At 44.3% G+C, this 71,910-nt stretch overlaps 8 non-coding genes across 8 annotated transcripts; all 8 read left to right on the top strand.

Moving 5' to 3' along the window:
- The first annotated feature begins 12,133 nt into the window (after window positions 1-12,133).
- On the top strand, window positions 12,134-12,247 carry LOC140277640 (U5 spliceosomal RNA). Its single transcript, XR_011909141.1, has one exon. It is a non-coding gene; the product is annotated as a U5 spliceosomal RNA (small nuclear RNA).
- A 308-nt stretch (window positions 12,248-12,555) lies between these two features.
- Window positions 12,556-12,747, top strand: LOC140277619 (U2 spliceosomal RNA). The gene has a single exon (XR_011909124.1). It is a non-coding gene; the product is annotated as a U2 spliceosomal RNA (small nuclear RNA).
- A 418-nt stretch (window positions 12,748-13,165) lies between these two features.
- Window positions 13,166-13,279, top strand: LOC140277660 (U5 spliceosomal RNA). The gene has a single exon (XR_011909159.1). It is a non-coding gene; the product is annotated as a U5 spliceosomal RNA (small nuclear RNA).
- A 308-nt stretch (window positions 13,280-13,587) lies between these two features.
- On the top strand, window positions 13,588-13,778 carry LOC140277622 (U2 spliceosomal RNA). The gene has a single exon (XR_011909127.1). It is a non-coding gene; the product is annotated as a U2 spliceosomal RNA (small nuclear RNA).
- Window positions 13,779-44,263: 30,485 nt separating this feature from the next.
- On the top strand, window positions 44,264-44,377 carry LOC140277646 (U5 spliceosomal RNA). The gene has a single exon (XR_011909147.1). It is a non-coding gene; the product is annotated as a U5 spliceosomal RNA (small nuclear RNA).
- Window positions 44,378-44,685: 308 nt separating this feature from the next.
- On the top strand, window positions 44,686-44,876 carry LOC140277628 (U2 spliceosomal RNA). Its single transcript, XR_011909132.1, has one exon. It is a non-coding gene; the product is annotated as a U2 spliceosomal RNA (small nuclear RNA).
- A 419-nt stretch (window positions 44,877-45,295) lies between these two features.
- Window positions 45,296-45,409, top strand: LOC140277662 (U5 spliceosomal RNA). Its single transcript, XR_011909161.1, has one exon. It is a non-coding gene; the product is annotated as a U5 spliceosomal RNA (small nuclear RNA).
- A 308-nt stretch (window positions 45,410-45,717) lies between these two features.
- LOC140277627 (U2 spliceosomal RNA) lies at window positions 45,718-45,907 on the top strand. The gene has a single exon (XR_011909131.1). It is a non-coding gene; the product is annotated as a U2 spliceosomal RNA (small nuclear RNA).
- Window positions 45,908-71,910: the final 26,003 nt, after the last annotated feature.

A 71,910-nucleotide genomic window follows, 5' to 3' on the forward strand; every position in this document is an offset into this window, starting at 1 on the left:
GGTTTGTAAAAAGCGGGTAAGAAAAGGTGCGAATGCCCGACAATATGTGATCAAAAGAGGGAGCGGAGGTTTTCGGCTGCAAGAAGGTCTGAATGTCCAACCATAATTTGTAAAAACCGGGGAAGAAAAGGCTCGAAAGCCCGACTATACAACATCAAAAGCGGGAGCGGAGGTGTTCAGCTGCAAGAAGGTCTGAATGTCCATCAATAATTGCTAGAAAACATGAAAGAAAATTTTCGAATATCAAACCACACGGAAAGGTGGAGCGGAAGAAGGTGTGAAAGTCCGACTATATTTGGTGAAAAGCAGGTGAAGCAAGGTCTGAATGCCCAACCTTACATCATCAAAAGCGAGATCAGAGGTGTTTGGCTGCAAGAAGGCCATAGTTTGCCAAAAGCGGGTAAGGTGCGAATGACCGACTAAATATCAACAAAAGTGGGGGCGGAGGTCTTCGGATGCAAGTGGGTTTGAATATCCCACCATACAAGTATGGTGGAGAGGAAGCTGTGAATGGCCTACAATAGTAAAAAGCAGGTGAGAAAAGGTGCAAATGTCAAACCATACATGATCAAAGGAGGGAGCGGAGGTTTTCGGCTGCAAGAAGGTCTGAATGTCCAACCATAATTTGTAAAAACCGGGGAAGAAAAGGCTCGAAAGCCCGACTATACACCATCAAAAACGGGAGCGGAGGTGTTCAGCTGCAAGAAGGTCTGCATGTCCATCAATAATTGCTAGAAAACATGAAAGAAAATTTTCGAATATCAAACCACACGGAAAGGTGGAGCGGAAGAAGGTGTGAATGTCCGACTATATTTGGTGAAAAGCAGGTGAAGCAAGGTCTGAATGCCCAACCTTACATCATCAAAAGCGAGATCAGAGGTGTTTGGCTGCAAGAAGGCCATAGTTTGCCAAAAGCGGGTAAGGTGCGAATGACCGACTAAATATCAACAAAAGTGGGGGCGGAGGTCTTCGGATGCAAGTGGGTTTGAATATCCCACCATACAAGTATGGTGGAGAGGAAGCTGTGAATGGCCTACAATAGTAAAAAGCGGGTGAAAAAAGGTGCAAATGTCAAACCATACATGATCAAAAGAGGGAGCGGAGGTTTTCGGCTGCAAGAAGGTCTGAATGTCCAACCATAATTTGTAAAAACCGGGGAAGAAAAGGCTCGAAAGCCCGACTATACACCATCAAAAACGGGAGCGGAGGTGTTCAGCTGCAAGAAGGTCTGAATGTCCATCAATAATTGCTAGAAAACATGAAAGAAAATTTTCGAATATCAAACCACACGGAAAGGTGGAGCGGAAGAAGGTGTGAATGTCCGACTATATTTGGTGAAAAGCAGGTGAAGCAAGGTCTGAATGCCCAACCTTACATCATCAAAAGCGAGATCAGAGGTGTTTGGCTGCAAGAAGGCCATAGTTTGCCAAAAGCGGGTAAGGTGCGAATGACCGACTAAATATCGACAAAAGTGGGGGCGGAGGTCTTCGGATGCAAGTGGGTTTGAATATCCCACAATACAAGTATGGTGGAGAGGAAGGTGTGAATGGCCGACCATAGTAAAAAGCGGGTGAGAAAAGGTGCGAATGTCAAACCATACATGATCAAAAGAGGGAGCGGAGGTTTTTGGCTGCAAGAAGGTCTGAATGTCCAACCATAATTTATAAAAACCGGGGAGGAAAAGGCTTGAAAGCCCGACTATACACCATCAAAAGCGGGAGCGGAGGTGTTCAGCTGCAAGAAGGTCTGAATTTCCATCAATAATTGCTAGAAAACATGAAGAAAATTTTCGAATATCAAACCAAATGTGATCATTAGCGGGAGAGGAGGTGTTCAGCTGCAAGAAGGTGTGAATGTCCATCCATAAGTACTGAAAAATGAGTAATAAAAGGTGCGAATGCCTAAACATACATCATCAAAAGCAGAAGTGGATGTGTTCGGCTACAAGAAGGTTTGAATGTCCGACCATAGTTTGTAAAAAGCGGGTAAGAAAAGGTTCGAATGCCCGAACATACATTATCAAAAGCAGGACTGGATGTGTTCGGCTACAAGAAGGTTTGAATGTCCGACCATAGTTTGTAAAAAGCGGGTAAGAAAAGGTTCGAATGCCCGAACATACACCATCAAAAGAGGGAGCGGAGGTGTTCCGCTGTAAGAAGGTGTGAATGTCCGACCATAGTTGGTAAAAAGCGGGTAAGAAAAGGTTAAAATACCCGACTGTACACAATCAATAGCTGGAGCGGAGTTGTTCCGCTACTAAAAGGTGTGAAAGTCCAACCATGGTTTGTAAAAAGCGGGTAAAAAAAAAGGTGCGAATGCCCGACAATATGTGATCAAAAGAGGGAGCGGAGGTTTTCGGCTGCAAGAAGGTCTGAATGTCCAACCATAATTTGTAAAAACCGGGGAAGAAAAGGCTCGAAAGCCCGACTATACACCATCAAAAGCGGGAGCGGAGGTGTTCAGCTGCAAGAAGGTCTGAATGTCCATCAATAATTGCTAGAAAATATGAAAGAAAATTTTCGAATATCAAACCACACGGAAAGGTGGAGCGGAAGAAGGTGTGAATGTCCGACTATATTTGGTGAAAAGCAGGTGAAGCAAGGTCTGAATGCCCAACCTTACATCATCAAAAGCGAGATCAGAGGTGTTTGGCTGCAAGAAGGCCATAGTTTGCCAAAAGCGGGTAAGGTGCGAATGACCGACTAAATATCAACAAAAGTGGGGGCGGAGGTCTTCGGATGCAAGTGGGTTTGAATATCCCACCATACAAGTATGGTGGAGAGGAAGCTGTGAATGGCCTACAATAGTAAAAAGCAGGTGAGAAAAGGTGCAAATGTCAAACCATACATGATCAAAGGAGGGAGCGGAGGTTTTCGGCTGCAAGAAGGTCTGAATGTCCAACCATAATTTGTAAAAACCGGGGAAGAAAAGGCTCGAAAGCCCGACTATACACCATCAAAAACGGGAGCGGAGGTGTTCAGCTGCAAGAAGGTCTGCATGTCCATCAATAATTGCTAGAAAACATGAAAGAAAATTTTCGAATATCAAACCACACGGAAAGGTGGAGCGGAAGAAGGTGTGAATGTCCGACTATATTTGGTGAAAAGCAGGTGAAGCAAGGTCTGAATGCCCAACCTTACATCATCAAAAGCGAGATCAGAGGTGTTTGGCTGCAAGAAGGCCATAGTTTGCCAAAAGCGGGTAAGGTGCGAATGACCGACTAAATATCAACAAAAGTGGGGGCGGAGGTCTTCGGATGCAAGTGGGTGTGAATATCCCACCATACAAGTATGGTGGAGAGGAAGCTGTGAATGGCTGACCATAGTAAAAAGCGGGTGAGAAAAGGTGCGAATGTCAAACCATACATGATCAAAAGAGGGAGCGGAGGTTTTTGGCTGCAAGAAGGTCTGAATGTCCAACCATAATTTATAAAAACAGGGGAAGAAAAGGCTCGAAAGCCCGACTATACACCATCAAAAGCGGGAGCGGAGGTGTTCAGCTGCAAGAAGGTCTGAATGTCCATCAATAATTGCTAGAAAACATGAAGAAAATTTTCGAATATCAAACCAAATGTGATCATTAGCGGGAGAGGAGGTGTTCAGCTGCAAGAAGGTGTGAATGTCCATCCATAAGTACTGAAAAATGAGTAATAAAAGGTGCGAATGCCTAAACATACATCATCAAAAGCAGAAGTGGATGTGTTCGGCTACAAGAAGGTTTGAATGTCCGACCATAGTTTGTAAAAAGCGGGTAAGAAAAGGTTCGAATGCCCGAACATACATTATCAAAAGCAGGACTGGATGTGTTCGGCTACAAGAAGGTTTGAATGTCCGACCATAGTTTGTAAAAAGCGGGTAAGAAAAGGTTCGAATGCCCGAACATACACCATCAAAAGAGGGAGCGGAGGTGTTCCGCTGTAAGAAGGTGTGAATGTCCGACCATAGTTGGTAAAAAGCGGGTAAGAAAAGGTTAAAATACCCGACTGTACACAATCAATAGCTGGAGCGGAGTTGTTCCGCTACTAAAAGGTGTGAAAGTCCAACCATGGTTTGTAAAAAGCGGGTAAAAAAAAAGGTGCGAATGCCCGACAATATGTGATCAAAAGAGGGAGCGGAGGTTTTCGGCTGCAAGAAGGTCTGAATGTCCAACCATAATTTGTAAAAACCGGGGAAGAAAAGGCTCGAAAGCCCGACTATACACCATCAAAAACGGGAGCGGAGGTGTTCAGCTGCAAGAAGGTCTGCATGTCCATCAATAATTGCTAGAAAACATGAAAGAAAATTTTCGAATATCAAACCACACGGAAAGGTGGAGCGGAAGAAGGTGTGAATGTCCGACTATATTTGGTGAAAAGCAGGTGAAGCAAGGTCTGAATGCCCAACCTTACATCATCAAAAGCGAGATCAGAGGTGTTTGGCTGCAAGAAGGCCATAGTTTGCCAAAAGCGGGTAAGGTGCGAATGACCGACTAAATATCAACAAAAGTGGGGGCGGAGGTCTTCGGATGCAAGTGGGTGTGAATATCCCACCATACAAGTATGGTGGAGAGGAAGCTGTGAATGGCTGACCATAGTAAAAAGCGGATGAGAAAAGGTGCGAATGTCAAACCATACATGATCAAAAGAGGGAGCGGAGGTTTTCGGCTGCAAGAAGGTCTGAATGTCCAACCATAATTTATAAAAACCGGGGAAGAAAAGGCTCGAAAGCCCGACTATACACCATCAAAAGCGGGAGCGGAGGTGTTCAGCTGCAAGAAGGTCTGAATGTCCATCAATAATTGCTAGAAAACATGAAAGAAAATTTTCGAATATCAAACCACATGTGATCATTAGCGGGAGAGGAGGTGTTCAGCTGCAAGAAGGTGTGAATGTCCACCCATAATTACTGAAAAATGAGTAATAAAAGGTGCGAATGCCTAACCATACATCATCAAAGGCAGAAGTGGATGTGTTCGGCTACAAGAAGGTTTGAATGTCCGACCATAGTTTGTAAAAAGCGGGTAAGGAAAGATTCGAATGCCCGAACATACACCATCAAAAGATGGAGCGGAGGAGCTCCGCTGTAAGACGGTCTGAATGTCCATCAATAATTGCTAAAAAACATGAAAGAAAATTTTCGAATATCAAACCGCACATGATCATAAGAAGGAACAGCAGAGATGTTCGGCTGGTATTTATCAATGTCTAGATAGATATCAACAAAAAACAACGTTGTACTTTGCAGTAAAAGAAAGAGCAAATCTAAAGTTTCAGGAATCCGAGTATAAGCTTGCTTTCATGAGTTCTGCACGATTTCGGATTTTGCTATAAAATGAATTCCTTCACTCAAACTAAGTTAAAACTGCTTTGTCCTTCATATTTATCAATGTCTAGATCGACTTCAACAAAGAACAACATTGGATTTTGCAGTAGAAGAAAGAGCAACACTGAAGGATCAGGAATCCAAGAATAAGCTTCTTTTCATACCTTCTGCTTGATTTGGGATTTTATGTATAAAATTAATTCCTTCACTCAAACCAAGAGAAAACTGCTTTGTTCTTCATATTTATCAATGTCTAGATCGACTTCAACAAAGAACAACATTGTATTTTGCAGCAGCCGAAAGAGCGACACTGAAGGATCAGGAATCCGACAATAAGCTTATTTTCATACGTTCTATATGATTTGGGATTTGCTATAAAATGAATTCCTTCACTCAAACCAAGTTAAAACTGCTTTGTCCTTCATATTTATCAATGTCTAGATCGACTTCAACAAAGAACAACATTGTATTTTGCAGTAGAAGAAACAGCAACACTGAAGGATCAGGAATCCGAGAATAAGCTTCTTTTCATACGTTGTGCATGATTTGGGATTTTATGTATAGAATTAATTCCTTCACTCAAACCAAGTTAAAACTGCTTTATCCTTCATATTTATCAATGTCTAGATCGACTTCAACAAAGAACAACATTGTATTTTGCAGTAGAAGAAAGAGCAACACTGAAGGATCAGGAATCCGAGAATAAGCTTCTTTTCATACGTTCTGCATGATTTGGGATTTTATGTATAAAATTAATTCCTTCACTCAAACCAAGTGAAAACTGCTTTGTCCTTCATATTTATCAATGTCTAGATCGACTTCAACAAAGAACAACATTGTATTTTGCAGTAGAAGAAAGAGCAACACTGAAGGATCAGGAATCCGAGAATAAGCTTCTTTTCAGACGTTCTGCATGATTTGGGATTTTATGTATAAAATTAATTCCTTCACTCAAACCAAGTGAAAACTGCTTTGTCCTTCATATTTATCAATGTCTAGATCGACTTCAACAAAGAACAACATTGTATTTTGCAGTAGAAGAAAGAGCAACACTGAAGGATCAGGAATCCGAGAATAAGCTTCTTTTCATACGTTCTGCATGATTTGGGATTTTATGTATAAAATGAATTCCTTCACTCAAACCAAGTTAAAACTGCTTTGTCCTTCATATTTATCAATGTCTAGATCGACTTCAACAAGGAGCAACATTGTATTTTGCAATCGAAGAAAGAGCAATACGGAAGGATCAGGAATCCGAGAATAAGCTTATTTTCATACGTTCTGCTTGATTTGGGATTTTGCTATAAAATTAATTCCTTCACTCAAACCAAGTGGAAACTGCTTTGTCCTTCATATTTATCTATGTCTAGATCGATTTCAACTTCTTCTTCTGCAAAGTCCAATGTTGTTCTTTGTTGAACATAGTTTGAGTGAAGGAATGCATTTTATAAGCAAAATTCCAAATCATGCAGATCTCACGAAAAGCTTTTTCTCGCTTTACACTGCTTTTTACAAACTTTGGTCGGACGTTCACACCTTCTTGCAGCCGAACACCTCCGTTTCTACTTTTGATGGTGTATATTCGGGCATTCGAACCTTTTCTTACACAATTTTCAGCAATTATGGTCGGACATTCACACCTACTCACAGCCAAACACTTCCGCTCCCGCATTTGATGGTGTATAGTCGGGCATTCTCACCCTTTCTCATTAGATTTTTGCATATTATGATCTGACATTCACACCTACTTGCAGTCGAACAGCTCTGTTCCCGCTTTTGATTATGTTCGGTTGGATATTCGAACCTTTTCTTAACTGCTTTTTACAAACTTTGGTCGGACGTTCACACCTTCTTGCAGCCGAACACCTCCGCTTCCGCTTTTGATGATATATATTCGGGCATTCGAACCTTTTTTTACCCGCTTTTTACAAATAGAGGGTGGACATTCACACCTTCTTGTAGCCGAAAAACTCCACTCCCGCTATTGATTGTGTACAGTCGGGTATTTTAACCTTTTCTTACCCGCTTTTTACCAACTATGGTCGGACATTCACACCGTCTTACAACGGAACACCTCCGCTCCCGCTTTTGATGGTGTATAGTCGGGCATTCGAACCTTTTGTTACCCGCTTTTTACAAACTGTGGTCGGACATTCAAACCTTCTTGTAGCCGAACACATCCACTCCTGCTTTTGATGATGTATGGTTGGGCATTCGAACCTACTTGTTGCCCGCTTTTCATTAATTATGGGTGGACAATCACACCTTGTCGCAGCCAAACACCTCCGCTCCCTGTTTTGATCTTGTATGGTTGGACATTCGCACTTTTTCTCACCCGCTTTTTGCAAACTATGGTCGGTCATTCACAGCTTCCTCTCCACCATACTGGTATGGTGGGATACTCAAACCCACTTGCATCCGAAGACCTCCGCTCCCTCTTTTGTTGATATTTAGTCGGGCATTCGCACCTTATCCGCTTTTGGCAAACTATGGCCTTCTTGCAGCCAAACACCTTTGATCTCGCTTTTGATGATGTAAGGTTGGGCATTCAGACCTTGCTTCACCTGCTTTTCACCAAATATAGTTGGACATTCACACCTTCTTGCAGCCGAACACTTTCGCTCCACCTTTTAGTGTTCTATCACACCTTTTTTTTCACCGCATTTTATAGATTATGGTTGGAAATTCTCACCCACTCTTATCCGAAGACCTCTACTCCCGCTTTTGTTAATTTATAGTCGGGCATTCGAACCTTTTCTTACCCGCTTTTTACAAATTATGGTCGAACATTCACACCTACTTGCAGCCGAATACTTCCGCTCCAACTTTTGTTTATATATTTGAACTTTAGTCAGACATTCACACCTTCTTGCAGCTGAACCACCTATGCTCCCTGTTTTGATTATGTATGGTCTGGCAATACTACCTTTTCTCACCCGTTTGTGAGTAATTATGGCTGGACATTCACACCTACTTGCAGCCGAACACCACCTCTCTCACTTTTGATGATGTATGGACCGGCATTCTTACCTTTTCTAACACATTTTTCAGCAATTATGGTCGGAGATTCACACCTACTCACAGCCGAAAAACTCCGCTCCCGCAATTGATGGTGTATAGCCGGGCATTCTCATCTTTCTCATCAGCTTTTTGCAAATTATGATCTGACATTCACACCTACTTGCAGTCGAACAGCTCTGCTCCCGCTTTTGATTATGTTTGGTTGGATATTCGAACCTTTTCTTAACTGCTTTTTAAAAACTTTAGTTGGACGTTCACACCTTCTTGTAGCCGAACACATCCACTCCTGCTTTTGATGATGTATGGTTGGGCATTCGAACCTACTTGTTGCTCGCTTTTCATTAATTATGGGTGGACATTCACACCTTGTCGCAGCAAAACACCTCCGCTCCCTGTTTTGATCATATATGGTTGGGCATTCGCACCTTTTTTTACCCATTTTTCAGGAATTATGGGTGGACATTCAGACCCTCTTGCAGCCGAAAACCTCCGCTCCCTCTTTTGATCATACATTGTCGGGCATTCGCACCTTGTCTTACCCGCTTTTTATAAACTTTAGTCGGACATTCACACCTTCTTGCAGCTGAACCACCTCCGCTCCCTGTTTTGATAATGTATGGGCTGGCAATACTACCTTTTCTTACCCGTTTGTGAGTAATTATGGCTGGACATTCACACCTACTTGCAGTCGAAAAGCTCTGCTCCCGCTTTTGACTATGTTTGGTTGGATATTCGAATCTTTTCTTAACTGCTTTTTACAAACTTTGGTCGGACATTCACACCTTCTTGCAACCGAACACCTCCGCTTCCGCTTTTGATGGTATATATTCGGCCATTCGAATCTTTTCTTACCCGCTTTTTACAAACCATGGTCGGACTTTCACACCTTCTTGTAGCCGAACAACTCCGCTCCCACTATTGATTGTGTACAGTCGGGTATTTTAACCTTTTCTTACCCGCTTTTTACCAACTATTGTCGGACATTCACATCTTCGTACAGCGGAACACCTCCGCTCCCTCCTTTGATGGTGTATGTTCGGGCATTCGAACCTTTTCTTACCCGCTTTTTACAAACTATGCTCGGACATTCAAACCTTCTTGTAGCCGAACACATCCACTCCTGCTTTTGATGATGTATGGTTGGGCATTCAAACCTACTTGTTGCCCGCTTTTCATTAATTAAGGGTGGACATTCACACCTTGTCGTAGCCAAACACCTCCGCTCCCTGTTTTGATCATGTATGGTTTGACATTCGCACCTTCTCTCACCCGCTTTTTACTATTGTCGGCCATTCACAGCTTCCTCTCCACCATACTTGTATGGTAGGATATTCACACCCACTTGCATCCGAAGACCTCCGCCCCCACTTTTGTTGATATTTAGTCGGTCATTCGCACCTTACCCGCTTTTGGCAAACTATGGCCTTCTTGCAGCCAAACACCTCTGATCTCGCTTTTGATGATGTAAGGTTGGGCATTCAGACCTTGCTTCACCTGCTTTTCACCAAATATAGTCGGACATTCACACCTTCTTGCAGCCGAACACTTCCGCTCCACCTTTTAGTGTTCTATGGGGCATTCACACCTTTTTTTTCACCGCATTTTATAGATTATGGTTGGAAATTGTCACCCACTCTCATCCGAAGACCTCTCCTCCCGCTTTTGTTAATATTTAGTCTGGCATTCGAACCTTTTCTTACCCGCTTTTTACAAATTATGGTCGAACATTCACACCTACTTGCAGCCGAATACTTCCGCTCCACCTTTTAGTGATTGGTTGGCATTTGCACCTTTTCTGACCCTCTTTTTATACTGATTGCTGAAGATTAAGTTGTTCTTTCTCAAACTACAAAATTTTTGTAATTGTTGAAACTTGAATTGAAGTGGATAGATAAGGAGGACAAACAGTTTTAAGTCAGGCTGATAGAAGGAATTAATTTTATAGCAACATCTGTACTTCGTCATATGTCGAGAGATGCTTATTGCTGAAGAAGTTCTTTCTCATTCTGCAAAGTACAACGTTGTTTATCGTTGAAACTTGATTAGACATGAATAAATATGAAGGACAAAGCAGTCTTAACTTGGTTTGAGTTAATGAATTCGTTCTATAGGAGAATCCGAATTCGTGCATAACTCGTAAAATAGAGCTTATTTTCGGATTCCTGAAGAATGAGTCTGGTTCTTTCTCATAATCCAAAGTTTGTTGTTTATTGTTGAAACTCCATCAGAAGTGAAGAAATAAATGAGTACCTATCAACAAATGTGGGATCTAAACTCCAGTGCTTCCTCTAAAATAATTTCTTTTCTCAATTCAGAAATGTGTGTGTGTAAGTCACAACACCCGTGACACCAAAACGGCTTTCTTTTCTCTCTTTTCTCTACACTCTGCACTGTGAGCACACACACCAAATCAGAAAGGCTTTTTTCTCTCTTTTCTACATTATGGACTGTGGGGACACAAAACCGCTCTGTCTTTTTTTTTTTGATTGTGTGCCATGGCGTTGTCTCACGTATTAGATTATGCTTAAGATACGAATGGGTTTATCAGTCACATCAGAATCCATACATACTGATCCTCCCGTAATAAAATGGTCGGATCTTATCAAACACACTTTGTTTCTTGTGACAATCAAGTCAGCGAAACAGCGTATACACGTCAAGACACTGAATCAAGTTTGCCACAAGAACTCATAAGTTTGGCAGTATTGCTCTGCCGTCAGCAATCATACACCCATTTTATTTTCGTGAGACATGTGCAGGCACCTGTTCATCTACTGTTCTATCAATATGAATTAGTTTATCTATTATCAATAAGGATACTTCTACAACTACTATCAAAGTACGTCCAGACTTCTTATGTTGTCAGTTGCTATATATGAATAAGTGGGTAGGTACTGACAAGCATTAAGCATGTCACACAGCCCAAACATATAACATTTCAGGTCACACCACACAGTTAACAACCACAGTGAAGTGTTAAAGCCCAAACATGTAACATTCAACAGGACACTTACACAACACATTCAAATCAAACAGTCAGACAACATACAAGAACATATACCCCACCCGGCATTGCTCCCTGCCTATTTTCCTACAGCTCACTATGTGTGCGCACACCTTTATTCACAAACTCTTCAACTTATACTCTTTTACCGAAGCTGCTACAGCTCGATTGGCCGAATACCGAATAATCCTATTTCGGTGAATTTGACATCTGCCTTACATGTAACAGATTAGCGGTTTAGTAGTTTTAATTTAGTTTGAGTGAAGGAATTCATTTTATAGCAAAATCCGAAATCGTGAAGAACTCATGAAAGTAAGCTTATTCTCGGATTCCTGAAACTTTAGATTTGCTCTTTCTTTTACTGCAAAGTACAACGTTGTTTTTTTTGTTTAAATCTTTCAAGACATGGTAAATATGAAGGACAAAGCAGTTTTAACATAGTTTGAGTGAAGGAATTCATTTTATAGATAAAATCCCAAGAGTCTGCTGAGAAAAGAGAGTGAATGCGAAGTAGACTTTAACACGGCTCTGGGAGCGAGCCGAGTGCGGGCTAACCGAGAGAATTGCTTGACAGAAACGCGACACCGAATGAGCGGTCAGAACAAAGCCTCAATACGGTGTTCCCGTGGTGTTTTTGTTGCTGCCTTGTCTTTTGCACAGAGTAAAAGACAAGGCAGCCTGATTGTTCCTACTTGGTCAGCCGAGGAGCAAGGGTGGGGAGCAAGCGTCTCAACCAAGCAAAGCTCACCATGGGGAAGATGGCTGGGCCAACTAGCCTGATGCCCTGCTCCCGCAGTGACGGATAATCGTACTCTGGTTTCTCTTCATAACGTACAAGTCTTTCGCCTTTTACTAAAGACTTCCGTGGAGAGCAGCACTAATGAGTTGTTTCTATTTTTGGCAGGCTTTACCTTTGCGGGTGAAGCCCTTTCTGTCTGTGCAAAAGAAATCTTGTTACTGTGCAGAGTGACTTCTCTGAGTAGAGTCGCCTTACTTGTTGCGACTGTGCTGATGTTCGAAGCTGTAGTGCAAAGTTGTTGCTTGAATGGTGCTCGCTGGAGCGTGCGGGAGTGCAAAGTTATACCATTTAAAAGGGCTGAAGAGTGCTCAGTGCAGCGGGTGGGCGGAGGTGCAAAGTGACACTCTGGCCACCTATGGCCATAAAAAGAACTCCGCTACAAGTGCGCATTGTGCCTGGAAGGGCCCTCGGACGTGAACCAGTGGACAGTTATCGCTTCTCGGCCTTTTTGGCTAAGATCAAGTGTAGTATCTGTTCTTATCAGTTTAATACCTGATATGTCCTCTATACGAGGACTACATATTAAATGGATTTTTAGGAATAGGAGTTGAAAAAGGAGCTTGCTCCGTTCACTCCAAGCATCGACCGAGTACTGCAGTGCCGCTGGGAATGGTGCGCTCTTCTCTGCTCTTGTGAAAAAGCAAACAGCGGTGCAGGATGGATGTTTCAGGGAGCCCAAGATGAAACTTTCTTTTAATCTGCTGAGAAAAGAGAGTGAATGCGAAGTAGACTTTAACACGCCTCTGGGAGCGAGCCGAGTGCGGGCTAACCGGGAGAATTGCTTGAAAGAAACGCGACACTGAATGAGCGGTCAGAACAAAGCCTCAATACGGTGTTCCCGTGGTGTTTTTGTTGCTGCCTTGTCTTTTGCACAGAGTAAAAGACAAGGCAGCCATCGAATAGGGCCCGATTGTTCCTACTTGGTCAGCCGAGGAGCAAGGGGGGGGGGGGGAGCAAGCGTCACAACCAAGCAAAGCTCACCATGGGGAAGGTGGCAATGCCAACTAGCCTGATGCCCTGCTCCCGCAGTGACGGATAATCGTACTCTGGTTTCTCTTCATAACGTACAAGTCTTTCACCTTTTACTAAAGACTTCTGTAGAGAGCAGCACTAATGAGTTGTTTCTATTTTTGGCAGGCTTTACATTTGCGGGTGAAGCCCTTTCTGTCTGTGCAAAAGAAATCTTGTTACTGTGCAGAGTGACTTCTCTGAGTAGAGTCGCCTTACTTGTTGGGACTGTGCCGATGTTCGAAGCTGGATTGCAAAGTTGTGTCTTGAATGGTGCTCGCTGGAGCGTGCAGGAGTGCAAAGTTATACCATTTAACAGGGCTGAAGAGTGCTCAGTGCAGCGGGTGGGCGGAGGTGCAAAGTGACACTCTGGCCACCAATAGCCATAAAAAGAACACCGCTACAAGTGCGCATTGTGCCAGGAAGGGCCCTCGGACGTGAACCAGTGGACAGTTATCGCTTCTCGGCCTTTTGGCTAAGATCAAGTGTAGTATCTGTTCTTATCAGTTTAATATCTGATATGTTCTCTATACGAGGACTACATATTAAATGGATTTTTAGCAATAAGAGTTGAAAAAGTAGCTTGCTCCGTTCACTCCAAGCATTGACCCGGTACTGCAGTGCCGCTGGGAACGGTGCGCTCTTCTGGGGGTACAGTAGCTCCCGTAATATGGTCGCAGCAGGCCCCGAGCCTGGTGGACATCAGGCCCTCCTGTCCTGTGTTGGCTCCCTGGTAGCGGGGATGCCTATTGCAGCCAGTCCCTGGCTGCCCTCTCTGGGGGAGAGTAGCTCCCCCGGTGTATATCCCCATACCCGTCTCCCTTCTGGCTCCTGTACACAGCACACACTCACACATGAAGGGTTTTGGGGGCGTGTGTGTTCGGTGGGGTGTAGTGGACTCTGCAGTAGTTGCACTCTGCAGTTCCCCGCCCCTGTTTTAATTACACCTTAGACATTACTACTTATCAAACACACTCACACACACACATTAGGTCTTGGGGGGTGGTTACACTGAGTGGCATCTGGTGCCCCTCAATTTTAATTGCTCACTATTAGAAAATATTGAAGAGCCAGAAGGGTGAGGGGAGGGGTCTTCTTCGCACACCCCTGCTTCCTGGTTGCTGCTCGGGGCGGGAGGGGCCAGGAGGATTAATTAATTGTTCTGCTGGTTTGGGGTCTGTGGTGGCTGGGGGGCTGCTGGCCCCCTGGTGTGCCCGCTGCACATGAAAGTGTGTGTGGTAATGATTGGGCCTGGATCTTGGACTTGCTGTCGCCTGGCCTGCCTGTGCTTCTCCCGATGGGGGGGGCAGCGTGGCCTCTCCCCGCTGCTCGCGACTTCACCCACCTGTGGGCACGTCTTGACTCCCAGGGCACTTGGCCAGGGGTGCTGGGGCAGGCGCTGATCCACTGTGTGGCTGTCTGGGGCGCTTGGCCCTCCTGGGTATTGGGTGGAGCCTCTGCCGGGGGGTTTGGGGGCGCTCGGGCTCCTGGGGCCCGGGTCCAGTGCACGGCCCATGTCTGGGCGGCTGGGGCCTGGCGACGTTGGTGGGCTGTTGCCCCTGGCTCCCAGAGGGCCTCTGCCCTATGCTTATGGGGGCTCTTTCCCGGGGCTTCCTCTGCAGTCTTCTGGGTGGATGCGTGGTTGCCCCTGCGGTGGGCTTCCTGGGTTCTGTGCTCTGTGGGGGCTGCTGGTGGCCTGGGTCTTGTGGCCCTCTCTGCCTGCTTCTGATTTCTTGGGGGGGCTGTGGATTGTGGCCCTGTACGCTTATACACTCATAACAAAGCACGGTTATCATGTAGGTCCTTTGCCATGGGTGTTGCATGTTCTCACACACACACAACCACATTCATTAGTCCAGTAGCATGGTCGCTAAGCAGTTGATGTATTATCATGTCGTCTCAGGTCATCTATATCCACAACTGTGTTGTATGCGATTGCCGCTTCTTGTGCTTGTTTTTGTTTGTTTGTGTGTTTGTTTTTTCTCTGCTTGTCTGCTTTCAGGTGCTCCTGGCGCTAAGGCTGGATTCCCCTCAGAGGCCATGGATTGTTGTCTGTTTTGATTTTTACAGGTGTAGCAGCTGGTTGTCTGGTTTTTGTTTCTATTTTTGTTCTGTTTCCTCTTCCTTCCTCTTCTTCTTTCCTTGTCCCCCGGTCCGGTTCAGTTCTATTACATGTCATATATTGTAAACAGAAATAAATAAATGGGCATCAAGGGGAGCTTTAGATTTATAAAACTTCCCTTGGCAAAGCAAATCTGTTTGGCATCAAAGGTATTCAGACTACAATTCTGCTGCCATAATGCTGAACATGATAAGGGGGAAAAAAAAAAGTAAAGAAGACAGTTCTGCCGAAAGCCAGGGACTAGACCTGTTCTAAGTTCTATACTTTTTAAAAGGGGCGTGTTTATCAACTATGGAATTAGAAGATTTACAAAAAGTATAACTATTCAACAGATCAGTTAAAAAAAAAGCCTGCTCATGGAGATGTTTCAGGATCTGGATACCAAGCGTGGACCTAATGTTTTCATTTTTGCAATTCTGATACAGGCTATTGAGCAGTGATAACTAACACCAAGTTCAGATACTGTGGATTTTCTACCTTTGATTTGTTAAGATTGAGCCAATCAGGGACAACCTTGAAGGATCTCTTAAGTTTGGTTTTGTAGGATCAGTAATTACCTGAGAAAGGTTGATATTGGTACACACCTTTTTTAAATGATCAGAGGCACAGTTCAACTTGTTTAAATTAAAATTGCCACACAGAGATTGGAATTGTTTTACTATTTTCATATGGATGTGCAATGAAGTATTGCTTGCTGCTGATAAATGCAAAGAAGAACAGCTTACACATAGATGCTCACATATAGGCCGTTGAATGCAATGAAGACCTGCTTATCCAGTAAAGTTCAATGTCAATGTGTAATATTCAATTAGGATTTGCAAAACAGTGAAGTTAAACAATGAATGGGTCCATAGTCGGTATGAGAAGACTACAGGAATATTTACCTGGGTGTACGTTCAAACAGAGATGAGAAAATTGCGATAAATAATTGTTTGTTTGTTTGTTAGTATGTATATGAATGTTATGTGCATAAACTGTGTTGAGTTATAGTTACTCAGTAGTGTCTCAGTGAAACAACCGACGGGAGAAGCCTTGCGGTGACAACAAAAGCAGTGTTTTACTGATCAGTCAAGTTGCTCCAGTGTACTCCATACAAACTGGTTGGCTACTGAAGGGATAGAAAATGGGGAATATTTGTTTTAAAGCAAACAAGGAATTAGATGGGAAAAATACATGTTTTAACGGGACCCAGACAATATTAAATACTCAGACAGATGGGAGAAGAAGTGTAGTTTTGTAGGAAATCACAAAATTATTACATAAAATTAGTGAAATCAATTGAAGAATGCCTTTCTGAAGAGCTGTTTACCACAGATGAGCAGCTTTGCGACCAAGCACATTGTAGATCGCTTTAGTGCCAAAATGATCTAATTTAATGGATTGGTTTTAGACATGCATAACAGCATTTTAAGAACAAAGAGAGAAACAAAAAGGGACAACGCTTCATGGTGGAAGGTGATGTATAAATAACTGTGTATATGATGAAGGAGAGACCATTTGAGCAGCACAGCCATTTCGCAGCACAGGGACATCAGTCCAAGTTAAAGGATCTCCCACGTGTCACACTGTGTCAAGGCATCAAAAGAAGAAAAAATCACCAAACTCAAGGACAAAGAGACGAAGACTCTGGTGAACGAAGAGAGAGGACTGACAAACCAGAAATACAAAAGGATGCTCGATGTCAAGATCCAGAAGAAGAGGCTAACAATGCCACGAACACTTACGATGCTGGGAATGATGCCAGCAATGAACAGAGAAGAAGATTCAGTGTCATCAATCTGCAACACGTGCCTCTAATGAGGGAGTGAATATAGAATCCTCAACGATTACAACGTCTCTGGGAACTGTGACAACAACAAGGTTTAAACCATTTTGATATATATTGTAACCTATTGGCTAAGGGATAGTGCTGAAAATGAGGTAAATCTAATCCACCACTGTCTGTAGGGTTTTTAAACTAATACGTGGTGGTTTGTTTTTCCACAGAAATTTGGAGATGCATGAATCTAGTGACTTAAACCAAGTAGCAGATGGTTTTATGGGGATCATTGAGAACATATAGTTAACTTTTGGTAGTATCATCATTTTAATGGTTGTAACTCTCCCCATAAGTGATATAGGTAAGGACTTCCAACGAGAGAGATCGTCCTCTACTCTCTTTAATAATTGCACTTAATTTAGCTTTGTTAGCTCTGAGAGCCTGGAGGAAATGTTTATGCCTAAATATCTAATATTTCCTGACTGTAAAGTGATCGCAGGTATATTCTGGACCCTACAGTTAATGGGCAGAACTGTGGTCTTAGACCAGTTGATAGAGTAGTCAGAAAGTGCTGAGAATTTATTTATGAGTGTGATCGTGTGAGTGAGAGACGTCTGTGAGTTCTGAAGGAAAAGTAATACATCATCAGCATAAAGACTTATTTTATGCTCAATATTTTGGGATTGGATGCCTTTAATATTTCTATCTTGTCTGATAGAAGCTGCTAAAGGTTTGATGAAAATAGCAAAAAGTGAGGGAGAAAGTGGGCAACCCTATCGTGTACCTCTCTGCAGACTGAAGCTTGGAGAAGTTTGATCATTTGTCCTGACACATGTATTTGGGGAGCTATTTAATATCCTTATCCAGTTGATAAAGTGTGACCCAAACCCGAATTTGTTTAATGCTGCGAATAAAATTTTCCAGTTCACTCCATCAAATGCTTTTTCTGCATCTAGAGAGTCGATTGTGGTTTCCAAGTTGTTGATGGTAGAATAGTCTATGAGATTAATGATCCGGTTTGTGAACGAACTGTTGTGCCTATTGCTATTCAGCCTGTCAAATGAAACGTATGTCCAACCATAATTTGTAAAAACCGGGGAAGAAAAGGCTCGAAAGCCCGACAATACACCATCAAAAGCGGGAGCGGAGGTGTTCAGCTGCAAGAAGGTGTGAATGTCCATCAATAATTGCTAGAAAACATGGAAGAAAAGTTTCGAATATAAAACCACACTAAAAGGTGGAACGGAAGAAGGTGTGAATGTCCGACTATATTTGGTGAAAAGCAGGTGAAGCAAGGTCTGAATGCCCAACCTTACATCATCAAAAGCGAGATCAGAGGTGTTTGGCTGCAAGAAGGCCATAGTTTGCCAAAAGCGGGTAAGGTGCGAATGACCGACTAAATTTCAACAAAAGTGGGGGCGGAGGTCTTCGGATGAAAGTGGGTTTGAATATCCCACCATACTTGTATGGTGGAGAGGAAGCTGTGAATGGCCGACCATAGTAAAAAGCGGGTGACAAAAGGTACGAATGTCAAACCATACATGATCAAAAGAGGGAGCGGAGGTTTTCGGCTGCAAGAAGGTCTGAATGTCCAACCATAATTTGTAAAAACCGGGGAAGAAAAGGCTCGAAAGCCCGACTATACACCATCAAAAGCGGGAGCGGAGGTGTTCAGCTGCAAGAAGGTCTGAATGTCCATCAATAATTGCCAGAAAACATGAAAGAAAATTTTCGAATATCAAACCACACATGATCATAAGCGGGAGAGGAGGTGTTCAGCTGCAAGAAGGTGTGAATGTCCACCCATAATTACTGAAAAATGGGTAAGAAAAGGTGCTAATGCCCATCGAATGCGAATGCCCATCTTCAAAAGCAGGAGTGGATGTGTTCGGCTACAAGAAGGTTTGAATGTCCGACAATAGTTTGTAAAAAGCGGGTAAGAAAGGGTTTGAATGCCCAACCATACATCATCAAAAGCAGGACTGAATGTGTTCGGCTACAAGAAGGTTTGAATGTCCGACCATAGTTTGTAAAAAGCGGGTAAGAAAAGGTTCGAATGCCCGAACATACACCATCAAAAGAGGGAGCGGAGGTGTTCAGCTGCAAGAAGGTCTAAATGTCCATCAATAATTGCTTGAAAACATGAAAGAAAATTTTCGAAAATCAATCTGCACATGATCATAAGTGGGAGAGGAGTTGTTCAGCTGCAAGAAGGTGTGAATGTCCAACCATAATACCTGAAAAATGGGTAAAAAAAAGGTGCGAATGCCCAACCATACATCATCAAAAGCAGGAGTGCATGTGTTCAGCTACAAGAAGGTGTGAACGTCCGACCAAAATTTGTAAAAAGCAGTTAAGAAAAGGTTTGAATATCCAACCAAACATAATCAAAAGCGGGGGCAGAGCTGTTCGACTGCAAGTAGGTGTGAATGTCCAGCCATAATTACTCACAAACGGGTAAGAAAAGGTAGTATTGCCAGACCATACATGATCAAAACAGGGAGCGGAGGTGGTTCAGCTGCAAGAAGGTGTGAATGTCTGACTAAAGTTCAAATATATTAACAAAAGCGGGGGGAGAGGTCTTCGGATGAGAGTGGTTGAGAATTTCCAACCATAATCTAAAAAATGATTAAAAAGGTGTGATAGAACACTAAAAGGTGGAGCGGAAGTGTTCGGCTGCAAGAAGGTGTGAATGTCCGACTATATTTAGTGAAAAGCAGGTGAAGCAAGGTCTGAATGCCCAACCTTACATCATCAAAAGCGAGATCAGAGGTGTTTGGCTGCAAGAAGGCCATAGTTTGCCAAAAGCGGGTAAGGTGCGAATGACCGTCTAAATATCAACAAAAGTGGGGGCGGAGGTCTTCGGATGCAAGTGGGTGTGAATATCCCACCATACAAGTATGGTAGAGAGGAAGCTGTGAATAGCCAACCATATCTTGCAAAAAGCTGGTGAGAAAAGGTGCAAATGTCCAACCATACATGATCAAAACAGGGAGCGGAGGTGTTTGGCTGCGACAAGGTGTGAAAGTCCACCCATAATTAATTAAAAGTGGGCAACAGGTAGGTTCGAATGCCCAACCATACATCATCAAAAGCAGGAGTGGATGTGTTCGGCTACAAGAAGGTTTGAATGTCCGAGCATAGTTTGTAAAAAGCGGGTAAGAAAAGTTTGAATGCCCAAACATACACCATCAAAAGAGGGAGCGGAACTTTTCCGCTGTACGAAGGTGCGAATGTCCGACAATGTATGATAAAAAGAGGGAGCGGAGGTTTTTGGATACAAGAAGGTTTGAATGTCCGACCATAATTTGTAAAAAGCGGGTAAGAAAAGTTTTGAATGCCCGACTATGCACAATCAAAAGTGGGAGCGGAGGTGTTCCGCTGTAAGACGGTTTGAATGTCCGACCATAGTTGGTAAAAAGCGGGTAAGAAAAGGTTAAAATACCCGACTGTACACAATCAATAGCGGGAGCGGAGTTGTTCGGCTACAAGAAGGTGTGAAAGTCCGACCATGGTTTGTAAAAAGCGGGTAAGAAAAGGTGCAAATGTCCGACAATGTATGATAAAAAGAGGGAGCGGAGGTTTTCGGATACAAGAAGGTTTGAATGTCCGACCATAGTTTGTAAAAAGCGGGTAAGAAAAGTTTCGAATGCCCGACTACACACCATCAAAAGCGGGAGCGGAGGTATTCCGCTGTAAGACGGTTTGAATGTCCGACCATAGTTGGTAAAAAGCGGGTAAGAAAAGGTTAAAATACCCGACTGTACACAATCAATAGCGGGAGCGGAGTTGTTCGGCTACAAGAAGGTGTGAAAGTCCGACCATGGTTTGTAAAAAGCGGGTAAGAAACGGTTCGAATGCCCGAATATATACCATAAAAAGCGGAAGCGGAGGTGTTCGACTGCAAGAAGGTGTGAACGTCCGACCGAAGTTTGTAAAAAGCAGTTAAGAAAAGGTTCGAATATCCAACCAAACATAATCAAAAGCGGGAGCAAGCTGTTCGACTGCAAGTAGGTGTGAATGTCCAGCCATAATTAGTCACAAACGGGTAAGAAAAGGTAGTATTGCCAGACCATACATGATCAAAACAGGGAGCGGAGGTGGTTCAGCTGCAAGGTGTGAATGTCTGACTATAGTTTGTAAAAAGCGGGTAAGACAAGGTGCGAATGCCCGACAATGTATGATCAAAAGAAGGAACGGAGGTGTTCGGCTGCAAGGTCTGAATGTCCAACCATAATTTGTAAAAACCGGGTAAGAAAAGGCTCGAAAGCCCGACTATACATCATCAAAAGCGAGAGCGGAGGTGTTCAGCTGCAAGAAGGTGTGAATGTTCGACGAAAGTTTGTAAAAAGCTTGTAAGATGAGGTGCGAAGGCCCGACAATGTATGATCAAAAGCGGGAGCGGAGGTGTTCAGCTGTGAGTAGGTGTGAATATCCGACCGTAATTGCTGAAAAATGTGTCAGAAAAGGTAAGAATTCTGGACCATACATCATCAAAAGCGGGAGAGGTGGTGTTCGGCTGCAAGAAGGTGTGAAAGTCCGACAATGGTTTGTAAAAAGCGGGTAAGAAAAGGTTCGAATTTCCGAATATACACCATCAAAAGCGGAAGCGGAGGTGTTCGGATGCAAGAAGGTGTGAACGTCCGACCAAAGTTTGTAAAAAGCAGTGAAAAGCGAGAAAAAGCTTTTCGTGAGTTCTGCATGATTTGGGATTTTGCTTTTAAAATGCATTTCTTCACTCAAACTATGTTAAAACTGATTTGTCCTTCATATTTACCATGTCTAGAAAGATTTAAACAAAAAAAAAAACAACGTTGTACTTTGCAGTAAAAGAAAGAGCAAATCTAAAGTTTCAGGAATCCGAGTATGAGCTTGCTTTCATGAGTTCTGCACGATTTCGGATTTTGCTATAAAATGAATTGCTTTGCTCAAACCAAGTTAAAACTGCTTTGTCCTTCCATATTTATCAATGTTTAGATCAACTTCAACAAAGAAAAATATTGGACTTTGCAGTAGAAGAAGTTGAAATCCATCTACACATTGATAAATATGAAGGACAAAGCAGTTCCCACTTTTCCCATAAGAAAATAAGCTTATTCTCGGATTCCTGATCCTTCAGTGTTGCTCTTTCTTCTACTGCAAAATACAATGTTGTTCTTTGTTGAAGTCGATCTAGACATTGATAAATATGAAGGAAAAAGCAGTTTTCACTTGGTTTGAGTTAAGGAATACATTTTATACATAAAATCCCAAATCATGCAGAACGTATGAAAATAAGCTTATTCTCGGATTCCTGATCCTTCAGTGTTGCGCTTTCTTTTACTGCAAAATACAATGTTGTTCTTTGTGGAAGTCGATCTAGACATTGATAAATATGAAGGACAAAGCCGTTTTAACATAGTTTGAGTGAAGAAATTCATTTTATAAAAAAATCCGAAATCGTGCAGAACTCATGAAAATAAGCTTATTCTCGGATTCCTAAAACTTTTGATTTGCTCTTTCTTTTACGGCAAAGTACAACGTTGTTTTTTTGTTGAAATCTATCTAGACATTGATAAATACCAGCCGAACATCTCTGCTGCCGCTTTTGATAATTTATGGTTGGGCTTTCGCACCTTTTCTTACCCATTTTTCAGTCATTTTGGGTGGACATTCAGACCTTCTTACAGCCGAACACCTCCGCTGCCGCTTTTGATGGTGTATAGTCGGGCTTTTGAGCCTTTTCTTCCCCGATTTTTACAATGTATGGTTGGACATTCAGACCTTCTTGCAGCTGAACTAACTCCGCTCCCTGTTTTGATCATGTGTGGTCTGGCAATACTACCTTTTCTTACCCGTTTGTGAGTAATTAAGGCTGGACATTCACACCTTCTTGCAGCCGAACACAACCTCTCCCGCTTTTGATGATATATGGTCCGGCATTTTTACCTTTTCTAACACATTTTTCAGCTATTATGGTCGGACATTCACACCTACTCACAGACGAACACCTCCGCTCCCACATTTGATAGTGTATAGTCGGGCATTCTCATCCTTTCTCATCTGCTTTTGACAAACTTTGGTCGGACGTTCACACCTTCTTGCAGGCGAACACCTCCGCTTCCGCTTTTGATGGTGTATAGTTGAGCATTGGAGCCTTTTCTTACCCACCTTTTACATACTATGGTCGGACATTCACACCTTCTTGTAGCTGAACACATCCACTCCTGCTTTTAATGATGTATGGTTGGGCATTCCCACCTTTTCTTACCCATTTTTCAGTAATTATTGGTCGGACTTTCAGACCTTCTTGCAGCTGAACACCTCCGCTCACACTTTTGATGATGTATAGTCGGGCTTTCGAGCCTTTCCTTCCCCGCTTTTTACAAATTATTGTTGGACATTCAGACCTTCTTGCAGCCGAAAACCTCCGCTCCCTCTTTTAATCATACATTGTCGGGCATTCGCACCTTTTCTTACCCGCTTTTTACAAACCAGGGTCGCACTTTCACACCTTTTAGTAGCCGAACAACTCCGCTCCCGCTATTGATTGTGTACAGTCGGGTATTTTAACCTTTTCTTACCCGCTTTTTACCAACTCTGGTCGGACATTCACACCTTCTTACAGCAGAACACCTCCGCTCCCTCTTTTGATGGTGTATGTTCGGGCATTCGAACCTTTTCTTACCCGCATTTTACAAACTATGGTCGGACATTCAAACCTTCTTTTAGCCGAACACATCCACTCCTGCTTTTGATGATGTATGGATGGGCATTCAAACCTACTTGTTGCCCGCTTTTCATTAATTATGGGAGGACATTCGCACCTTGTCGCAGCCAAACACCCTGTTTTGATCATGTATGGTTGGACATTCGCACCTTTTCTCACCCGCTTTTTACTATGGTCGGCCATTCAAAGCTTCCTGTCCACCATACTTGTATGGTCGAACATTCACACCTACTTGCAGCCGAAAACTTCCGCTCCACCTTTTAGTGATGTATGGTTGGCATTTGCACCTTTTCTTACCCTCTTTTTATACTGATTGCTGAAGATTGTTTTTCTTTCTCAAACTACAAATTTTTTTTAATTGTTGAAACTACATTAGAAGTAGATAAATATGAAGGACAAAGCAGTTTGAACTTGGTTTGAGAGAAGGAATTAATTTTATTGCAAAATCTGAATTCATGCATAACTTGTCAAATAGATAGTGATGTGTCGTTCGTGAGCGATTCGTTTGATATGAACCAATTTTGTATATGACTCCGGAGTTACGAGTTGTCTCAGTGAGTGATACGTTCATTTTCATGCAGTACCCTTCCTCACCACATGGCAGGCGGCAGCTTCATAAGCTCAGTCAGCAGGACAGGAAACAATATTGATTCGTTCACGACTCAACTCCTCGGGTGACGGGTCCTCGCACAGGAAACAGTATTGATTCGTTCATGACTCAACTCCTCGGCTGACGGGTCCTCGCACAGGAAACAGTATTGATTTGTTTACGACTCAACTCCTTGGGTCTTCGCTCATTTGTCACGTTTCAAATTCTACGTTTCATTTGACAGGCTGAAGAGCAGTAGGCACAACAGTTCGTTCACAAACCGGATCATTAATCTCATAGACTATTCTACCATCAACAACTTGGAAACCACAATCGACTCTCTAGATGCAAAAAAAGCATTTGATGGAGTGAACTGGAAATTTTTATTCGCAGTATTAAACAAATTCGGGTTTGGGTCACACTTCATCAACTGGATAAGGATATTATATAGCTCCCCAAATGCAAGTGTCAGGACAAATGATCAAACTTCTCCAAGCTTCAGTCTGCAGAGAGGTACAAGAGGACCTATCAACATGGCTAAAGTGTAGCATCCCTGCATGCCCCACACTGTGCATACTGGGTGACTTAGACAACATCAACATGGAAATGAACTCAGCACACATGGTTCTCACAGTGTTATGTATCGCAAAGAAAACTATTCTCATGAACTGGAAAGCGAAGAACAATCTGTGTATTAACCAGTTTAGAAATTTTCTTTTAGATTATATTAGCATGGAAACAATGTCTGCCTCCTCAAAACATCAATTGGCTGAATTTCATTCTCTCTGGTCCCCTCTGATTAGCTTTATCACATAGTGGTGGTGGTGGGTTGCTGTCCCGTCGCTCTGGGCGGTTGGGTATGTGCTGGGGGGGGCTGTGTGGCATCGGGCGTCTGGTGGTCTCTCGGGTCGTGGGGACCGGGTTGGTCATTGCTGGGGGGGACTGTGTGTCGGGCTTGGAGGGCAGTTTTGGGGGCTTGCGGGTGGGGCTATCTTGCGGTGTGGGGCGGGGTCCCTTAGGGGCCTTGGGGTGGTGGCTGCTGGCTCTATGCCGGGTGGCCGGGCCGCTCTGGCGTGGGTGGCGGTGCTGTGCCTGGGCCCTGGTGGCTGGGCACTGCCTTGCGCCCGGGGGGGGGGGCCCTGCCTGTGCCTGGGGGGGCTGGGTTGTCCTGGACGCGCCACAGTATTTGTGGGTTGGTGCAGGTCCTGGTGCCGGGCTTGTTGCTCTGGGACCTCCAAGGTGTCCGCAGATGGTTGGGTTTTTTCAGGGTGTTAGGGCATGCGGTGGGGGGAGGGGGCGGTGCTTTTCCCCTGTTGGACGGGGGGGGCTGGGTGATGGTGGGTCTCAGGCCAGGGCTCGAAAGCCCGACTATACACTATCAAAAGCGGGAGCGGAGGTGTTCAGCTGCCAGAAGGTCTGAATGTCCATCAATAATTGCTAGAAAACATGGAAGAAAAGTTTCGAATATAAAACCACACTAAAAGGTGGAACGGAAGAAGGTGTGAATGTCCGACTATATTTGGTGAAAAGCAGGTGAAGCAAGGTCTGAATGCCCAACCTTACATCATCCAAAGCGAGATCAGAGGTGTTTGGCTGCAAGAAGGCCATAGTTTGCCAAAAGCGGGTAAGGTGCGAATGACCGACTAAATTTCAACAAAAGTGGGGGCGGAGGTCTTCGGATGAAAGTGGGTTTGAATATCCCACCATACTTGTATGGTGGAGAGGAAGCTGTGAATGGCCGACCATAGTAAAAAGCGGGTGACAAAAGGTACGAATGTCAAACCATACATGATCAAAAGAGGGAGCGGAGGTTTTCGGCTGCAAGAAGGTCTGAATGTCCAACCATAATTTGTAAAAACCGGGGAAGAAAAGGCTCGAAAGCCCGACTATACACCATCAAAAGCGGGAGCGGAGGTGTTCAGCTGCAAGAAGGTCTGAATGTCCATCAATAATTGCCAGAAAACATGAAAGAAAATTTTCGAATATCAAACCACACATGATCATAAGCGGGAGAGGAGGTGTTCAGCTGCAAGAAGGTGTGAATGTCCACCCATAATTACTGAAAAATGGGTAAGAAAAGGTGCTAATGCCCATCGAATGCGAATGCCCATCTTCAAAAGCAGGAGTGGATGTGTTCGGCTACAAGAAGGTTTGAATGTCCGACAATAGTTTGTAAAAAGCGGGTAAGAAAGGGTTTGAATGCCCAACCATACATCATCAAAAGCAGGACTGAATGTGTTCGGCTACAAGAAGGTTTGAATGTCCGACCATAGTTTGTAAAAAGCGGGTAAGAAAAGGTTCGAATGCCCGAACATACACCATCAAAAGAGGGAGCGGAGGTGTTCAGCTGCAAGAAGGTCTAAATGTCCATCAATAATTGCTTGAAAACATGAAAGAAAATTTTCGAAAATCAATCTGCACATGATCATAAGTGGGAGAGGAGTTGTTCAGCTGCAAGAAGGTGTGAATGTCCAACCATAATACCTGAAAAATGGGTAAAAAAAAGGTGCGAATGCCCAACCATACATCATCAAAAGCAGGAGTGCATGTGTTCAGCTACAAGAAGGTGTGAACGTCCGACCAAAATTTGTAAAAAGCAGTTAAGAAAAGGTTTGAATATCCAACCAAACATAATCAAAAGCGGGGGCAGAGCTGTTCGACTGCAAGTAGGTGTGAATGTCCAGCCATAATTACTCACAAACGGGTAAGAAAAGGTAGTATTGCCAGACCATACATGATCAAAACAGGGAGCGGAGGTGGTTCAGCTGCAAGAAGGTGTGAATGTCTGACTAAAGTTCAAATATATTAACAAAAGCGGGGGGAGAGGTCTTCGGATGAGAGTGGTTGAGAATTTCCAACCATAATCTAAAAAATGATTAAAAAGGTGTGATAGAACACTAAAAGGTGGAGCGGAAGTGTTCGGCTGCAAGAAGGTGTGAATGTCCGACTATATTTAGTGAAAAGCAGGTGAAGCAAGGTCTGAATGCCCAACCTTACATCATCAAAAGCGAGATCAGAGGTGTTTGGCTGCAAGAAGGCCATAGTTTGCCAAAAGCGGGTAAGGTGCGAATGACCGTCTAAATATCAACAAAAGTGGGGGCGGAGGTCTTCGGATGCAAGTGGGTGTGAATATCCCACCATACAAGTATGGTAGAGAGGAAGCTGTGAATAGCCAACCATATCTTGCAAAAAGCTGGTGAGAAAAGGTGCAAATGTCCAACCATACATGATCAAAACAGGGAGCGGAGGTGTTTGGCTGCGACAAGGTGTGAAAGTCCACCCATAATTAATGAAAAGTGGGCAACAGGTAGGTTCGAATGCCCAACCATACATCATCAAAAGCAGGAGTGGATGTGTTCGGCTACAAGAAGGTTTGAATGTCCGAGCATAGTTTGTAAAAAGCGGGTAAGAAAAGTTTGAATGCCCAAACATACACCATCAAAAGAGGGAGCGGAGCTTTTCCGCTGTACGAAGGTGCGAATGTCCGACAATGTATGATAAAAAGAGGGAGCGGAGGTTTTTGGATACAAGAAGGTTTGAATGTCCGACCATAATTTGTAAAAAGCGGGTAAGAAAAGTTTTGAATGCCCGACTATGCACAATCAAAAGTGGGAGCGGAGGTGTTCCGCTGTAAGACGGTGTGAATGTCCGACCATAGTTGGTAAAAAGCGGGTAAGAAAAGGTTAAAATACCCGACTGTACACAATCAATAGCGGGAGCGGAGTTGTTCGGCTACAAGAAGGTGTGAAAGTCCGACCATGGTTTGTAAAAAGCGGGTAAGAAACGGTTCGAATGCCCGAATATATACCATAAAAAGCGGAAGCGGAGGTGTTCCACTGCAAGAAGGTGTGAACGTCCGACCGAAGTTTGTAAAAAGCAGTTAAGAAAAGGTTCGAATATCCAACCGAACATAATCAAAAGCGGGAGCAGAGCTGTTCGACTGCAAGTAGGTGTGAATGTCCAGCCATAATTACTCACAAACGGGTAAGAAAAGGTAGTATTGCCAGACCATACATGATCAAAACAGGGAGCGGAGGTGGTTCAGCTGCAAGGTGTGAATGTCTGACTATAGTTTGTAAAAAGCGGGTAAGACAAGGTGCGAATGCCCGACAATGTATGATCAAAAGAAGGAGCGGAGGTGTTCGGCTGCAAGGTCTGAATGTCCAACCATAATTTGTAAAAACCGGGTAAGAAAAGGCTCGAAAGCCCGACTATACATCATCAACAGCAAGAGCGGAGGTGTTCATCTGCAAGAAGGTGTGAATGTTCGACTAAAGTTTGTAAAAAGCTTGTAAGATGAGGTGCGAAGGCCCGACAATGTATGATCAAAAGCGGGAGCGGAGGTGTTCAGCTGTGAGTAGGTGTGAATGTCAGACCATAATTGCTGAAAATTGTGTCAGAAAAGGTAAGAATACTGGACCATACATCATCAAAAGCGGGACAGGTGGTGTTCGGCTGCAAGAAGGTGTGAAAGTCCGACAATGGTTTGTAAAAAGCGGGTAAGAAAAGGTTCGAATTTCCGAATATACATCATCAAAAGCGGAAGAGGAGGTGTTCGGATGCAAGAAGGTGTGAACGTCCGACCAAAGTTTGTAAAAAGCAGTGAAAAGCGAGAAAAAGCTTTTTGTGAGTTCTGCATGATTTGGGATTTTGCTTTTAAAATGCATTTCTTCACTCAAACTATGTTAAAACTGATATGTCCTTCATATTTACCATGTCTATAAAGATTTAAACAAAAAAAAACAACGTTGTACTCTGCAGTAAAAGAAAGAGCAAATCTAAAGTTTCAGGAATCCGAGTATAAGCTTGCTTTCATGAGTTCTGCACGATTTCGGATTTTGCTATAAAAAGAATTGCTTTGCTCAAACCAAGTTAAAACTGCTTTGTCCTTCCATATTTATCAATGTTTAGATCAACTTCAACAAAGAAAAACATTGGACTTTGCAGTAGAAGAAGTTGAAATCCATCTACACATTGATAAATATGAAGGACAAAGCAGTTCCCACTTTGCCCATAAGAAAATAAGCTTATTCTCGGATTCCTTATCCTTCAGTGTTGCTCTTTCTTCTACTGCAAAGTACAACGTTGTTTTTTGTTTAGATCTATCGAGACATTGATAAATATGAAGGTAAAAGCCTTTTTAACATAGTTTGAGTGAAGGAATTAATTTTATAGATAAAATCCCAAATCATGCAGAACTCCTCAAAATGGGCGGATGGCTTAATCACAAGTGTGGTTCTTTCTCATTCAGGGTAAAATGAGGGAGTTTATGATTAAAATATATGTAGAAATGGGTACATATGAAGGACAAAGCCGTTTTAACATAGTTTAAGTGAAGGAATTCATTTTATAAAAAAATCCTAAATCATGCAGAACGTATGAAAAGAAGCTTATTCTCGGATTCCTGATCCTTCAGTGTTGCTCTTTCTTCTACTGCAAAATACAATGTTGTTCTTTGTTGAAGTCGATCTAGACATTGATAAATATGAAGGAAAAAGCAGTTGTAACTTGGTTTGAGTGAATGAATTCATTTTATACATAAAATCCGAAATCGTGCAGAACTCATGAAAAGAAGCTTATTCTCGGATTCCTAAAACTTTTGATTTGCTCTTTCTTTTACTGCAGAGTACAACGTTGTTTTTTTTGTTTAAATCTATCGAGACATTGATAAATATGAAGGTAAAAGCCGTTTTAACATAGTTTGAGTGAAGGAATTAATTTTATAGATAAAATCCCAAATCATGCAGAACTCCTCAAAAGGGGCGGATGGCTTGATCACAAGTGTGGTTCTTTCTCATTCAGGGTAAAATGAGGGAGTTTATGTTTAAAATATATGTAGAAATGGGTACATATGAAGGACAAAGCCATTTTAACATAGTTTGAGTGAAGGAATTCATTTTATAAAAAAATCCCAAATCATGCAGAACGTATGAAAAGAAGCTTATTCTCGGATTCCTGATCCTTCAGTGTTGCGCTTTCTTCTACTGCAAAATACAATGTTGTTCTTTGTTGAAGTCGATCTAGACATTGATAAATATGAAGGAAAAAGCAGTTTTAACTTGGTTTGAGTGAATGAATTCATTTTATACATAAAATCCGAAATCGTGCAGAACTCATGAAAAGAAGCTTATTCTCGGATTCCTAAAACTTTTGATTTGCTCTTTCTTTTACTGCAAAGTACAACGTTGTTTTTTGTTGGAATCTATCTAGACATTGATAAATACCAGCCGAACATCTCTGCTGCCGCTTTTGATAATTTATGGTTGGGCTTTCGCACCTTTTCTTGCCCATTTTTCAGTAATTTTGGGTGGACATTCAGACCTTCTTACAGCCGAACACCTCCGCTGCCGCTTTTGATGGTGTATAGTCGGGCTTTTGAGCCTTTTCTTCCCCGATTTTTACAAATTATGGTTGGACATTCAGACCTACTTGCAGCCGAAAACCTCCGCTCCTCTTTTAATCATACATTGTTGGGCATTCGCACCTTCTCTTACCCACTTTTTACAAACTTTAGTCGGACATTCACACCTTCTTGCAGTTGAACTAACTCCGCTCCCTGTTTTGATCATGTGTGGTCTGGCAATACTACCTTTTCTTACCCGTTTGTGAGTAATTAAGGCTGGACTTTCACACCTTCTTGCAGCCGAACACAACATCTCCCGCTTTTGATGATATATGGTCCGGCATTTTTACCTTTTCTAACACATTTTTCGTTAATTATGGACGGACATTCACACTTACTCACAGACACCTCCGCTCCCACATTTGATAGTGTATAGTAGGGCATTCTCACCCTTCTCATCTGCTTTTTACAAACTTTGGTCGGACGTTCACACCTTCTTGCAGGCGAAAACCTCCGCTTACGCTTTTGATGGTGTATAGTCGAGCATTGGAGCCTTTTCTTACCCGCCTTTTACATACTATGGTCGGACATTCAAACCTTCTTGTAGCCGAACACATCCACTCCTGCTTTTAATGATTTATGGTTGGGCATTCGCACCTTTTCTTAACCATTTTTCAGTAAATATTGGTCGGACTTTAAGACCTTCTTGCAGCTGAACACCTCCGCTCACGCTTTTGATGATGTATAGTCGGGCTTTCGAGCCTTTCTTTCCCCACTTTTTACAAATCATTGTTGGACATTCAGACCTTCTTGCAGCCGAAAACCTCCGCTCCCTCTTTTGATCATACATTGTCGGGTATTCGCACCTTTTCTTACCCGCTTTTTACAAACCAGGGTCGGACTTTCACACCTTTTAGTAGCCGATCAACTCCGCTCCCGCTATTGATTGTGTACAGTCGGGTATTTTAACCTTTTCTTACCCGATTTTTACCAACTATGGTCGGACATTCATACCTTCTTACAGCGGAACACCTCCGGTCCCTCTTTTGATGGTGTATGTTCGGGCATTCGAACCTTTTCTTACCCGCTTTTTACAAACTATGGTCGGACATTAAAACCTTCTTGTAGCCGAACACATCCACTCCTGCTTTTGATGATGTATGGTTTGGCATTCGTACCTTTTCTTACCCACTTTGCAGTAATTATGGGTAGACATTCACACCTTCTTGCATTTGAACACCTCCTCTCCCGCTTATGATCATGTGTGGTTTGATATTCGAAAATTCTCTTCCATGTTTTCTAGCAATTATTGATGGACATTCAGACCTTCTTGCAGCTGAACACCTCCGCTCCCGCTTTTGATGGTGTATAGTCAGGCTTTCCAGCCTTTTCTTGCCCGGTTTTTACAAATTATGGTTAGACATTCAGACCTTCTTGCAGCCGAAAACCTCCGCTCCCTCTTTTGATCATACATTGTCGGGCATTCGCACCTTTTCTTACCCGCTTTTTACAAACCATGGTCGGACTTTCACACCTTTTATCGGGTATTTTAACCTTTTCTTACCCGATTTTTACCAACTATGGTCGGACATTCACACCTTCTTACAGCGGAACACCTCTGCTCCCTCTTTTGATGATGTATGGTTGGGCATTCGTACCTTTTCTTACCCATTTTGCAGTAATTATGGGTGGACATTCACACCTTCTTGCATTTGAACACCTCCTCTCCCGCTTATGATCATGTGCGGTTTGATATTCGAAAATTCTCTTCCATGTTTTCTAGCAATTATTGATGGACATTCAGACCTTCTTGCAGCTGAACACCTCCGCTCCCGCTTTTGATGGTGTATAGTCAGGCTTTCGAGCCTTTTCTTGCCCGGTTTTTACAAATTATGGTTAGACATTCAGACCTTCTTGCAGCCGAAAACCTCCGCTCCCTCTTTTGATCATACATTGTCGGGCATTCGCACCTTTTCTTACCCGCTTTTTACAAACCATGGTCGGACTTTCACACCTTTTATCGGGTATTTTAACCTTTTCTTACCCGATTTTTACCAACTATGGTCGGACATTCACACCTTCTTACAGCGGAACACCTCTGCTCCCTCTTTTGATGATGTATGGTTGGGCATTCGTACCTTTTCTTACCCATTTTGCAGTAATTATGGGTGGACATTCACACCTTCTTGCATTTGAACACCTCCTCTCCCGCTTATGATCATGTGCGGTTTGATATTCGAAAATTCTCTTCCATGTTTTCTAGCAATTATTGATGGACATTCAGACCTTCTTGCAGCTGAACACCTCCGCTCCCGCTTTTGATGATGTATAGTCGGGCTTTCGAGCCTTATCTTCCCCGGTTTTTACAAATTATGGTTGGACATTCAGACCTTCTTGCAGCCGAAAACCTCCGCTCCCTCTTTTGATCATACATTGTCGGGCATTCGCACCTTTTCTCACCCGCTTTTTACAAACCATGGTCGGACTTTCCCACCTTTTAGTAGCGGAACAACTCTGCTCCAGCTATTGATTGTGTACAGTCGGGTATTTTAACCTTTTCTTACCCGCTTTTTACCAACTATGGTCGGACATTCACACCTTCTTACAGCGGAACACCTCCGCTCCCTCTTTTGATGGTGTATGTTCGGGCATTCGAACCTTTTCTTACCCGCTTTTTACAAACTATGGTCGGACATTCTAACCTTCTTGTAGCCGAACACATCCACTCCTGCTTTTGATGATATATGGTTGGGCATTCGCACCTTGTCTTACCCGCTTTTTATAAACTTTAGTCAGACATTCACACCTTGCAGCTGAACCACCTCCGCTCCCTGTTTTGATCATGTATGGTCTGGCAATACTACTTTTTCTTACCCGTTTGTGAGTAATTATGGCTGGACATTGATGATGTATGGTCCGGCATTCTAGTCTTTTCTAACACAATTTTCAGCAATTATGGTTTGACATTCACACCTACTCACAGCCGAACACTTCCGCTCCCGCATTTGATGGTGTATAGTCGGGCATTCTCACCCTTTCTCATCAGCTTTTTGCAAATTATGATCTGAAATTCACACCTACTTGCAGTCGAACAGTCCTACTCCCGCTTTTGATTATGTTTGATTGGATATTCGATCCTTTTCTTCACTGCTTTTTACAAACTTTGGTCGGACGTTCACACCTTCTTGCAGCCGAACACCTGCGCTTCCGCTTTTGATGGTATATATTCTGGCATTCGAACCTTTTCTTACCTGCTTTTTACAAACCATGGTCGGACTTTCACACCTTCTTGTAGCCGAACAACTCCGCTCCCGCTATTGATTGTGTACAGTCGGGTATTTTAACCTTTTATTACCCGCTTTTTACCAACTATGGTCGGACATTCACACCGTCTTACAGCGGAACACCTCCGCTCCCTCTTTTGATGGTGTATGTTCGGGCATTCAAACCTTTTCTTACCCGCATTTTACAAACTATGGTCGGACATTCAAACCTTCTTTTAGCCGAACACATCCACTCCTGCTTTTGATGATGTATGGATGGGCATTCGAACCTACTTGTTGCCTGCTTTTCATTAATTATGGGAGGACATTCGCACCTTGTCGCAGCCAAACACCTCCGCTCCCTGTTTTGATCATGTATGGTTGGACATTCGCACCTTTTCTCACCCGCTTTTTACTATGGTCGGCCATTCACAGCTTCCTGTCCACCATACTTGTATGGTGGGATATTCACACCCACTTGCATCCGAAGACCTCCGCCCCCACTTTTGTTGATATTTAGTCAGTCATTCGCAGCTTACCCGCTTTTGGCAAACTATGGCCTTCTTGCAGCCAAACACCTCTGATCTCGCTTTTGATGATGTAAGGTTGGGCATTCAGACCTTGCTTCACCTGCTTTTCACCAAATATAGTCGGACATTCACACCTTCTTGCAGCCGAACACTTCTGCTCCACCTTTTAGTGTTCTATGGGGTATTCACACCTTTTTTTCACAGCATTTTATAGATTATGGTTGGAAATTCTCACCCACTCTTTTCCGAAGACCTCTCCTCCTGCTTTTGTTAATATATAGTCGGGCATTCGAACCTTTTCTTACCTGCTTTTTACAAATTATGGTCGAACATTCACACCTACTTGCAGCCGAATACTTCCGCTCCACCTTTTAGTGATGTATGGTTGGCATTTGCACCTTTTCTTACCCTCTTTTTATACTGATTGCTGAAGATTAAGTTGTTCTTTCTCAAACTACAAAATTTTTTAATAGTTGAAACTACATTAGAAGTAGATAAATATGAAGGACAAAGCAGTTTGAACTTGGTTTGAGAGAAGGAATTAATTTTATTGCAAAATCTGAATTCATGCATAACTTGTCAAATAGATAGTGATGTGTCGTTCGTGAGCGATTCGTTTGATATGAACCAATTTTGTATATGACTCCGGAGTTACGAGTTGTCTCAGTGAGTGATACGTTCATTTTCATGCAGTACCCTTCCTCACCACATGGCAGGCGGCAGCTTCATAAGCTCAGTCAGCAGGACAGGAAACAATATTGATTCGTTCACGACTCAACTCCTCGGGTGACGGGTCCTCGCACAGGAAACAGTATTGATTCGTTCATGACTCAACTCCTCGGCTGACGGGTCCTCGCACAGGAAACAGTATTGATTCGTTTACGACTCAACTCCTTGGGTCTTCGCTCATTTGTCCCTCTGATTAGCTTTATCACATAGTGGTGGTGGTGGGTTGCTGTCCCGTCGCTCTGGGCGGTTGGGTATGTGATGGGGGGGGCTGTGTGGCATCGGGCGTCTGGTGGTCTCTCGGGTCGTGGGGACCGGGTTGGTCATTGCTGGGGGGGACTGTGTGTCGGGCTTGGAGGGCAGTTTTGGGGGCTTGCGGGTGGGGCTGTCTTGCGGTGTGGGGCGGGGTCCCTTAGGGGCCTTGGGGTGGTGGCTGCTGGCTCTATGCCGGGTGGCCGGGCCGCTCTGGCGTGGGTGGCGGTGCTGTGCCTGGGCCCTGGTGGCTGGGAAGTGCCTTGCGCCCGGGGGGGGGCCCTGCCTGTGCCTGGGGGGGCTGGGTTGCCCTGGACGCGCCACAATATGGGTGGGTTGGTGCAGGTCCTGGTGCTGGGCTTGTTGCTCTGGGACCTCCAAGGTGTCCGCAGATGGTTGTTTTTTTTTCAGGGTGTTAGGGCGTGCGGTGGGGGGCGGTGCTTTTCCCCTGTTGGGGGGGGGCTGGGTGATGGTGGGTCTCAGGCCAGGGCTGCTGCGACTGGTGTGACCGGATGGTTTGTTTGTTTGTTTTTTGTTGTTGTTTGTTTGTTTTTTGTAGAGGTCCTCCAGGGTGGGGTTGGGTTGAGTGGGGTGGGGCGGGATGGGTACCTTCTGGGGGTACAGTATCTCCCGGAATATGGTCGCTGCAGGCCCTGAGCCTGGTGGACATCATGCCCTGTGTTGGCTCCCAGGTAGCGGGGATGCCTATTGCAGCCAGTCCCTGGCTGGGTAAGAAAAGGTGTGAATGCCCAACCATACATCATCAAAAGCAGGAGTGGATGTGTTCGGCTACAAGAAGGTTTGAATGTCCGACCATAGTTTGTAAAAAGCGGGTAAGAATAGGTTCGAATGCCCGAACATACACCATCAAAAGAGGGAGCGGAGGTGTTCCGCTGTAAGACGGTTTGAATGTCCGACCATAGTTGGTAAAAAGCGGGTAAGAAAAGGTTAAAATACCCGACTGTACACAATCAATAGCGGGAGCGGAGTTTTTCCGCTACTAAAAGGTGTGAAAGTCCGACCATGGTTTGTAAAACGCGGGTAAGAAAAGGTGCGAATGCCCGACAATGTATGATCAAAAGAGGGAGCGGAGGTTTTCGGCTGCAAGAAGGTCTGAATGTCCAACCATAATTTGTAAAAACCGGGGAAGAAAAGGCTCGAAAGCCCAACTATACACCATCAAAAGCGGGAGTGGAGGTGTTCAGCTGCAAGAAGGTCTGAATGTCCATCAATAATTGCTAGAAAATATGAAAGAAAATTTTCGAATATCAAACCACACGGAAAGGTGGAGCGGAAGAAGGTGTGAATGTCCGACTATATTTGGTGAAAAGCAGGTGAAGCAAGGTCTGAATGCCCAACCTTACATCATCAAAAGCTAGATCAGAGGTGTTTGGCTGCAAGAAGGCCATAGTTTGCCAAAAGCGGGTAAGGTGCGAATGACCGACTAAATATCAACAAAAGTGGGGGCGGAGGTCTTCGGATGCAAGTGGGTTTGAATATCCCATCATACAAGTATGGAGAAGAGGAAGCTGTGAATGGCCTACAATAGTAAAAAGCGGGTGAGAAAAGGTGCAAATGTCAAACCATACATGATCAAAAGAGGGAGCGGAGGTTTTCGGCTGCAAGAAGGTCTGAATGTCCAACCATAATTTGTAAAAACCGGGGAAGAAAAGGCTCGAAAGCCCGACTATACACCATCAAAAACGGGAGCGGAGGTGTTCAGCTGCAAGAAGGTCTGAATGTCCATCAATAATTGCTAGAAAACATGAAAGATAATTTTCAAATATCAAACCACATGTGATCATTAGCAGGAGAGTAGGTGTTTAGCTGCAAGAAGGTGTGAATGTCCACCCATCATTAATGAAAAATGAGTCATAAAAGGTGCGAATGCCTAACCATACATCATCAAAAGCAGAAGTGGATGTGTTCGGCTACAAGAAGGTTTGAATGTCCGACCATAGTTTGTAAAAAGCGGGTAAGGAAAGGTTCGAATGCCCGAACATACACCATCAAAAGATGGAGCGGAGGAGCTCCGCTGTAAGACGGTATGAATGTCCATCAATAATTGCTAAAAAACATGAAAGAAAATTTTCGAATATCAAACCGCACATGATCATAAGAAGGAACAGCAGAGATGTTCGGCTGGTATTTATCAATGTCTAGATAGATATCAACAAAAAACAACGTTGTACTTTGCAGTAAAAGAAAGAGCAAATCTAAAGTTTCAGGAATTCGAGTATAAGCTTGCTTTCATGAGTTCTGCACGATTTCGGATTTTGCTATAAAATGAATTCCTTCACTCAAACTAAGTTAAAACTGCTTTGTCCTTCATATTCATCAATGTCTAGATCGATTTCAACAAAGAACAACATTGGATTTTGCAGTAGACGAAAGAGCAACACTGAAGGATCAGGAATCCAAGAATAAGCTTCTTTTCATACGTTCTGCTTGATTTGGGATTTTATGTATAAAATTAATTCCTTCACTCAAACCTAGAGAAAACTGCTTTGTTCTTCATATTTATCAATGTCTAGATCGACTTCAACAAAGAACAACATTGTATTTTGCAGCAGACGAAAGAGCAACACTGAAGGATCAGGAATCCGAGAATAAGCTTATTTTCATACGTTCTATATGATTTGGGATTTTGCTATAAAATGAATTCCTTCACTCAAACCAAGTTAAAACTGCTTTGTCCTTCATATTTATCAATGTCTAGATCGACTTCAACAAAGAACAACATTGTATTTTGCAGTAGAAGAAAGAGCAACACTGAAGGATCAGGAATCCGAGAATAAGCTTCTTTTCATACGTTCTGCATGATTTGGGATTTTATGTATAAAATTAATTCCTTCACTCAAACCAAGTGAAAACTGCTTTGTCCTTCATATTTATCAATGTCTAGATCGACTTCAACAAAGAACAACATTGTATTTTGCAGTAGAAGAAAGAGCAACACTGAAGGATCAGGAATCCGAGAATAAGCTTCTTTTCATACGTTCTGCATGATTTGGGATTTTATGTATAAAATCAATTCCTTCACTCAAACCAAGTTAAAACTGCTTTGTCCTTCATATTTATCAATGTCTAGATCGACTTCAACAAAGAACAACACTGTATTTTGCAATAGAAGAAAGAGCAAAACTGAAGGATCAGGAATCCGAGAATAAGCTTATTTTCATACGTTCTGCATGATTTGGGATTTTATGTATAAAATGAATTCCTTCACTCAAACCAAGTGAAAACTGCTTTGTCCTTCATATTTATCAATGTCTAGATCGACTTCAACAAGGAGCAACATTGTATTTTGCAATCGAAGAAAGAGCAATACTGAAGGATCAGGAATCCGAGAATAAGCTTATTTTCATACGTTCTGCTTGATTTGGGATTTTGCTATAAAATTAATTCCTTCACTCAAACCAAATGGAAACTGCTTTGTCCTTCATATTTATCTATGTCTAGATCGATTTCAACTTCTTCTTCTGCAAAGTCCAATGTTGTTCTTTGTTGAACATAGTTTGAGTGAAGGAATGCATTTAATAAGCAAAATTCCAAATCATGCAGATCTCACGAAAAGCTTTTTCTCGCTTTTCACTGCTTTTTACAAACTTTGGTCGGACGTTCACACCTTCTTGCAGCCGAACACCTCCGCATCCGCTTTTGATGATATATATTCGGGCATTCGAACCTTTTTTTACCCGCTTTTTACAAATAGAGGGTGGACATTCACACCTTCTTGTAGCCGAAAAACTCCAGTCCCGCTATTGATTGTGTACAGTCGGGTATTTTAACCTTTTCTTACCCGCTTTTTACCAACTATGGTCAGACATTCACACCGTCTTACAGCGGAACACCTCCGCTCCCGCTTTTGATGGTGTATAGTCGGGCATTCGAACCTTTTGTTACCCGCTTTTTACAAACTGTGGTCGGACATTCAAACCTTCTTGTATCCGAACACATCCACTCCTGCTTTTGATGATGTATGGTTGGGCAATCGAACATACTTGTTGCCCGCTTTTCATTAATTATGGGTGGACAATCACACCTTGTCGCAGCCAAACACCTCCGCTCCCTTTTTTGATCTTGTATGGTTGGACATTCGCACCTTTTCTCACCCGCTTTTTGCAAACTATGGTCGGTCATTCACAGCTTCCTGTCCACCATACTGGTATGGTGGGATACTCAAACCCACTTGCATCCGAAGACCTCCGCCCCCACTTTTGTTGATATTTAGTCGGGCATTCGCACCTTATCCGCTTTTGGCAAACTATGGCCTTCTTGCAGCCAAACACCTCTGATCTTGCTTTTGATGATGTAAGGTTGGGCATTCAGACCTTGCTTCACCTGCTTTTCACCAAATATAGTTGGACATTCACACCTTCTTGCAGCCGAACACTTTCACTCCACCTTTTAGTGTTCTATCACACCTTTTTTTTCACCGCATTTTATAGATTATGGTTGGAAATTCTCACCCACTCTTATCCGAAGACCTCTACTCCCGCTTTTGTTAGTTTATAGTCGGGCATTCGAACCTTTTCTTACCCGCTTTTTACAAATTATGGTCGAACATTCACACCTACTTGCAGCCGAATACTTCCGCTCCAACTTTTGTTAATATATTTGAACTTTAGTCAGACATTCACACCTTCTTGCAGCTGAACCACCTCTGCTCCCTGTTTTGATCATGTATGGTCTGGCAATACTACCTTTTCTCACCCGTTTGTGAGTAATTATGGCTGGACATTCACACCTACTTGCAGCCGAACACCACCAATCTCGCTTTTGATGATGTATGGACCGGCATTCTTACCTTTTCTAACACATTTTTCAGCAATTTTGGTCGGAGATTCACACCTACTCACAGCCGAAAAACTCCGCTCCCGCAATTGATGGTGTATAGCCGGGCATTCTCATCTTTCTCATCAGCTTTTTGCAAATTATGATTTGACATTCACACCTACTTGCAGTCAAACAGCTCTGCTCCCGCTTTTGATTATGTTTGGTTGGATATTCGAACCTTTTCTTAACTGCTTTTTAAAAACTTTAGTTGGACGTTCACACCTTCTTGTAGCCGAACACATCCACTCCTGCTTTTGATGATGTATGGTTGGGCATTCGAACCTACTTGTTGCTCGCTTTTCATTAATTATGGGTGGACATTCACACCTTGTCGCAGCCAAACACCTCCGCTCCCTGTTTTGATCATATATGGTTGGGCATTCGCACCTTTTTTTACCCATTTTTCAGGAATTATGGGTGGACATTCAGACCCTCTTGCAGCCGAAAAGCTCCGCTCCCTCTTTTGATCATACATTGTCGGGCATTCGCACCTTGTCTTACCCGCTTTTTATAAACTTTAGTCGGACATTCACACCTTCTTGCAGCTGAACCACCTCCGCTCCCCGTTTTGATCATGTATGGGCTGGCAATACTACCTTTTCTTACCCGTTTGTGAGTAATTATGGCTGGACATTCACACCTACTTGCAGTCGAAAAGCTCTGCTCCCGCTTTTGACTATGTTTGGTTGGATATTCGTATCTTTTCTTAACTGCTTTTTACAAACTTTGGTCGGACATTCACACCTTCTTGCAACCGAACACCTCCGCTTCCGCTTTTGATGGTATATATTCGGCCATTCGAATCTTTTCTTACCCGCTTTTTACAAACCATGGTCGGACTTTCACACCTTCTTGTAGCCGAACAACTCCGCTCCCGCTATTGATTGTGTACAGTCGGGTATTTTAACCTTTTCTTACCCGCTTTTTACCAACTATTGTCGGACATTCACATCTTCGTACAGCGGAACACCTCCGCTCCCTCCTTTGATGGTGTATGTTCGGGCATTCAAACCTTTTCTTACCCGCTTTTTACAAACCATGGTCGGACTTTCACACCTTCTTGTAGCCGAACAACTCCGCTCCCGCTATTGATTGTGTACAGTCGGGTATTTTAACCTTTTCTTACCCGCTTTTTACCAACTATTGTCGGACATTCACATCTTCGTACAGCGGAACACCTCCGCTCCCTCCTTTGATGGTGTATGTTCGGGCATTCGAACCTTTTCTTACCTGCTTTTTACAAACTATGCTCGGACATTCAAACCTTCTTGTAGCTGAACACATCCACTCCTGCTTTTGATGATGTATTGTTGGGCATTTAAACCTACTTGTTGCCCGCTTTTCATTAATTAAGGGTGGACATTCACACCTTGTCGTAGCCAAACATCTCCGCTCCCTGTTTTGATCATGTATGGTTTGACATTCGCACCTTCTCTCACGCGCTTTTTACTATTGTCGGCCATTCACAGCTTCCTCTCCACCATATTTGTATGGTAGGATATTCACACCCACTTGCATCCGAAGACCTCCTCCCCCACTTTTGTTGATATTTAGTCGGTCATTCGCACCTTACCCGCTTTTGGCAAACTATGGCCTTCTTGCAGCCAAACACCTCTGATCTCTCTTTTGATGATGTAAGGTTGGGCATTCAGACCTTGCTTCACCTGCTTTTCACCAAATATAGTCGGACATTCACACCTTCTTGCAGCCGAACACTTCCGCTCCACCTTTTAGTGTTCTATGGGGCATTCACACCTTTTTTTTCACCGCATTTTATAGATTATGGTTGGAAATTGTCACCCACTCTCATCCGAAGACCTCTCCTCCCGCTTTTGTTAATATTTAGTCTGGCATTCGAACCTTTTCTTATGCGCTTTTTACAAATTATGGTCGAACATTCACACCTACTTGCAGCCGAATACTTCCGCTCCACCTTTTAGTGATGTATGGTTGGCATTTGCACCTTTTCTTACCCTCTTTTTATACTGATTGCTGAAGATTAAGTTGTTCTTTCTCAAACTACAAAATTTTTGTAATTGTTGAAACTTGAATTGAAGTGGATAGATAAGGAGGACAAACAGTTTTAAGTCAGGCTGATAGAAGGAATTAATTTTATAGCAACATCTGTACTTCGTCATATGTCAAGAGATGCTTATTGCTGAAGAAGTTCTTTCTCATTCTGCAAAGTACAACGTTGTTTATCGTTGAAACTTGATTACACATGAATAAATATGAAGGACAAAGCAGTCTTAACTTGGTTTGAGTTAATGAATTCGTTCTATAGGACAATCCGAATTCGTGCATAACTCGTAAAATAGAGCTTATTTTCGGATTCCTGAAGAATGAGTCTGGTTCTTTCTCATAATCCAAAGTTTGTTGTTTATTATTGAAACTTCATCAGAAGTGAAGAAATAAATGAATACCTATCAACAAATGTGGGATCTAAACTCTAGTGCTTCCTCTAAAATAATTTCTTTTCTCAATTCAGAAATGTGTGTGTGTAAGTCACAACACCCGTGACACCAAAACGGCTTTCTTTTCTCTCTTTTCTCTACACTCTGCACTGTGAGCACACACACCAAATCAGAAAGGCTTTTTTCTCTCTTTTCTACATTATGGACTGTGGGGGCACAAAACCGCTCTCTCTTTTTTTTTTTTTGATTGTGTGCCAGGGCGTTGTCTCACGTATTAGATTATGCTTAAGATACGAATGGGTTTATCAGTCACATCAGAATCCAAACATACTGATCCTCCCGTAGTAAAATGGTCGGATCTTATCAAACACACTTTGTTTCTTGTGACAATCAAGTCAGCGAAACAGCGTATACACGTCAAGACACTGAATCAAGTTTGCCACAAGAACTCATAAGTTTGGCAGTATTGCTCTGCCGTCAGCAATCATACACCCATTTTATTTTCGTGAGACATGTGCAGGCACCTGTTCATCTACTGTTCTATCAATATGAATTAGTTTATCTATTATCAATAAGGATACTTCTACAACTACTATCAAAGTATGTCCAGACTTCTTATGTTGTCAGTTGCTATATATGAATAAGTGGGTAGCTACTGACAAGCATTAAGCATGTCACACAGCCCAAACATATAACATTTCAGGTCACACCACACAGTTAACAACCACAGTGAAGTGTCAAAGCCCAAACATGTAACATTCAACAGGACACTTACACAACACATTCAAATCAAACAGTCAGACAACATACAAGAACATATACCCCACCCGGCATTGCTCCCTGCCTATTTTCCTACAGCTCACTATGTGTGCGCACACCTTTATTCACAAACTCTTCAACTTATACTCTTTTACCGAAGCTGCTACAGCTCAATTGGCCGAATACCGAATAATCCTATTTCGGTGAATTTGACATCTGCCTTACATGTAACAGATTAGCGGTTTAGCAGTTTTAATTTAGTTTGAGTGAAGGAATTCATTTTATAGCAAAATCCGAAATCGTGAAGAACTCATGAAAGTAAGCTTATTCTCGGATTCCTGAAACTTTAGATTTGCTCTTTTTTTACTGCAAAGTACAACGTTGGTTTTTTTGTTTAAATCTTTCAAGACATGGTAAATATGAAGGACAAAGCAGTTTTAACATAGTTTGAGTGAAGGAATTCATTTTATAGATAAAATCCCAAGAGTCTGCTGAGAAAAGAGAGTGAATGCGAAGTAGACTTTAACACGGCTCTGGGAGCGAGCCGAGTGCGGGCTAACCGAGAGAATTGCTTGAAAGAAACGCGACACCGAATGAGCGGTCAGAACAAAGCCTCAATACGGTGTTCCCGTGGTGTTTTTGTTGCTGCCTTGTCTTTTGCACAGAGTAAAAGACAAGGCAGCCATCGAATAGGGCCTGATTGTTCCTACTTGGTCAGCCGAGGAGCAAGGGGGGGGAGCAAGCGTCTCAACCAAGCAAAGCTCACCATGGGGAAGGTGGCTATGCCAACTAGCCTGATGCCCTGCTCCCGCAGTGACGGATAATCGTACTCTGGTTTCTCTTCATAACGTACAAGTCTTTCGCCTTTTACTAAAGACTTCCGTGGAGAGCAGCACTAATGAGTTGTTTCTATTTTTGGCAGGCTTTACCTTTGCGGATGAAGCCCTTTCTGTCTGTGCAAAAGAAATCTTGTTACTGTGCAGAGTGACTTCTCTGAGTAGAGTCGCCTTACTTGTTGCGACTGTGCCGATGTTCGAAGCTGTAGTGCAAAGTTGTTGCTTGAATGGTGCTCGCTGGAGCGTGCGGGAGTGCAAAGTTATACCATTTAAAAGGGCTGAAGAGTGCTCAGTGCAGCGGGTGGGCGGAGGTGCAAAGTGACACTCTGGCCACCTATGGCCATAAAAAGAACTCCGCTACAAGTGCGCATTGTGCCTGGAAGGGCCCTCGGACGTGAACCAGTGGACAGTTATCGCTTCTCGGCCTTTTTGGCTAAGATCAAGTGTAGTATCTGTTCTTATCAGTTTAATACCGATATGTCCTCTATACGAGGACTACATATTAAATGGATTTTTAGGAATAGGAGTTGAAAAAGGAGCTTGCTCCGTTCACTCCAAGCATCGACCGAGTACTGCAGTGCCGCTGGGAACGGTGCGCTCTTCTCTGCTCTTGTGAAAAAGCAAACAGCGGTGCAGGATGGATGTTTCAGGGAGCCCAAGATGAAACTTTCTTTTAATCTGCTGAGAAAAGAGAGTGAATGCGAAGTAGACTTTAACACGCCTCTGGGAGCGAGCCGAGTGCGGGCTAACCGGGAGAATTGCTTGAAAGAAACGCGACACCGAATGAGCGGTCAGAACAAAGCCTCAATACGGTGTTCCCGTGGTGTTTTGGTTGCTGCCTTGTCTTTTGCACAGAGTAAAAGACAAGGCAGCCATCGAATAGGGCCCGATTGTTCCTACTTGGTCAGCCGAGGAGCAAGGGGGGGGGGGGGGAGCAAGCGTCACAACCAAGCAAAGCTCACCATGGGGAAGGTGGCAATGCCAACTAGCCTGATGCCCTGCTCCCACAGTGACGGATAATCGTACTCTGGTTTCTCTTCATAACGTACAAGTCTTTCACCTTTTACTAAAGACTTCTGTAGAGAGCAGCACTAATGAGTTGTTTCTATTTTTGGCAGGCTTTACCTTTGCGGGTGAAGCCCTTTCTGTCTGTGCAAAAGAAATCTTGTTACTGTGCAGAGTGACTTCTCTGAGTAGAGTCGCCATACTTGTTGCGACTGTGCCGATGTTCGAAGCTGGATTGCAAAGTTGTGTCTTGAATGGTGCTCGCTGGAGCGTGCAGGAGTGCAAAGTTATACCATTTAACAGGGCTGAAGAGTGCTCAGTGCAGCGGGTGGGCGGAGGTGCAAAGTGACACTCTGGCCAACTATGGCCATAAAAAGAACACCGCTACAAGTGCGCATTGTGCCAGGAAGGGCCCTCGGACGTGAACCAGTGGACAGTTATCGCTTCTCGGCCTTTTGGCTAAGATCAAGTGTAGTATCTGTTCTTATCAGTTTAATATCTGATATGTTCTCTATACGAGGACTACATATTAAATGGTTTTTAGCAATAAGAGTTGAAAAAGTAGCTTGCTCCGTTCACTCCAAGCATTGACCCGGTACTGCAGTGCCGCTGGGAACGGTGCGCTCTTCTCTACTCTTGTGAAAAAGCAAACAGCGGTGCAGGATGGAAGTTTCAGGGAGCCCAAGATGAAACTTTCTTTTAGTCTGCTGAGAAAAGAGAGTGAATGCGAAGTAGACTTTAACACGGCTCTGGGAGCGAGCCGAGTGCGGGCTAACCGGGAGAATTGCTTGAAAGAAACGCCATACCAAATGAGCGGTCAGAACAAAGCCTCAATACGGTGTTCCCGTGGTGTTTTGGTTGCTGCCGCTGTTTGCTTTTTCACAAGAGCGCACTTGTTGAGGGGGTGCCTGGGTGATGGTGGGTCTCAGGCCCGGGCTGCTGCGACTGGTGTGACCGGGTGGTTTGTTTGTTTGTTTTTTGTTGTTGTTTGTTTGTTTTTTGTAGAGGTCCTCCGGGGTGGGGTTGGGTTGAGTGGGGTGGGGTGGGGCGGGATGGGTAACTTCTGGGGGTACAGTAGCTCCCGTAATATGGTCGCAGCAGGCCCCGAGCCTGGTGGACATCAGGCCCTCCTGTCCTGTGTTGGCTCCCTGGTAGCGGGGATGCCTATTGCAGCCAGTCCCTGGCTGCCCTCTCTGGGGGAGAGTAGCTCCCCCGGTGTATATCCCCATACCCGTCTCCCTTCTGGCTCCTGTACACAGCACACACTCACACATGAAGGGTTTTGGGGGCGTGTGTGTTCGGTGGGGTGTAGTGGACTCTGCAGTAGTTGCACTCTGCAGTTCCCCGCCCCTGTTTTAATTACACCTTAGACATTACTACTTATCAAACACACTCACACACACACATTAGGTCTTGGGGGGTGGTTACACTGAGTGGCATCTGGTGCCCCTCAATTTTAATTGCTCACTATTAGAAAATATTGAAGAGCCAGAAGGGTGAGGGGAGGGGTCTTCTTCGCACACCCCTGCTTCCTGGTTGCTGCTCGGGGCGGGAGGGGCCAGGAGGATTAATTAATTGTTCTGCTGGTTTGGGGTCTGTGGTGGCTGGGGGGCTGCTGGCCCCCTGGTGTGCCCGCTGCACATGAAAGTGTGTGTGGTAATGATTGGGCCTGGATCTTGGACTTGCTGTCGCCTGGCCTGCCTGTGCTTCTCCCGATGGGGGGGGCGGCATGGCCTCTCCCCGCTGCTCGCGACTTCACCCACCTGTGGGCACGTCTTGACTCCCAGGGCACTTGGCCAGGGGTGCTGGGGCAGGCGCTGATCCACTGTGTGGCTGTCTGGGGCGCTTGGCCCTCCTGGGTATTGGGTGGAGCCTCTGCCGGGGGGTTTGGGGGCGCTCGGGCTCCTGGGGCCCGGGTCCAGTGCACGGCCCATGTCTGGGCGGCTGGGGCCTGGCGAAGTTGGTGGGCTGTTAACCCTGGCTCCCGGAGGGCCTCTGCCCTATGCTTATGGGGGCTCTTTCCCGGGGCTTCCTCTGCAGTCTTCTGGGTGGATGCTTGGTTGCCCCTGCGGTGGGCTTCCTGGGTTCTGTGCTCTGTGGGGGCTGCTGGTGGCCTGGGTCTTGTGGCCCTCTCTGCCTGCTTCTGATTTCTTGGGGGGGCTGTGGATTGTGGCCCTGTACGCTTATACACTCATAACAAAGCACGGTTATCATGTAGGTCCTGTGCCATGGGTGTTGCATGTTCTCACACACACACAACCACATTCATTAGTCCAGTAGCATGGTCGCTAAGCAGTTGATGTATTATCATGTCGTCTCAGGTCATCTATATCCACAACTGTGTTGTATGCGATTGCCGCTTCTTGTGCTTGTTTTTGTTTGTTTGTGTGTTTGTTTTTTCTCTGCTTGTCTGCTTTCAGGTGCTCCTGGTGCTAAGGCTGGATTCCCCTCAGAGGCCATGGATTGTTGTCTGTTTTGTTTTTTACAGGTGTAGCAGCTGGTTGTCTGGTTTTTGTTTCTATTTTTGTTCTGTTTCCTCTTCCTTCCTCTTCTTCTTTCCTTGTCCCCCGGTCCAGTTCAGTTCTATTACATGTCATATATTGTAAACAGAAATAAATAAATGGGCATCAAGGGGAGCTTTACATTTATAAAACTTCCCTTGGCAAAGCAAATCTGTTTGGCATCAAAGGTATTCAGACTACAATTCTGCTGCCATAATGCTGAACATGATAAGGGGAAAAAAAAAAGTAAAGAAGACAGTTCTGCCGAAAGCCAGGGACTAGACCTGTTCTAAGTTCTATACTTTTTAAAAGGGGCGTGTTTATCAACTATGGAATTAGAAGATTTACAAAAAGTATAACTATTCAACAGATCAGTTAAAAAAAAAGCCTGCTCATGGAGATGTTTCAGGATCTAGATACCAAGCGTGGACCTAATGTTTTCATTTTTGCAATTCTGATACAGGCTATTGAGCAGTGATAACTAACACCAAGTTCAGATACTGTGGATTTTCTACCTTTGATTTGTTAAGATTGAGCCAATCAGGGACAACCTTGAAGGATCTCTTAAAGTTTGGTTTTGTAGGATCAGTAATTACCTGAGAAAAGTTGATATTGGTACACACCTTTTTTAAATGATCAGAGGCACAGTTCAACTTGTTTAAATTAAAATTGCCACACAGAGATTGGAATTGTTTTACTATTTTCATATGGATGTGCAATGAAGTATTGCTTGCTGCTGATAAATGCAAAGAAGAACAGCTTACACACAGATGCTCAGATATAGGCTGCTGAATGCAATGAAGACCTGCTTATCCAGTAAAGTTCAATGTCAATGTGTAATATTCAATTAGGATTTGCAAAACAGTGAAGTTAAACAATGAATGGGTCCATAGTCGGTATGAGAAGACTACAGGAATATTTACCTGGGTGTACGTTCAAACAGAGATGAGAAAATTGCGATAAATAATTGTTTGTTTGTTTGTTAGTATGTATATGAATGTTATGTGCATAAACTGTGTTGAGTTCTAGTTACTCAGTAGTGTCTCAGTGAAACAACCGACGGGAGAAGCCTTGCGGTGACAACAAAAGCAGTGTTTTACTGATCAGTCAAGTTGCTCCAGTGTACTCCATACAAACTGGTTGGCTACTGAAGGGATAGAAAATGGGGAATACTTGTTTTAAAGCAAACAAGGAATTAGATGGGAAAAATACATGTTTTAACGGGACCCAGACAATATTAAATACTCAGACAGATGGGAGAAGAAGTGTAGTTTTGTAGGAAATCACAAAATTATTACATAAAATTAGTGAAATCAATTGAAGAATGCCTTTCTGAAGAGCTGTTTACCACAGATGAGCAGCTTTGCGACCAAGCACATTGTAGATCTCTTTAGTGCCAAAATGATCTAATTTAATGGATTGGTTTTAGACATGCATAACAGCATTTTAAGAACAAAGAGAGAAACAAAAAGGGACAACGCTTCATGGTGGAAGGTGATGTATAAATAACTGTGTATATGATGAAGGAGAGACCATTTGAGCAGCACAGCCATTTCGCAGCACAGGGACAGCAGTCCAAGTTAAAGGATCTCCCACGTGTCACACTGTGTCAAGGCATCAAAAGAAGAAAAAATCACCAAACTCAAGGACAAAGAGACGAAGACTCTGGTGAACGAAGAGAGAGGACTGACAAACCAGAAATACAAAAGGATGCTCGATGTCAAGATCCAGAAGAAGAGGCTAACAATGCCACGAACACTTACGATGCTGGGAATGATGCCAGCAATGAACAGAGAAGAAGATTCAGTGTCATCAATCTGCAACACGTGCCTCTAATGAGGGAGTGAATATAGAATCCTCAACGATTACAACGTCTCTGGGAACTGTGACAACAACAAGCTTTAAACCATTTTGATATATATTGTAACCTATTGGCTAAGGGATAGTGCTGAAAATGAGGTAAATCTAATCCACCACTGTCTGTAGGGTTTTTAAAGTAATACGTGGTGGTGTGTTTTTCCACAGAAATTTGGAGATGCATGAATCTAGTGACTTAAACCAAGTAGCAGATGGTATTATGGGGATCATTGAGAACATATAGTTAACTTTTGGTAGTATCATCATTTTAATGGTTGTAACTCTCCCCATAAGTGATATAGGTAAGGACTTCCAACGAGAGAGATCGTCCTCTACTCTCTTTAATATCCATCCATCCATCCATCATCTGCCGCTTATCCGGGGGTCGGGTCGCGGGGGCAGCAGCTTGAGCAGAGAAACCCAGACGTCTCTGTCCCCGGCCACTTCCTCCAGCTCTTCCGGGGGGACCCCGAGGCGTTCCCAGGCCAGCCGAGAGACATAGTCTCTCCAACGTGTCCTGGGTCTCCCCCGGGGTCTCCTCCCAGTGGGACGTGCCCGGAACACCTCCCCAGGGAGGCGCCCAGGGGGCATCCTAACCAGATGCCCGAGCCACCTCATCTGACTCCTCTCAATGCGGAGGAGCAGCGGTTCTACTCCGAGCCCCTCCCGGATGACTGAGCTTCTCACCCTATCTCTAAGGGAGAGCCCAGACACCCTGCGGAGGAAACCCATTTCGGCCGCTTGTATTCGCGATCTTGTTCTTTCGGTCACTACCCACAACTCGTGACCATAGGTGAGGATGGGAACGTAGATTGACCAGTAAGTAGAGAGCTTCGCCTTCTGGCTCAGCTCCCTCTTCACAACGACGGGTCGGTGCAGAGCCCGCAACACTGCAGACGCCGCACCGATCCGCCCGTCAATCTCCCGCTCCATTCGTCCCTCACTCGTGAACAAGACCCCGAGATACTTGAACTCCTCCACTTGGGGAAGGATCTCATTCCCGACCCGGAGAGAGCATTCCACCCTTTTCCGGCTGAGAACCATAGTCTCGGATTTGGAGGTGCTGATTCTCATCCCAGCCGCTTCACACTCGGCTGCGAATCGCTCCAGTGAGAGCTGAAGGTCACGGCCTGACGACGCTAACAGAACCACATCATCTGCAAAAAGCAGAGACCCGATTCTGAGGTCGCCAAATCGGACACCCTCAACGCCCTGGCTGCGCCAAGAAATTCTGTCCATAAAAGTTAGGAACAGAATCGGTGACAAAGGGCAGCCCTGACGGAGTCCAACTCTCACCGGAAACGTATCCGACTTACTGCCGGCAATGCGGACCAAACTCTGGCACCGGTCATACAGAGACCGAACGGCCACTATCAAGGGGTCCGGCACTCCATATTCCCGGAGCACCCCCCACAGGACTCCACGAGGGACACGGTCGAACGCTTTCTCCAAGTCCACAAAACACATGTAGACTGGTTGGGCGAACTCCCATGCACCCTCCAGGATCCTGCCGAGGGTATAGAGCTGGTCCACTGTTCCACGGCCAGGACGAACGCCACACTGCATCTCCTGAATCCGAGGCTCGATTATCCGACGGATCCTCCTCTCCAATACCCCCGAATAGACCTTACCAGGGAGGCTGAGGAGTGTGATACCCCTATAGTTGGAACACACCCTCCGGTCCCCCTTTTTAAAGAGGGGGACCACCACCCCAATCTGCCAGTCCAGAGGCACTGTCCCCGATGTCCACGCGATGCTGCAGAGGCGTGTCAGCCAAGACAGCCCTACAACATCCAGAGCCTTGAGAAACTCAGGACGGACCGCATCCACCCCCGGGGCCTTGCCACCGAGGAGCTTTTTGACCACCTCGGCAACCTCAGCCCCAGAAATGGGAGGCCCCGTCTCCGAGCTCTCCGACTCTGCCTCTTCCGAGCACGTGTTGGTAGGATTGAGGAGTTCCTCGAAGTACTCCCCCCACCGACTCACAACATCCCTAGTTGAGGTCAGCAAAGCCCCGTCCCCACTGTAAACAGTGTTGACTGTGAGCCGCTTCCCCCCCCTGAGACGCCGGATGGTGGACCAGAATCTCTTCGAGGCCGTCCGGAAATCGTTCTCCATGGTCTCACCGAACTCCTCCCAGGCCCGAGTTTTTGCCTCAGCAACCGCCGAAGCCGCAGCCCGTCTGGCCCGTCGGTACCTATCAGCTGCTTCCAGGGTCCCACTGGCCAAAAAGGCCCGATAGGACTCCTTCTTCAGCTTGACGGCTTCCCTCACCACTGGTGTCCACCAGCAGGTTCGAGGGTTGCCGCCACGACAGGCACCGACCACCTTACGGCCACAACTCCGATCAGCTGCCTCGGCAATGGAGTCACGGAACATTGCCCATTCGGACTCAATGTCCCCCACCTCCCCCGGGATATGGTTGAAGCTCTGCCGGAGGTGGGAGTTAAAGCTCCTTCTGACGGGGGATTCTGACAAACGCTCCCAGCAGACCCTCACAATACGTTTGGGCCTGCCAGGTCTGATCGGCATCCTCCCCCACCAGCGGAGCCAACTCACCACCAGGTGGTGATCAGTTTACAGCTCCGCCCCTCTCTTCACCCGAGTGTCCAGGACATACGGCCGCAAGTCCGATGATACAACCACAAAGTCGATCATCGAACTGCGGCCAAGGGTGTCCTGGTGCCAAGTGCACATATGGACACCCTTATGTCTGAACATGGTGTTCGTTATGGACAGTCCATGACCAGCACAGAAGTCCAACAACATAACACCACTCTGGTTCAGATCGGGGGGGCCGTTCCTCCCAATCACACCCCTCCAGGTCTCACTGTCATTGCCCACGTGAGCATTGAAGTCCCCCAGCAGAACGAGGGAGTCTCCGGTAGGAGCATTCTCCAGTGCCTCCCCCAGAGACTCCAAAAAGGGTGGGTACTCTGAACTGCTGTTTGGCGCATAGGCACAAACAACAGTCAGGACTCGTCCCCCCACCCGAAGGCGGAGGGAGGCTACCCTCTCGTTCACTGGGGTAAACCCCAATGTACTGGCACACAGCCGTGGGGCAATAAGTATGCCCACACCTGCTCTGCGCCTCTCACCACGGGCAACTCCAGAGTGGAAGAGAGTCCAACCCCTCTCAAGAGGACTGGTTCCAGAGCCCAAGCCGTGCGTTGAGGTGAGTCCGACTATATCTAGCCGGAACCGCTCAGCCTCGCGCACCAGCTCCGGCTCCTTTTCCAACAGAGAGGTGACATTCCACGTCCCAAGAGCTAGCTTCAGTAGCCGAGGATCAGACCGCCAAGGCCTCTGCCTTCGGCTGCTACCCAGCTCACATCGCACCCGACCCCCTTGGCCCCTCCCACGGGTGGTGAGCCCGTCGGAAGGGGGACCCACGTCATCATTTCGGGCTATGCCCGACCGAGCCCCATGGGCACAGACCCGGCCACCAGGCGCCCGCTGCCGGGCCCCACCCCCGGGCCTGGCTCCGGGGGGAGGCCCCGGTGTCCCATATCCGGGCAAGGGATCACGAGGTCCAAATTTTTTGTTCATCATAAGGAGTCTTTTGAGCTGTTCTTTGTCTGGTCCCTCATCTAGGATCTGTTTGCCTTGGGTGACCCTACCAGGGGCTTAAAGCCCCGGGCAACATAGCTCCCAGACTCATTGGGGCACGCAAACTCCCCCACCACGATAAGGTGACAGCTCAGCTATTAATTAATTTCACTTAATTTAGCTTTGTTAGCTCTGAGAGCCTGGAGGAAATGTTTATGCCTAAATATCTAATATTTCCTGACTGTAAAGTGATCGCAGGTATATTCTGGACCCTACAGTTAATGGGCAGAACTGTGGTCTTAGACCAGTTGATAGAGTAGTCAGAAAGTGCTGAGAATTTATTTATGAGTGTGATCGTGTGAGTGAGAGACATCTGTGAGTTCTGAAGGAAAAGTAATACATCATCAGCATAAAGACTTATTTTATGCTCAATATTTTGGGATTGGATGCCTTTAATATTTCTATCTTGTCTGATAGAAGCTGCTAAAGGTTTGATGAAAATAGCAAAAAGTGAGGGAGAAAGTGGGCAACCCTATCGTGTACCTCTCTGCAGACTGAAGCTTGGAGAAGTTTGATCATTTGTCCTGACACATGTATTTGGGGAGCTATTTAATATCCTTATCCAGTTGATAAAGTGTGACCCAAACCCGAATTTGTTTAATGCTGCGAATAAAAATTTCCAGTTCACTCCATCAAATGCTTTTTCTGCATCTAGAGAGTCGATTGTGGTTTCCAAGTTGTTGATGGTAGAATAGTCTATGAGATTAATGATCCGGTTTGTGAACGAACTGTTGTGCCTACTGCTCTTCAGCCTGTCAAATGAAACGTATGTCCAACCATAATTTGTAAAAACCGGGGAAGAAAAGGCTCGAAAGCCCGACAATACACCATCAAAAGCGGGAGCGGAGGTGTTCGGCTGCAAGTAGGTGTGAATGTTCGACCATAATTTGTAAAATGCGGGTAAGAAAAGGTTCAAATGTCCGACTATATATTAACCAAAGCAGGAGGAGAGGTCTTCGGATAAGAGTGGGTGAGAATTTCCAACCATAATGCGGTGAAAAAAAGGTGTGAATACCCCATAGAACACTAAAAGGTGGAGCGGAAGTGTTCGGCTGCAAGAAGGTGTAAATGTCCGACTATATTTGGTGAAAAGAAGGTGAAGCAAGGTCTGAATGCCCAACCTTACATCATCAAAAGCAAGATCAGAGGTGTTTGGCTGCAAGAAGGCCATAGTTTGCCAAAAGCGGGTAAGCTGCGAATGACCGACTAAATATCAACAAAAGTGGGGGCTGAGGTCTTCGGATGCAAATGGGTGTTAATATCCCACCATACAAGTATGTTGGAGGGGAAGCTGTGAATGGCCGACCATAGTAAAAAGCGGGTGAGAAAAGGTGCGAATGTCCAACCATACATGATCAAAACAGGGAGCGGAGGTGTTTGGCTGCGACAAGGTGTGTATGTCCACCAATAATTAATGAAAAGCGAGCAACAAGTAGATTTGAATGCCCAACCATACATCATCAAAAGCAGGAGTGGATGTGTTCGGCTACAAGAAGGTTTGAATGTCTGACCATAGTTTGTAAAAAGCGGGTAAGAAAAGGTTCGAATGCCCGAACATACACCATCAAAGGAGGGAGCGGAGGTGTTCCGCTGTAAGAAGGTGTGAATGTCTGACCATAGTTGGTAAAAAGCGGGTAAGAAAAGGTTAAAATACCCGATTGTACACAATCAATAGCGGGAGAGGAGTTGTTCCGCTACTAAAAGGTGTGAAAGTTCAACCATGGTTTGTAAAAAGCGGGTAAGAAAAGGTGCGAATGCCCGACAATGTATGATAAAAAGAGGGAGCGGAGGTTTTCGGCTGCAAGAAGGTCTGAATGTCTAACCATAATTTGTAAAAACCGGGGATGAAAAGGCTCGAAAGCCCGACTATACACCATCAAAAGCGGGAGCGGAGGTGTTCAGCTACAAGAAGGTCTGAATGTCCATCAATAATTGCTAGAAAACATGAAAGAAAATTTTCGAATATGAAACCACACATGATCATAAGTGGGAGAGGAGGTGTTCAGCTACAAGAAGATGTGAATGTTCACCCATAATTACTGAAAAATGGGTGTAAGAAAAGGTGCGAATGCCCAACCATACATCATCAAAAGCAGGAGTGGATGTGTTCGGCTACAGGAAGGTTTGAATGTCCGACCATAGTTTGTAAAAAGCGGGTAAGAAAAGGTGCGAATGCCCAACCATACATCATCAAAAGCAGGACTGAATGTGTTCGGCTACAAGAAGGTTTGAATGTCCGACCATAGTTTGTAAAAAGCGGGTAAGAAAAGGTTCGAATGCCCAAACATACACCATCAAAAGAGGGAGCGGAGGTGTTCCGCTGTAAGAAGGTTTGAATGTCCGACCATAGTTGGTAAAAAGCGGGTAAGAAAAGGTTAAAATACCCGACTGTACACAATCAATAGCGGGAGCGGAGTTGTTCCGCTACTAAAAGGTGTGAAAGTCCGACCATGGTTTGTAAAAAGCGGGTAAGAAAAGGTGCGAATGCCCGACAATGTATGATCAAAAGAGGGAGCGGAGGTGTTCAGCTGCAAGAAGGTGTGAATGTCCATCAATAATTGCTAGAAAACATGGAAGAAAATTTTCGAATATCAAACCACACTAAAAGGTGGAACGGAAGAAGGTGTGAATGTCCGACTATATTTGGTGAAAAGCAGGTGAAGCAAGGTCTGAATGCCCAACCTTACATCATCAAAAGCGAGATCAGAGGTGTTTGGTTTTAAGAAGGCCATAGTTTGCCAAAAGCGGGTAAGGTGCGAATGACCGACTAAATATCTACAAAAGTGGGGGCGGAGGTCTTCGAATGAAAGTGGGTTTGAATATCCCACCATACTTGTATGGTGGAGAGGAAGCTGTGAATGGCCGACCATAGTAAAAAGCGGGTGAGAAAAGGTACGAATGTCAAACGATACATGATCAAAAGAGGGAGCGGAGGTTTTCGGCTGCAAGAAGGTCTGAATGTCCAACCATAATTTGTAAAAACCGGGGAAGAAAAGGCTCGAAAGCCCGACAATACACCATCAAAAGCGGGAGCGGAGGTGTTCAGCTGCAAGAAGGTCTGAATATCCATCAATAATTGCTAGAAAACATGAAAGAAAATTTTCGAATATCAAACCACATATGATCATAAGCGGGAGAGGAGGTGTTCAGCTGCAAGAAGGTGTGAATGTTCACCCATAATTACTGAAAAATGGGTGTAAGAAAAGGTGCGAATGCCCAACCATACATCATCAAAAGCAGGAGTGGATGTGTTCGGCTACAAGAAGGTTTGAATGTCCGACCATAGTTTGTAAAAAGCGGGTAAGAAAAGGTGCGAATGCCCAACCATACATCATCAAAAGCAGGAGTGGATGTGTTCGGCTACAAGAAGGTTTGAATGTCCGACCATAGTTTGTAAAAAGCGGGTAAGAAAAGGTTCGAATGCCCGAACATACACCATCAAAAGAGGGAGCGGAGGTGTTCCGCTGTAAGAAGGTGTGAATGTCCGACCATAGTTGGTAAAAAGCGGGTAAGAATAGGTTAAAATACCCGAATATATACCATAAAAAGCCGAAGCGGAGGTGTTCCGCTACTAAAAGGTGTGAAAGTCCGACCATGGTTTGTAAAAAGCGGGTAAGAAACGGTTCGAATGCCCGAATATATACCATAAAAAGCGGAAGCGGAGGTGTTCCACTGCAAGAAGGTGTGAATGTCCAGCCATAATTAGTCACAAACGGTTAAGAAAAGGTAGTATTGCCAGACCATACATGATCAAAACAGGGAGCGGAGGTGGTTCAGCTGCAAGGTGTGAATGTCTGACTATAGTTTGTAAAAAGCGGGTAAGACAAGGTGCGAATGCCCGACAATGTATGATCAAAAGAAGGAGCGGAGGTGTTCGGCTGCAAGGTCTGAATGTCCAACCATAATTTGTAAAAACCGGGTAAGAAAAGGCTCGAAAGCCCGACTATACATCATCAAAAGCGAGAGCGGAGGTGTTCAGCTGCAAGAAGGTGTGAATGTTCGACTAAAGTTTGTAAAAAGCTTGTAAGATGAGGTGCGAAGGCCCGTCAATGTATGATCAAAAGCGGGAGCGGAGGTGTTCAGCTGTGAGTAGGTGTGAATGTCCGACCATAATTGCTGAAAATTGTGTCAGAAAAGGTAAGAATACTGGACCATACATCATTAAAAGCGGGAGAGGTGGTGTTCGGCTGCAAGAAGGTGTGAAAGTCCGACAATGGTTTGTAAAAAGCGGGTAAGAAAATGTTCGAATTTCCGAATATACACCATCAAAAGCGGAAGCGGAGGTGTTCGGCTTCAAGAAGGTGTGAACGTCCGACCAAAGTTTGTAAAAAGCAGTGAAAAGCGAGAAAAAGCTTTTCGTGAGTTCTGCATGAATGTCCATAATTACTGAAAAATGGGTAAGAAAAGGTGCAAATGCCCATCGAATGCGAATGCCCATCATCAAAAGCAGGAGTGGATGTGTTCGGCTATAAGAAGGTTTGAATGTCCGACAATAGTTTGTAAAAAGCGGGTAAGAAAGGGTTTGAATGCCCAACCAAACATCATCAAAAGCAGGACTGAATGTGTTCGGCTACAAGAAGGTTTGAATGTCCGACCATAGTTTGTAAAAAGCGGGTAAGAAAAGGTTCGAATGCCCGAACATACACCATCAAAAGAGGGAGCGGAGGTGTTCAGCTGCAAGAAGGTCTAAATGTCCATCAATAATTGCTTGAAAACATGAAAGAAAATTTTCGAAAATCAATCTGCACATAATCATAAGTGGGAGAGGAGTTGTTCAGCTGCAAGAAGGTGTGAATGTCCACCCATAATACCTGAAAAATGGGTAAAAAAAAGGTGCGAATGCCCAACCATACATCATCAAAAGCAGGAGTACATGTGTTCAGCTACAAGAAGGTGTGAACGTCCGACCAAAATTTGTAAAAAGCAGTTAAGAAAAGGTTTGAATATCCAACCAAACATAATCAAAAGCGGGGGCAGAGCTGTTCGACTGCAAGTAGGTGTGAATGTCCAGCCATAATTACTCACAAACGGGTAAGAAAAGGTAGTATTGCCAGACCATACATGATCAAAACAGGGAGCGGAGGTGGTTCAGCTGCAAGAAGGTGTGAATGTCTGACTAAAGTTCAAATATATTAACAAAAGCGGGGGGAGAGGTCTTCGGATGAGAGTGGTTGAGAATTTCCAACCATAATCTATAAAATGCGGTGAAAAAAAAGGTGTGATAGAACACTAAAAGGTGGAGCGGAACTGTTCGGCTGCAAGAAGGTGTGAATGTCCGACTATATTTAGTGAAAAGCATGCCCAACCTTACATCATCAAAAGCGAGATCAGAGGTGTTTGGCTGCAAGAAGGCCATAGTTTGCCAAAAGCGGGTAAGGTGCGAATGACCGTCTAAATATCAACAAAAGTGGGGGCGGAGGTCTTCGGATGCAAGTGGGTGTGAATATCCCACCATACAAGTATGGTAGAGAGGAAGCTGTGAATAGCCAACCATATTTTGCAAAAAGCTGGTGAAAAAAGGTGTGAATGTCCAACCATACATGATCAAAACAGGGAGCGGAGGTGTTTGGCTGCGACAAGGTGTGAATGTCCACCCATAATTAATGAAAAGTGGGCAACAGGTAGGTTCGAATGCCCAACCATACATCATCAAAAGCAGGAGTGGATGTGTTCGGCTACAAGAAGGTTTGAATGTCCGAGCATAGTTTGTAAAAAGCGGGTAAGAAAAGGTTTGAATGCCCAAACATACACCATCAAAAGAGGGAGCGGAGGTGTTCCGCTGTACGAAGGTGTGAATGTCCGACCATAGTTTGTAAAAAGCGGGTAAGAAAAGGTTAAAATACCCGACTGTACACAATCAATAGCGGGAGCGGATGTGTTCGGCTACAAGAAGGTGTGAAAGTCCGACCATGGTTTGTAAAAAGCGGGTAAGAAAAGGTGCGAATGTCCGACAATGTATGATTAAAAGAGGGAGCGGAGGTTTTCGGATACAAGAAGGTTTGAATGTCCGACCATAGTTTGTAAAAAGCGGGTAAGAAAAGTTTCGAATGCCCGACTATACACCATCAAAAGCGGGAGCGGAGGTGTTCCGCTGTAAGACGGTGTGAATGTCCGACCATACTTGGTAAAAAGCGGGTAAGAAAAGGTTAAAATACCCGACTGTACACAAACAATAGCGGGAGCGGAGTTGTTCGGCTACAAGAAGGTGTGAAAGTCCGACCATGGTTTGTAAAAAGCGGGTAAGAAACGGTTCGAATGCCCGAATATATACCATAAAAAGTGGTAGCGGAGGTTTTCGACTGCAAGAAGGTGTGAATGTCCAGCCATAATTAGTCACAAACCGGTAAGAAAAGGTAGTATTGCCAGACCATGCATGATCAAAACAGGGAGCGGAGGTGGTTCAGCTGCAAGGTGTGAATGTCTGACTATAGTTTGTAAAAAGCGGGTAAGACAAGGTGCGAATGCCCGACAATGTATGATCAAAAGAAGGAGCGGAGGTGTTCGGCTGCAAGGTCTGAATGTCCAACCATAATTTGTAAAAACCGGGTAAGAAAAGTCTCGAAAGCCCGACTATACATCATCAAAAGCGAGAGTGGAGGTGTTCAGCTGCAAGAAGGTGTGAATGTTCGAGTAAAGTTTGTAAAAAGCTTGTAAGATGAGGTGCGAAGGCCCTACAATGTATGATCAAAAGCGGGAGCGGAGGTGTTCAGCTGTGAGTAGGTGTGAATGTCAGACCATAATTGCTGAAAAATGTGTCAGAAAAGGTAAGAATACTGGACCATACATCATCAAAAGCGGGAGAGGTGGTGTTCGGCTGCAAGAAGGTGTGAAAGTCAGATAATGGTTTGTAAAAAGCGGGTAAGAAAAGGTTCGAATGTCCGAATATACACCATCAAAAGCGGAAGCGGAGGTGTTCGGATGCAAAAAGGTGTGAACGTCCGACCAAAGTTTGTAAAAAGCAGTGAAAAGCGAGAAAAAGCTTTTCGTGAGTTCTGCATGATTCGGGATTTTGCTTTTAAAATGCATTTCTTCACTCAAACTATGTTAAAACTGATTTGTCCTTCATATTTACCATGTCTAGAAAGATTTAAACAAAAAAAAAACAACGTTGTACGTTGCAGTAAAAGAAAGAGCAAATCTAAAGTTTCAGGAATCCGAGTATAAGCTTGCTTTCATGACTTCTGCACGATTTCGGATTTTGCTATAAAATGAATTGCTTTGCTCAAACCAAGTTAAAACTGCTTTGTCCTTCCATATTTATCAATGTTTAGATCAACTTCAACAAAGAAAAATATTGGACTTTGCAGTAGAAGAAGTTGAAATCCATCTACACATTGATAAATATGAAGGACAAAGCAGTTCCCACTTTTCCCATAAGAAAATAAGCTTATTCTCGGATTCCTGATCCTTCAGTGTTGCTCTTTCTTCTACTGCAAAATACAATGTTGTTCTTTGTTGAAGTCGATCTAGACATTGATAAATATGAAGGAAAAAGCAGTTTTCACTTGGTTTGAGTTAAGGAATACATTTTATACATAAAATCCCAAATCATGCAGAACGTATGAAAAGAAGCTTATTCTCGGATTCCTGATCCTTCAGTGTTGCGCTTTCTTCTACTGCAAAATACAATGTTGTTCTTTGTTGAAGTCGATCTAGACATTGATAAATATGAAGGACAAACCAGTTTATACTTGGTTTGAGTGAAGGAATTAATTTTATAGATAAAATCCCAAATCATGCAGAACTCCTCAAAAGGGGCGGATGGCTTAATCACAAGTGTGGTTCTTTCTCATTCAGGGTAAAATGAGGAAATTTATGATTAAAATATATGTAGAAATGGGTACATATGAAGGACAAAGCCGTTTTAACATAGTTTGAGTGAAGGAATTCATTTTATAAAAAAATCCGAAATCGTGCAGAACTCATGAAAATAAGCTTATTCTCGGATTCCTAAAACTTTTGATTTGCTCTTTCTTTTACTGCAAAGTACAACGTTGTTTTTTGTTTAGATCTATCGAGACATTGATAAATATGAAGGTAAAAGCCGTTTTAACATAGTTTGAGTGAAGGAATTAATTTTATAGATAAAATCCCAAATCATGCAGAACTCCTCAAAAGGGGCGTATGTTTTAATCACAAGTGTGGTTCTTTCTCATTCAGGGTAATATGAGGGAGTTTATGCTTGAAATATATGTAGAAATGGGTACATATGAAGGACAAAGCAGTTTTAACTTAGTTTGAGTGAAGGAATTCATTTTATAGCAAAATCCGAAATCGTGCAGAACTCATGAAAGTAAGCTTATATTCCTGAAACTTTAGATTTGCTCTTTCTTTTACTGCAAAGTACAACGTTGTTTTTTGTTGAAATCTATCTAGACATTGATAAATACCAGCCGAACATCTCTGCTGCCGCTTTTGATCATTTATGGTTGGGCTTTTGCACCTTTTCTTACCCATTTTTCAGTAATTTTGGGTGGACATTCAGACCTTCTTACAGCCGAACACCTCCGCTGCCGCTTTTGATGGTGTATAGTCGGGGTTTCGAGCCTTTTCTTCCCCGATTTTTACAAATTATGGTTGGACATTCAGACCTTCTTGCAGCTGAACTAACTCCGCTCCCTGTTTAGATCATGTGTGGTCTGGCAATACTACCTTTTCTTACCCGTTTGTGAGTAATTAAGGCTGGACATTCACACCTTCTTGCAGCCGAACACAACCTCTCCCGCTTTTGATGATATATGGTCCGGCATTTTTACCTTTTCTAACACATTTTTCAGCAATTATGGTCGGACATTCACACCTACTCACAGACGAACACCTCCGCTCCCACATTTGATAGTGTATAGTCGGGCATTCTCATCCTTTCTCATCTGCTTTTTACAAACTTTGGTCAGACGTTCACACCTTCTTGCAGGCGAACACCTCCGCTTCCGCTTTTGATGATATATGGTCCGGCATTTTTACCTTTTCTTACCCGTTTGTGAGTAATTAAGGCTGGACATTCACACCTTCTTGCAGCCGAACACAACCTCTCCCGCTTTTGATGATATATGGTCCGGCATTTTTACCTTTTCTTACCCGTTTGTGAGTAATTAAGGCTGGACATTCACACCTTCTTGCAGCCGAACACAACCTCTCCCGCTTTTGATATTGTATAGTTGGGCATTCTCATCCTTTCTCATCTGCTTTTTACAAACTTTGGTCGGACGTTCACACCTTCTTGCAGGCGAACACCTCCGCTTCCGCTTTTGATGGTGTATAGTCGAGCATTTCTTACCCGCCTTTTACATACTATGGTCGGACATTCAAACCTTCTTGTAGCCGAACACATCCACTCCTGCTTTTAATGATGTATGGTTGGGCATTCGCACCTTTTCTTACCCATTTTTCAGTAATTATTGGTCGGACTTTCAGACCTTCTTGCAGCTGAACACCTCCGCTCACGCTTTTGATGATGTATAGTCGGGCTTTCGAGCCTTTCCTTCCCCGCTTTTTACAAATTATTGTTGGACATTCAGACCTTCTTGCAGCCGAAAACCTCCGCTCCCTCTTTTGATCATACATTGTCGGGCATTCGCACCTTTTCTTACCCGCTTTTTACAAACCAGGGTCGGACAATCACACCTTCTTACAGCGGAACACCTCCGCTCCCTCTTTTGATGGTGTATGTTCGGGCATTCGAACCTTTTCTTACCCGCTTTTTACAAACTATGGTCGGACATTCACACCTTCTTACAGCGGAACACCTCCGCTCCCTCTTTTGATGGTGTATGTTCGGGCATTCGAACCTTTTCTTACCCGCTTTTTACAAACTATGGTCGGACATTAAAACCTTCTTGTAGCCGAACACATCCACTCCTGCTTTTGATGATGTATGGTTGGGCATTCGTACCTTTTCTTACCCATTTTGCAGTAATTATGGGTGGACATTCACACCTTCTTGCATTTGAACACCTCCTCTCCCGCTTATGATCATGTGCGATTTGATATTCGAAAATTCTCTTCCATGTTTTCTAGCAATTATTGATGGACATTCAGACCTTCTTGCAGCTGAACACCTCCGCTCCGGCTTTTGATGATGTATGTTCGGGCTTTCGAGCCTTTTCTTCCCCGGTTTTTACAAACTATGGTCGGACATTAAAACCTTCTTGTAGCCGAACACATCCACTCCTGCTTTTGATGATGTATGGTTGGGCATTCGTACCTTTTCTTACCCATTTTGCAGTAATTATGGGTGGACATTCACACCTTCTTGCATTTGAACACCTCCTCTCCCGCTTATGATCATGTGCGGTTTGATATTCGAAAATTCTCTTCCATGTTTTCTAGCAATTATTGATGGACATTCAGACCTTCTTGCAGCTGAACACCTCCGCTCCCGCTTTTGATGATGTATAGTCGGGCTTTCGAGCCTTTTCTTCCCCGGTTTTTACAAATTATGGTTGGACATTCAGACCTTCTTGCAGCCGAAAACCTCCGCTCCCTCTTTTGATCATACATTGTCGGGCATTCGCACCTTTTCTCACCCGCTTTTTACAAACCATGGTCGGACTTTCACACCTTCTAGTAGCGGAACAACTCTGCTCCCGCTATTGATTGTGTACAGTCAGGTATTTTAACCTTTTCTTACCCGATTTAACAACTATGGACGGACATTCACACCGTCTTACAGAGGAACACCTCCGCTCCCTCTTTTGATGGTGTATGTTCGGGCATTCGAACCTTTTCTTACCCGCTTTTTACAAACTATGGTCGGACATTCTAACCTTCTTGTAGCCGAACACATCCACTCCTGCTTTTGATGATATATGGTTGGGCATTCACACCTTTTCTTACCCATTTTTTACAAACTATGGTCGGACATTCATACCTTCTTGCAGCTGAAGCACCTCCGCTCCCGGTTTTGATCATACATTGTCAGGCATTTGCACCTTGTCTTACCCGCTTTTTATAAACTTTAGTCAGACATTCACACCTTGCAGCTGAACCACCTCCGCTCCCTGTTTTGATCATGTATGGTCTGGCAATACTACCTTTTCTTACCCGTTTGTGAGTAATTATGGCTGGACATTCACAACTACTTGCAGCCGAACACCACTTTTCCCGCTTTTGATGATGTATGGTCCGGCATTCTAGTCTTTTCTAACACAATTTTCAGCAATTATGGTTTGACATTCACACCTACTCACAGCCGAACACTTCCGCTCCCGCATTTGATGGTGTATAGTCGGGCATTCTCACCCTTTCTCATCAGCTTTTTGCAAATTATGATCTGACATTCACACCTACTTGCAGTCGAACAGCCCTACTCCTGCTTTTGATTATGTTTGATTGGATATTCGAACCTTTTCTTCACTGCTTTTTACAAACTTTGGTCGGACGTTCACACCTTCTTGCAGCCGAACACCTGCGCTTCCGCTTTTGATGGTATATATTCGGGCATTCGAACCTTTTCTTACCTGCTTTTTACAAACAATGGTCGGACTTTCACACCTTCTTGTAGCCGAACAACTCCGCTCCCTCTATTGATTGTGTACAGTCGGGTATTTTAACCTTTTCTTACCCGCTTTTTACCAACTATGGTCGGACATTCACACCGTCTTACAGCGGAACACCTCCGCTCCCTCTTTTGATGGTGTATAGTCGGGCATTCGAACCTTTTCTTACCCGCATTTTACAAACTATGGTCGGACATTCAAACCTTTTAGTCGAACACATCCACTCCTGCTTTTGATGATGTATGGATGGGCATTCGAACCTACTTGTTGCCCGCTTTTCATTAATTATGGGAGGACATTCGCACCTTGTCACAGCCAAACACCTCCGCTCCCTGTTTTGATCATGTATGGTTGGACATTTGCACCTTTTCTCACCCGCTTTTTACTATGGTCGGCCATTCACAGCTTCCTGTCCACCATACTTGTATGGTGGGATATTCACACCCACTTGCATCCGAAGACCTCCGCCCCCACTTTTGTTGATATTTAGTCAGTCATTCGCAGCTTACCCGCTTTTGGCAAACTATGGCCTTCTTGCAGCCAAACACCTCTGATCTCGCTTTTGATGATGTAAGGTTGGGCATTCAGACCTTGCTTCACCTGCTTTTCACCAAATATAGTCGGACATTCACACCTTCTTGCAGCCGAACACTTCCATTCCACCTTTTAGTGTTCTATGGGGCATTAACACCTTTTTTTTCACCGCATTTTATAGATTATGGTTGGAAATTCTCACCCACTCTCATCCGAAGACCTCTCCTCCCGCTTTTGTTAATATATAGTCGGGCATTCAAACCTTTTCTTACCCGCTTTTTACAAATTATGGTCGAACATTCACACCTACTTGCAGCCGAATACTTCCGCTCCACCTTTTAGTGATGTATGGTTGGCATTTGCACCTTTTCCTACCCTCTTTTTATACTGATTGCTGAAGATTAAGTTTTTCTTTCTCAAACTACAAAATTTTTTTAATTGTTGAAACTACATTAGAAGTAGATAAATATGAAGGACAAAGCAGTTTGAGAGAAGGAATTAATTTTATTGCAAAATCTGAATTCATGCATAACTTGTCAAATAGATAGTGATGTGTCGTTCGTGAGCGATTCGTTTGATATGAACCAATTTTGTATATGACTCCGGAGTTACGAGTTGTCTCAGTGAGTGATACGTTCATTTTCATGCAGTACCCTTCCTCACCACATGGCAGGCGGCAGCTTCATAAGCTCAGTCAGCAGGACAGGAAACAATATTGATTCGTTCACGACTCAACTCCTCGGGTGACGGGTCCTCGCACAGGAAACAGTATTGATTCGTTCATGACTCAACTCCTCGGCTGATGGGTCCTCGCACAGGAAACAGTATTGATTCGTTTACGACTCAACTCCTTGGGTCTTCGCTCATTTGTCACGTTTCAAATTCTACGTTTCATTTGACAGGCTGAAGAGCAGTAGGCACAACAGTTCGTTCACAAACCGGATCATTAATCTCATAGACTATTCTACCATCAACAACTTGGAAACCACAATCGACTCTCTAGATGCAAAAAAAGCATTTGATGGAGTGAACTGGAAATTTTTATTCGCAGTATTAAACAAATTCGGGTTTGGGTCACACTTCATCAACTGGATAAGGATATTATATAGCTCCCCAAATGCAAGTGTCAGGACAAATGATCAAACTTCTCCAAGCTTCAGTCTGCAGAGAGGTAAAGTGTAGCATCCCTGCATGCCCCACACTGTGTATACTGGGTGACTTAGACAACATCAACATGGAAATTAACTCAGCACACATGGTTCTCACAGTGTTATGTATCGCAAAGAAAACTATTCTCATGAACTGGAAAGCGAAGAACAATCTGTGTAAACCATCCATCCATCCATTTTCTATACCGACAGTCCGTTAATCGGGTAGCGGGTGGGCTGGAGCCTATCCCAGCAGTCATTGGGCGAAAGGCAGGGTACACCCTGGACAGGTCGCCAGTCCATCGCAGATCTGTGTAAACCAGTTTAGAAATTTTCTTATAGATTATATTAGCATGGAAACAATGTCTGCCTCCTCAAAACATCAATTGGCTGAATTTCATTGTCTCTGGTCCCCTCTGATTAGCTTTATCACATAGTGGTGGTGGTGGGTTGCTGTCCCGTCGCTCTGGGCGGTTGGGTATGTGCTGGGGGGGGCTGTGTGGCATCGGGCGTCTGGTGGTCTCTCGGGTCGTGGGGACCGGGTTGGTCATTGCTGGGGGGGACTGTGTGTCGGGCTTGGAGGGCAGTTTTGGGGGCTTGCGGGTGGGGCTGTCTTGCAGTGTGGGGCGGGGTCCCTTAGGGGCCTTGGGGTGGTGGCTGCTGGCTCTATGCCGGGTGGTCGGGCCGCTCTGGCGTGGGTGGCGGTGCTGTGCCTGGACCCTGGTGGCTGGGCACTGCCGTGCGCCCGGGGGGGGGCCCTGCCTGTGCCTGGGGGGGCTGGGTTGCCCTGGACGCGCCACAGTATGGGTGGGTTGGTGCAGGTCCTGGTTTCGGGCTAGTTGCTCTGTGACCTCTAAGGTGTCCGCAGATGGTTGGGTTTTTTTCAGGGTGTTAGGGTGTGCGGTGGGGGGGGCGGTATTTTTCCCCTATTGGGGGGGGGGCTGGGTGATGGTGGGTCTCAGGCCAGGGCTGCTGCGACTGGTGTGACCGGGTGGTTTGTTTGTTTGTTTTTTGTAGAGGTCCTCCAGGGTGGGGTTGGGTTGAGTGGGGTGGGGCGGGATGGGTACCTTCTGGAGGTACAATATCTCCTGGAATATGGTCGCTGCAGGCCCTGAGCCTGGTGGACATCAGGCCCTCCTGCCCTGTGTTGGCTCCCAGGTAGCGGGGATGCCTATTGCAGCCAGTCCCTGGCTGGGTAAGAAAAGGTGTGAATGCCCAACCATACATCATCAAAAGCAGGAGTGGATGTGTTCGGCTACAAGAAGGTTTGAATGTCCGACCATAGTTTGTAAAAAGCGGGTAAGAAAAGGTTCGAATGCCCGAACATACACCATCAAAAGAGGGAGCGGAGGTGTTCCGCTGTAAGTAGGTGTGAATGTCCGACCATAGTTGGTAAAAAGCGTGTAAGAAAAGGTTAAAATACCCGACTGTACACAATCAATAGCGGGAGCGGAGTTGTTCCGCTACTAAAAGGTGTGAAAGTCCGACCATGGTTTGTAAAAAGCGGGTAAGAAAAGGTACGAATGCCCGACAATGTATGATCAAAAGAGGGAGTGGAGGTTTTCGGCTGCAAGAAGGTGTGAATGTCCACCTATAATTACTGAAAAATGGGTAAGACAAGGTGCGAATGCCCAACCATACATAATCAAAAGCAGGAGTGGATTTGTTCGGCTACAGGAAGGTTTGAATGTCCGACCATAGTTTGTAAAAACCGGGGAAGAAAAGGCTCGAAAGCCCGACTATACACCATCAACAGCGGGAGTGGAGGTGTTCAGCTGCAAGAAGGTCTGAATGTCCATCAATAATTGCTAGAACATATGAAAGAAAATTTTCGAATATCAAACCACACGGAAAGGTGGAGCGGAAGAAGGTGTGAATGTCCGACTATATTTGGTGAAAAGCAGGTGAAGCAAGGTCTGAATGCCCAACCTTACATCATCAAAAGCGAGATCAGAGGTGTTTGGCTGCAAGAAGGCCATAGTTTGCCAAAAGCGGGTAAGGTGCGAATGACCGACTAAATATCAACAAAAGTGGGGGCGGAGGTCTTCGGATGCAAGTGGGTTTGAATATCCCACCATACAAGTGGTGGAGAGGAAGCTGTGAATGGCCTACCATAGTAAAAAGCGGGTGAGAAAAGGTGCTAATGTCAAACCATACATGATCAAAAGAGGGAGCGGAGGTTTTCGGCTGCAAGAAGGTCTGAATGTCCAACCATAATTTGTAAAAACCGGGGAATAAAAGGCTCGAAAGCCCGACTATACACCATCAAAAGCGGGAGCGGAGGTGTTCAGCTGCAAGAAGGTCTGAATGTCCATCAATAATTACTAGAAAACATGAAAGAAAATTTTCGAATATCAAACCACAAGGAAAGGTGGGAGCGGAAGAAGGTGTGAATGTCCGACTATATTTGGTGAAAAGCAGGTGAAGCAAGGTCTGAATGCCCAACCTTACATCATCAAAAGCGAGATCAGAGGTGTTTGGCTGCAAGAAGGCCATAGTTTGCCAAAAGCGGGTAAGGTGCGAATGACCGACTAAATATCAACAAAAGTGGGGGCGGAGGTCTTCGGATGCAAGTGGGTTTGAATATCCCACCATACAAGTATGGTGGAGAGAAAGCTGTGAATGGCCTACCATAGTAAAAAGCGGGTGAGAAAAGGTGCGAATGTCAAACCATACATGATCAAAAGAGGGAGCGGAGGTTTTCGGCTGCAAGAAGGTCTGAATGTCCAACCATAATTTGTAAAAACCGGGAAAGAAAAGGCTCGAAAGCCCGACTATACACCATCAAAAGCGGGAGCGGAGGTGTTCAGCTGCAAGAAGGTCTGAATGTCCATCAATAATTGCTAGAAAACATGAAAGAAAATTTTCGAATATCAAACCACACATGATCATAAGCGGGAGAGGAGGTCTTCAGCTGCAAGAAGGTGTGAATGTCCACCCATAATTACTGAAAAATGGGTAAGAAAAGGTGCGAATGCCCAACCATACATAATCAAAAGCAGGAGTGGATTTGTTCGGCTACAGGAAGGTTTGAATGTCCGACCATAGTTGGTAAAAAGCGGGTAAGAAAAGGTTAGAATGCCCGAACATACACCATCAAAAGAGGGAGCGGAGGTGTTCCGCTGTAAGAAGGTGTGAATGTCCGACCATAGTTGGTAAAAAGCGGGTAAGAAAAGGTTAAAATACCCGACTGTACACAATCAATAGCGGGAGCGGAGTTGTTCCGCTACTAAAAGGTGTCAAAGTCTGACCATGGTTTGTAAAAAGCGGGTAAGAAAAGGTGCGAATGCCCGACAATGGATGATCAAAAGAGGGAGCGGATGTTTTCGGCTTCAAGAAGGTCTGAATGTCAAACCATAATTTGTAAAAACCGGGGAAGAAAAGGCTCGAAAGCCCGACTATACACCATCAAAAGCGGGAGCGGAGGTGTTCAGCTGCAAGAAGGTCTGAATGTCCATCAATAATTGCCAGAAAACATGAAAGAAAATTTTCGAATATCAAACCACACATGATCATAAGCGGGAGAGGAGGTGTTCAGCTGCAAGAAGGTGTGAATGTCCACCCATAATTACTGAAAAATGGGTAAGAAAAGGTGCGAATGCCCATCGAATGCGAATGCCCATCTTCAAAAGCAGGAGTGGATGTTTTCGGCTACAAGAAGGTTTGAATGTCCGACAATAGTTTGTAAAAAGCGGGTAAGAAAGGGTTTGAATGCCCAACCATACATCATCAAAGGCAGGACTGAATGTGTTCGGCTACAAGAAGGTTTGAATGTCCGACCATAGTTTGTAAAAAGCGGGTAAGAAAAGGTTCGAATGCCCGAACTTACACCATCAAAAGAGGGAGCGGAGGTGTTCAGCTGCAAGAAGGTCTAAATGGCCATCAATAATTGCTTGAAAACATGAAAGAAAATTTTCGAAATCAATCTGCACATGATCATAAGTGGGAGAGGAGTTGTTCAGCTGCAAGAAGGTGTGAATGTCCAACCATAATACCTGAAAAATGGGTAAAAAAAAGGTGCGAATGCCCAACCATGCATCATCAAAAGCAGGAGTGCATGTGTTCAGCTACAAGAAGGTGTGAACGTCCGACCAAAATTTGTAAAAAGCAGTTAAGAAAAGGTTTGAATATCCAACCAAACATAATCAAAAGCGGGGGCAGAGCTGTTCGACTGCAAGTAGGTGTGAATGTCCAGCCATAATTACTCACAAACGGGTAAGAAAAGGTAGTATTGCCAGACCATACATGATCAAAACAGGGAGCGGAGGTGGTTCAGCTGCAAGAAGGTGTGAATGTCTGACTAAAGTTCAAATATATTAACAAAAGCGGGGGGAGAGGTCTTCGGATGAGAGTGGTTGAGAATTTCCAACCATAATCTATAAAATGCGGTGAAAAAAAAGGTGTGATAGAACACTAAAAGGTGGAGCGGAAGTGTTCGGCTGCAAGAAGGTGTGAATGTCCGACTATATTTGGTGAAAAGCAGGTGAAGCAAGGTCTGAATGCCCAACCTTACATCATCAAAAGCGAGATCAGAGGTGTTTGGCTGCAAGAAGGCCATAGTTTGCCAAAAGCGGGTAAGGTGCGAATGACCGTCTAAATATCAACAAAAGTGGGGGCGGAGGTCTTCGGATGCAAAGTGAGTGTGAATATCCCACCATACAAGTATGGTGGAGAGGAAGCTGTGAATAGCCAACCATATTTTGCAAAAAGCTGGTGAGAAAAGGTGCAAATGTCCAACCATACATGATCAAAACAGGGAGCGGAGGTGTTTGGCTGCGACAAGGTGTGAAAGTCCACCCATAATTAATGAAAAGTGGGCAACAGGTAGGTTCGAATGCCCAACCATACATCATCAAAAGCAGGAGTGGATGTGTTCGGCTACAAGAAGGTTTGAATGTCCGAGCATAGTTTGTAAAAAGCGGGTAAGAAAAGTTTGAATGCCCAAACATACACCATCAAAAGAGGGAGCGGAGGTGTTCCGCTGTACGAAGGTGCGAATGTCCGACAATGTATGATAAAAAGAGGGAGCGGAGGTTTTCGGATACAAGAAGGTTTGAATGTCCGACCATAATTTGTAAAAAGCGGGTAAGAAAAGTTTCGAATGCCCGACTATGCACAATCAAAAGTAGGAGCGGAGGTGTTCCGCTGTAAGACGGTGTGAATGTCCGACCATAGTTGGTAAAAAGCGGGTAAGAAAAGGTTAAAATACTCGACTGTACACAATCAATAGCGGGAGCGGAGTTGTTCGGCTACAAGAAGGTGTGAAAGTCCGACCATGGTTTGTAAAAAGCGGGTAAGAAACGATTCGAATGCCCGAATATATACCATAAAAAGCGGAAGCGGAGGTATTCCACTGCAAGAAGGTGTGAACGTCCGACCGAAGTTTGTAAAAAGCAGTTAAGAAAAGGTTCGAATATCGAACCAAACATAATCAAAAGCGGGAGCAGAGCTGTTCGACTGCAAGTAGGTGTGAATGTCCAGCCAT

This window comes from Leuresthes tenuis, unplaced genomic scaffold (genome assembly GCF_036924035.1).
Source record: "Leuresthes tenuis unplaced genomic scaffold, fLeuTen1.0.hap1 SCAF_19, whole genome shotgun sequence".
Lineage (NCBI taxonomy): Eukaryota > Metazoa > Chordata > Actinopteri > Atheriniformes > Atherinopsidae > Leuresthes > Leuresthes tenuis.